The sequence below is a fragment of the Alosa pseudoharengus genome, unplaced genomic scaffold (genome assembly GCF_046254945.1).
Source record: "Alosa pseudoharengus isolate Yale_2024_CS ecotype anadromous, Long Island Sound unplaced genomic scaffold, YU_APseudo_1.1 YU_APseudo_1.1_scf_14, whole genome shotgun sequence".
Lineage (NCBI taxonomy): Eukaryota > Metazoa > Chordata > Actinopteri > Clupeiformes > Clupeidae > Alosa > Alosa pseudoharengus.
The window spans coordinates 6,247,257-6,319,345 of record NW_027468609.1 but is presented as its reverse complement, the minus strand read 5'-3'; the positions used below and the strand labels follow the sequence as shown (position 1 = coordinate 6,319,345).

General features: G+C 39.8%; 3 protein-coding genes and 2 long non-coding RNA genes across 5 annotated transcripts in view; 3 read left to right on the top strand and 2 right to left on the bottom strand.

The window, feature by feature from the left end:
* The window catches only part of scai (suppressor of cancer cell invasion), a gene marked incomplete in the record, with an annotated part of 42,048 nt that extends 40,239 nt beyond the window's left edge, over window positions 1–1,809 (bottom strand). Inside the window, 2 exon segments of the mRNA XM_076283607.1 lie at window positions 630–723; window positions 1,425–1,809.
* Window positions 1,810–1,902: 93 nt separating this feature from the next.
* On the bottom strand, window positions 1,903–8,467 carry ppp6c (protein phosphatase 6, catalytic subunit). The gene is made up of 7 exons (XM_076283608.1): window positions 8,368–8,467; window positions 7,131–7,226; window positions 6,974–7,039; window positions 4,733–4,874; window positions 4,406–4,485; window positions 3,902–4,111; window positions 1,903–3,068 (listed from the first exon to the last, which is right to left on the bottom strand). The coding sequence occupies exons 1-7, from the start codon at window positions 8,440–8,442 to the stop codon at window positions 2,820–2,822; spliced, it is 918 nt and encodes a 305-aa protein (XP_076139723.1). The 5' UTR covers window positions 8,443–8,467; the 3' UTR covers window positions 1,903–2,819.
* Window positions 8,468–10,185: 1,718 nt separating this feature from the next.
* Window positions 10,186–12,852, top strand: LOC143122357 (uncharacterized). Its single transcript, XR_012986653.1, has 6 exons — window positions 10,186–10,354; window positions 10,846–10,921; window positions 11,259–11,347; window positions 11,433–11,753; window positions 12,187–12,312; window positions 12,503–12,852. It is a non-coding gene; the product is annotated as an uncharacterized LOC143122357 (long non-coding RNA).
* An 18,941-nt stretch (window positions 12,853–31,793) lies between these two features.
* Window positions 31,794–33,734, top strand: LOC143122356 (uncharacterized). Its single transcript, XM_076283165.1, has 5 exons — window positions 31,794–31,845; window positions 31,969–32,295; window positions 32,658–32,804; window positions 32,979–33,034; window positions 33,315–33,734. The coding sequence occupies exons 1-5, from the start codon at window positions 31,815–31,817 to the stop codon at window positions 33,444–33,446; spliced, it is 693 nt and encodes a 230-aa protein (XP_076139280.1). The 5' UTR covers window positions 31,794–31,814; the 3' UTR covers window positions 33,447–33,734.
* Window positions 33,735–53,964: 20,230 nt separating this feature from the next.
* On the top strand, window positions 53,965–69,239 carry LOC143122355 (uncharacterized). The gene is made up of 3 exons (XR_012986652.1): window positions 53,965–54,341; window positions 68,338–68,575; window positions 68,707–69,239. It is a non-coding gene; the product is annotated as an uncharacterized LOC143122355 (long non-coding RNA).
* The last annotated feature ends 2,850 nt before the right edge of the window (window positions 69,240–72,089 follow it).

The window sequence follows — 72,089 nt, the reverse complement described above, 5'->3', positions numbered from 1 at the left end:
GACTGTCGGAAGGTCAACATTCTCCTTGACTCGGCTGAATGAACAGATCGCTTGTGCGTTAAAAGGTTCGTCAACCGGGAGGAGACGTCTCAGTTCTAGTACCATTTCAAGCAAAAGGGATGTAACCTAGTCCCGAATAACAGTACAACTGCCGGGATTATTTTGGGTGGGGTACCGTGCTGCTGTCCTGTTCCGATCACGGAAAAAATTAGACATCTAATAATGATGCGTAATAGTTTCTTCGAGACCTCACTGGGACGCACCTGTATTCAAATCCCGACCGCAACTCAATTAAATGGATACAAATCCTAGTTTTTTTTCCCTGGCTATTGTTCTGTTTAACGTCCCCATGTTCTTTTAACCACAGCTGTTGCATTAATTGACAGAGGATGCTGCCATACGGCTATCCATAATGGTGTTTAATTGAATGCGATGGTCAATGGCACGGGGGGTTTTGACAGGCTCCATCCCCTGTCTACATCTCAATAAACGTTTATATGGACACGTTTCAGATCATTATTGTTACATTACCGGTCAAACGTTGCAACGACACCCGATGGCATGCAACATTCATGTAACGTTACCTCCTGATAGATGTGACTGGGTGCAAGTAATTCAAAATTACTTACCGCCTTTCAGTGGCTCGGGTCTATTTGGTCGCGTCACTTTCGTGGATGGATGCAATGATACAAGCCAAGGCTACAGACCACTCGCTGACTTCTGCTGAAAGATAGACATTGAAGGGCTAGACTGACTACATGTATGGGAAAAGCGTTGGACGAAAACGAATGTGGGCATTATGCTGTGTAACTAGCAGGCTATTCACATCTTTACCACTAGGATAGCTAGTAGTTAGCCACTCAGGTCAAGAAGAGCGACGATTGCCTGCTTCTGTCAGACCCCCACAAATGGGCGACAGACCAAAGCAGGACCACGCTCACCAACGTCAACTTCCTTCACTACATTTGGAGCCAGGAGTGATGTTGACACTTCACTACAAAACGCTCACCGAGAGACGTGCGGTAGATTTCTGCACAATCTGCAGTGATGCTGAGTTGCGTGTAACTCGTCAAATGTTAACATTTACCAGACCGATATGGAACGCTATAAGGGGTTTGCTGTGGCTTTTTTGTTGGCTAGCAATACGTATCTGAATGACAGATCAGATCATGTGAATCACAGATTACGTTGGGCAAGTCATGTAAATGTGGATATAACGCACGTATTAAAAAGACATTCAGTAACGTTAACGTACAGGGGTACAGCGAGTCAGTTTTGTCAGTCACCAACATTGTGAATGCTGGCTAACATTAACTGCATTTACTAAGCTAACAAGCTAACCATCTCTACCAACGTTCGCTACCTGTCAAGTTACCGCTCTAGGCGGCTAGTAACTAGCTAGTCTATGTTCTGGCTAGAGATACCTGTGTTGTGTCTCACCGTAGTCCTCCGGGAGACCGTATCCAGGTGGAGCAAGCCGCTAGCTATGTTAATGTGAGCCCAATTAAGTCAGAGCGTCCAATACAATGTCGCATTGTCATTTACCACTAGCAATGTCAACCCTCCCCAGCCGTGCACAAGAACCGTCGGTGGTACATTTGAAGACTAGTATAACGTTAGTCTCCTCCAGCTGGGCTTCGTCCATTGAGTAACTGTGTCTTGCACCCGAACTTGATGCTGTTCTTTCACTCCCTTAGGGAGCGTGACGTACAAATTAGTCCATTGGTTACCTACCGTGTCAATCATATTTTAACATCCCTGCGATTGGTCACTGACGTTAGGGGCATGGCTACAGACTACTCTTTCATGATTCCGCCACCTGGTGGCCATGCTACATTTCTAAAACAAATGCATCTCATTTTGACTCCCAAAATGAATCAATATTATTTCTCAACACGAAAATAAGTTAATAATAAAGGCGTTTTTATTTCAATATTTAATGGTAGGTGGGTTGCAGTCTCTACAATAATAAAATACAACAAATCTGCGAAAAAAGAAAAATCAATACAATTATTTGAATGTACAAAATAATCACTGCCCTCTGTCCTTGAGACTGTTTGCCCTCCTACCTGACAACCCTGTTCCATTTTCAGTACAGCAACAGGAGAGTCCACCGACACACAGAGTGTCTGATTTTGGAGGAAATAAAACGGAGATAGTACTGCACTACCAAAAAGAAAGAGTTTGGAATTCCTGTTACGGACATGTGTTGTTGACACAACCAAGCCTGGCTTGAGTGTTCCAAGTGCCGCATCATTCTGCAGTCCAGTACAGTACTCTGGTGCAACCTCTAGCCCAGACATGTCAATGTAGTAAGACATTAAATAAAAAAGAAAAGAAAAACCGCCTAAAGGCCAAGTAAGGATTTGACCACATCGATGTCCAGTTCTCCACTTACAAATCATTATTTATGTCATTTGTTTTAAATCACATCATGAAATGTGGTTGACTTTAGGTATTCACTGAAGTCTTGGCTTCTGGAGCACCTAACCTCTCCTATATGGAAGGGCGGATACTCATCTCAACTCGACTTCATCTTACAGAATAAGAGGCATTTCATATGATGCCTATATGGGCATGTAATATGCGATCTCTATCTATAGGAAAAGTCACTGAATCCATACCTTCCACCACACATGTAATAGTGAGGAAGATAAATGGTGATAAAATAAAGCTCAATTAAGAGAATGGCGAACACTTAAAAAAACATTTGATAGAAAAAAGAAGAGGGGAAAAAGAAAAGCAAAAGAAGAACTGGTGTGTGTGTGTGTAGGAGGGATTGACACAGGGGGGTTGTGGGGTAACCGTGGCTCTTGTACTCAGAGGAAGTAGGGAGTCGTTGTTCTAGGTGGTATGACCCTCTCAGAGTCGGGCACAGCACGGAACAGCTTGGGTTCTCTCGTGTTGACGTCCTTGAAGACCATGATGGAGGCAATGTTGCCGCAACGGTAGCAATAGTTGGGGGCAGACCACACCGTCACCAGCTTCTCGTCAAACATGAACTTGTAGCCCTCGTGGACCAGCTGATGGGCCCGGCAGATCAGCTTCAGGTTGTTGATGTGAACAAACTTGAGGGGGGGGGGATGAAAAGCAAAGCTTAGAGCACACATTTTGAGAACTATGTCTAGGTTGGGTTGTGATGAAAGTTACAATACAAAGTACAAAGAAATGTGGATGTGTCTCAATGTGCATACAATGCCACAATGCAAACAATAGTGGATAGTGTTGCATCATAAAAACTACTTTAAAAAGTACTCAGTGCTATTACAACATTGCTATGACAACCCTATTTAATGAAGCAGTAATGAGTTTGGGTTTTAATGACCTAAAAGCCATGCACATTTTGGATACACCACCAATAGTCTCAATGGAATGGATAAAAGCTCACTAGCATGCTGGTGTCTTTTGGTGATATAGTTGACAATGCCATCCTGTGACACATCCTGTTAAGCTTTGGCATGGCCTAACTGGTTGGCAAGACGGATTTACATGTGTAACTGTTATTCACATGACGTGTAGCTTCCAGATGACTTTGAAGGTGATACCAATACCAGTTGCCTTACAAAATCTCAACTTTATGTTGCATTGTGCTGCTCTACTGACTGTGGAAACATATTTGGGCCATGGCTGAAGTGCCCTTGAGCAAGGCACCTAACCCCTCACTGCTCCCCGAGCGCAGCCATTGTAGCAGGCCGCTCACTGCGCCGGGATTAGTGTGTGCTTCACCTCACTGTGTGTTCACTGTGTGCTGTTTGTGTGTCACTAATTCAACATTTGGGTTAAATGCAGAGAGCAAATTTCCCTCACGGGATCAAAAAAAGTATATATACTTATACTGTTTTTATTTTGTAGATTAGTAGGTAGGCCTTGTAAATTACAAATAGTAGCCAGTGGGCCTTACCTCATTGGTGACTTTGGCTCCAAACAGCCAGCCAGCTCCTCTGGGGCTGATGGCCCAGGTGTCCACATCCTCGGGGTCAGACCACACCAGGTCACAGAACGCCCCCTTGTGGGGAATCTCCTGGTTGCGCTCTATGGTGCGTATCTGATCGAGGGTCTTGATGTCTGGGGAGAGGCCTCCATGCACACAGAGGATCTGCTCATCTATCAACTGCAGTGAGAAATTTGGATGAGGCGCAGAACATCTCAGTGCCTCAGCTCTTGAACAGAATAGCTATGCATTTACTTACACTGGTGTTAAGAACTAATAATAATAATAATAATAATAATAATAATAATTTTGGCTATGGTCAGATTTCCACTTTTCCAGCCTCATTACCACATTCAAGTTTGACCAGATTTTAAGTGAAATCTGAGTCTATTTAAAAAAAAAAAAAAAAAAAAAAACCTGGGACCAGGTTTAAGGACTGTTCTTCATGCTTAAAGGAAATGCAGAGGTACTTACAGCTGCCACAGTCAGCATGTCAAAAACCTTCGTGCAGTATCGCCATGCATTTGCATTTCCATACTTAGTTTGGCACTCATCTGAAACATAGATAAAAAAAAATTTATTTTAATAACCTTCAAAAGTTATACTTGTGTAATACTAATGTATAGCCTACAACTTAATAACCATCACAATCATATCAGTTAATAAACACTTCAATATATACAATTTAATAACCATCAGTCTATCAAATCTCAAATGATGCGGTACATAATCCATGGGAGCTACCACAGAATGATGTTAGCAGCCATGCTGAGATTGTGGAGCCTGCTCTGCAGAACTTACCATAGAATCCATACACCTGTGTAATCTGCCTGCTCTCATGGTTGCCACGCAGCAGTGTGATGCGGTCTGGCCACTTGGCTTTTAATGCTAGCAGATACGTGAATGTCTCTAAGCTGTAGTAACCTCTGTCCACAAAGTCTCCCTGCGGGGGGGTGGGGGGGTGGGGGGGGTGAGAGAAAGGAGTCTTAGGCCTTGCACTCAACATAACAGACTTTCATAGAAATGGTCGTCATAAAAGCCGTGGGTTTGATTTTCGGCAGCCACCGCTTTGCCCTTGAGCAAGGCACTTAACTCTGCGTTGCTCCAGGGAGACTGGGTCGCTTTGGATACAAGTGTAAGGTAAATGCATGAAATAAAAAGATAAATAGTATGTACAGGTTGTATTCTGGTATTTTAGTCCTGAGAGAACTAGCAGTACCATCCTTCCCAAACCAAAGAACATTCTGGTACAGACTGTGTGCTAATTATGATCAATTCAAAAATGATCTTGTAATTTTAATCTCATCTGGACAGCTGTGTCATTGGCACAGCATGGTAAAAAACATTTCTCACCACTGTTACACACACTGGCCTATCTTTGCACTGAATCACAACAATGTTAAATCTTTTCATCTTCAACTTCGCCCTAGCCCTAGAAATCTTTAAAAAGTTTGCATTAACACATATCAAACATCAAGGCCCCCTGTTTACATCTGTGCTATTTAGAGATGTTTTAAGGTGTGAATTTCCAGGCATCTAGACACACAACACAAGTTGTATTATCCACACATTTGCAAATCTTTTATAGAAAGGAATACTATCCAAGTAGTGAATTTACAGTTCACTTGAAAATGTGGTATTGTACCAAGAAAACACACTTTGTACCACTGCAGCTCTGAATCTATCTTTGAAGCCGGTTAATGTTTCAATGGTCAACATTAACCATCTCTGCAACACCACTGATGTCAAAAGACTTTTGGGATTTATGGTTGCTTGAGCCTGAATGCAGAAGGCACATGAAAACAGAGCAACTAATGACTAGAAAGAAAATGAGCTGTCTGAGCTCTGCATTTTAGAGCTATCATATTCTTCTATGAAGCCACAGACAAAGTAGCCCATGGTTTGTTGTGTAAAGGCAAGTTTGTGTTCATGGATGGTTTACTTGTGATAGAAATATGGCCGATATCTCCGTAATGGCTCCTACACACAGTTGCGTTCCGTCAACGCATTCCAGTGGGTGTTCCCGACGGTAGCTATGCAAATGAAGTAAAACCGTAATGTGATTGGTTGGTGCCGTCCGTAGATTGCCTTGATTGGCCGGTGCCATCTGTCGGTGCAGCAACAGCTGAACTTCTCAACGCGAGCGACGGGAGAAACGCGACGCGACGGACCCACAATTGAGTTCGGCAACGGATGACGTAAGCCCATGTAAAGTGAATGGGATGCGTCTCCAGCAACGCAACGCACGCAGCTGTGTGTAGGAGCCGTAAGGGTTGCCATACCTTCTTAAATATCTACTTAAGGTACTTCCCAGGCCCAATGTACTCAACATCAAGGACTGAATGACTGTTACAACTAGGGGTGTATGGTATGCGTATTTATACCAAACCGTTTAGGTACAGAACATTAGGTTCAATACAGATGTGTACCAAATGTACCAAATGCAGTCTTTAACAGCAGTCAATAGTAGACTTTTTTGCTTGCGGACTAAGTTTCAAATTTAAGTTCCCACACAAACATATTAGGTAGCGGACCATACGTCAGTTTAGTCAATTAACGACACCGTTTTAAAAATGCTATTCCCATTCTGCATCAAAAACATTGTCAGTGAATTTTAGGTTAGCAATACCTACAGGCTTACTGTACTAAATTAACCGAACTGTGATTTCGGTACCGAGGTACACTCCCACCCGTGATTTTTGTGTACCATTACACCCCTAACTACAACACAGAGAATGTTTCCTAATAAAAACTATAAGCCTATTACAAAAGTTCAGACAACAACGGAAAAGAGCAAGAGGCATAAACGTGAAAACACTTCTCAATATTTCTTACTTCTGCGGTTGCAGTGATGGTAGACTATGTGGTCTTTTTCCTAACACATTATAGCCCATTTCTCAAATTCACAAAGTTTCAAGGATTTTAAGGACCCATGGGAACCCTGCTGACTTTTAACAGGGATATTCCATATTTAGCATATTTATGAATCATGGATATGGAGGAAAAACACTGATCATCAAACAATTATTCACCATTACTTACCATAAATATATAGTTTGTGTCTGGAACCTGACCTCCAGTTCTGAAGAGTTCACATAAGTCATAAAACTGAAAACAAACACAATACAGTTAAGAGTCTACTTAAACAACTGAAACACATACATGTAGTTGATTAAGCTCATTGTATTTCAAGACGCACCTGTCCATGGATGTCTCCACATACAGTAACTGGGGTGGAAACAGGCTGTACATTTGATTCTTCTAGTAACAGGTCACATACATAATCACACAACCTCTGCAACAACACAGAAAAAAACAATAATCATAATCACTTTTGGACTACTATGGCCATTCAGTTTGAATACAACTTGTGTATCATATTAGTATTTATTACCACAGCACAGCTAAAAGGAGAACTGAAATTTAGCTAGTCACCTATGCTCTACAAAAATACACATAAACATTGTTATATGGCACGGTCTAGTTTTTAACTACAGAGGTGTGTTAGCCTATGCCCATTGCCCAGGCGTTTACGTTAGACAACCTGAATAAGATTCACAAGTCTACTTTCTCTTTCCAATCACTTGTCTTGCTAGCAGTCAAATGCTTGACTACCAGGAACGACCTGCCACCATCAGCAGATTACTAACCATGGCCTATTTTACAACTTATACTACAAGTGACAGTTAAGTAACTAGCGTTGTCGAGCTATTCTTACACATTTGTTAGGTTAGAAGCTAGGCCTAACGTTACAACATGCAGGTTGTCAAGAATGACTGTTTGGATAGTGCCCCAATGGCCTGTGCAATAAAGATAAGTTAACGTTAAGTTAACTCACACCAATGTATACAACTTAACTCAGCTAAAGTTACAAATGACGGCGCCAGGCTCAATATTCTAGCACTTACTCGAATTTAACTATTGTCATGATATTCAATAACTGGAAGGTAAGTAATGCTATAACTAAACGTTTATGATACAAATAAGGTTTCGTTAGCTGCCTGTGAAGAAGGGCGACATTCAAGTCATGTCTAGCATAGCTTAGCTGCTAGCCAGGTAACGTTAAATGCAACGTTAGGGTTGACATGGTTAGCGGTCAGTTAGCTGAGCTAGCCGTTCATCACTTACCCTGATTTCAAAAGTTGTACTTTTCTCGATAACTTCAGTCATATAAGCCATTTAACTTTAATGTAATTTAGATTATTAAGCATTTATTCCAGTCAAGTGTTTTTGCAAGCTGTCTGGCTACGTTTGCGAAAAGCTAGCTAACGTTAACATGTCTTAGCTAACGTTAGTTAACGGCAGCTAACGCTAACATTTGCTTGGCAGGAAACAGAACTGCCAGTCGGGCCGATAAATATTCTGACTGCAAATGTACTGATCCTAAGAGCTACAACAATATATTTTATAACTTAACCAATCTTTGTATGTCTTACCTTTAAATCGTTCTCTGGGAGATATTTGCACTGTCTCGCAATCTCGACATATTTATCCAAGTCTAACGGCGCCATTTTAAGAACAACAACTAATGCTGAATCAAAAAGGAAGTACTCTTACGTCATTACCTCTTCTTCTGTTATATTATTGGTAGTTGGTGTCATTCCCTCTTTAGGCCAAAATAATCAATTTAATATTTGCACAAATGCAAATATGATAAATTACGAGGCACTCCTCTCTATCTTCATCAAACATAAATAGGTATAACAATAGGATTCAAACCATAACCAAGCCCATCCTATTTTCACCACTGTGGAAACCAAACCAAGCCCATCCTATTTTCACCACTGTGGATGACCTCCTTTCTGTATGTCCTTTTTTTAGTTGTTAACTATTTAAGTAAATACTATTATACACGTCTCTTTAAATGTTAAGTCTCCGGGTCTTGCAATGTGGTTTATGTCCTGACTTGATGTAGAACAGTCAGAATAGTTAGGCCTTTAGGCATAATAGTTAGGAAGTTGAGAGACAGCATCACCCTTTACTGTGACAACAAACCTGACAACAAGCTCAGGCAATGTAATGGCTATAGAAAGTGCACCCTTGTTAATCAGACAGAGCTTGTTATGTTTGGTAAAAACCTTTCGCTTCACCCTGCAATGGAACACCTCTAAAAACTCAGAATTCAGAACAATTCAGCAGTATCACCACACTGCCACAGTTGTAATCCGGCTGTAGGTGAATTTATGCAATATGCAGAGTGATTACTAACTGTAAATATCCGAGTGGGGATGTCCTGAGATACGGCCTCTCGCGATGACTCATGGAATGCCTCTCATCCAATCAGAAATTAATAAATAGTTCAACTGGACCTAATCAGAGCCATATAAAGGTACCTTTATATGGCTCTGCACCTTACTGTATAAACTCGGAATTTAGGGCTGCTTTTGTTGGGGACTGAAGAAAAGTTTTCTTTGAAGGTGAACTGTCCTCGTACTGGGTTTAATTGTTTTGTGTATCTGACCTCACAAATGTGCTTTTCATTTTCCAAGATAATCTTCTTAGCCCTCTACTGTCATGTTCACCATCAAGTTGTGATGGGTTTACTGGCTGGATTTAACTGTAATTTTTCATTTAAACTCAAGGCTGCAAATACAATATGAATATCAAGGTCTGTGGACCAAAACAGAAAGAGAATGTAGTGTGAATTGTAGTCTTTTATAGGAGAAATCATTATAATAGTCATATAAATATTAATTTCATAATGTTACATCCATGGATGGGGGAACATCTGATGTTGGATATAGGCTACCTATAATTCAAGACCCAAGAAAATGAGACCAGAAAACAAGGACTTCAGCATCTACTCAGAGGTCACACACAACTGGTACAATAAACTACATTTTGAAAATATAATAAACATAGCCTAACTTTAACAATGCCTTAGAGTAATATTTCCACTTAGTCATATGACTTTAACAACCCCTTTAAAAGAATGGCTGCAGCATACAGTCACTTTTGCCTTCTGTGTTAACCAATCACTGAGGACCTGTTTTTCAAAGTCAAGTGTGCACACACCCTTTCATGAGGGCTGACATAACAGACTCCTGCTTTAATCAACTGGATATTTTTCATGACTTTGGCCCCATTTGGTCCTGGTATCACATGGTCAGAATGCTTTCATCATGGTTTCACACCTCTAATGTGATTCTTCAGACCACATCCAGAGGTTATTTGTGACCGCACTCCTTTATCAGTGTAAACGGCACTGCATCAGAGGAAGCATACTCATTTGTGTGGCAACATTATAAACATTATAAACATCGCATTTCTTCTTCTTCCTGTCTGTAACCACACTCAGGGCAGTTGTTTGTGGGGCCAATCACACCTACGTCAGTCGCAATCTTCGCTACCTTTATTCTCAGCTCATAGTGACTGGTGTTAAAGCAAGGAATATGGAAATGAAGACACGTCTGAAACAGCCAGGTAGGCTACTTCTCAGTTATAATATGTCTTCTGAAGGCCTAAACAGAGCCCAGCCAAAAACTCCAATACAATTTTGATCGACTTTGAAGGAAAGTTATGACCATGCAGGATCATTCAGACCAAACGTGACAATTTTGCTACATACTATTCCTATTTATGTACCAGCATGCAAAATTTGAGCCTCCTACATGGTTTAGTTCTTGCGCTATGGGCTTGTGAACTTTGACAAAAAAAGAGGCCGAACAAAATTGACACCCCCCTACCCCCGTGAAACTGCCTGTATCTTGGAAAGTATTGATCTTACATACAAGTAATTTTACAGTGTGTCTCCTGGGTAACATAGGTACACCTGTTCATTTTTTTGAGATCTAAGTGCGTGGGCCCTGGTTGAATTGACGTGGAATGACCGTGTTCTATATTGTGAGAAATTAATTAATGTTGGTTTTATACTTGTTGTAATGGGATCATTTTTTGCTGGGTTCATTTAACAGATTTCCTCAGTTTCTGATTGGACCAAGATTGGTGACAGGAGCTACAACCTAATAGGCTACTCTGGGGTGTATTGAGGTAAGGAGGCATAGAAATAGCCTGATTAACTCAATGATTTCCTTCATGATTTAGGTTCTAAAAACTTCACACAACTGAGAAGGTAACTGATTTAACACTATGTACACTAAATGGTTACACAGATTTAAATGTAAAATTAGCCTACTTAAACAGTTTCAGTTACTGAATATTTGCCTATCAGGTTGTTGTTATTCATTTTTACTTTTCTGAAAGCTGCAATAGAAATTTGAAATATCCAGATTCCTTTTTCATGACAAGTTAAAAAATTGAGACTAACATTTTTCATTTGTGTGAACCAATCACTGCACCTGTCCTCTAAGTTTACTCCTCCCAACAGAAATCTGCACCAAAGACTCCTGTAACAATGAATATCTTCAGTCACGGAGATGGACAGCATGCTTCTCACAGTTGTGATCTCACTCATATGTAAGCTATCCATCATTGTTCTATGAAATTCTGCCTATTTTTAAATACAGCAAAAAATGATTATTATTAATTAACTTTTTTCTAGGTGTGAAATGTATATGTCTCGAGGAGATCTCTGCGGCAGTAGAGCTGAAAGTTAGACCAGGAGATGACATAATCCTATACTGTGACTTCAGTGTAAGCAGCAAGCTTGAAATAGAATGGCATAGGAAGTGCACCCATGTTAATCAACCAGAGCTTGTTATGTTTGGCAACTTTGAAAATCCTTTCCCTCGCTTCGGTCTGAAATGGAACATCTCAACAAAATCAGTTGATCTTAGTATTCAGAACTTCACTGAGCATGACCTGGGTCTTTACCACTGTGAGGGGAAAACGAAAGGAATTACTATCAATGTCTTGTTTGAAGGTAAGTCAGAACTCGCAAAAAGTTTTTCACTTCTTGTAAGAATTATTGAGAAAAACATATCAGAAGCGCTGCATGTGAATATGACTTTATAATTGCAGTTGGTAGGCTACACAGGAAATATATGTGGTCTATGAAATGAACTGCTCCAGCTCGATATTAGTTACTTCAGAATACAACTCAAGCAATGTGTATTTTCGTTACAAGGTTATTTCATCAAGTTTAAGGTGTTACTATTGCTTCTAATATGGTATGTCAAATAAAGCTATAAAGAGAATACCCTGTACGTTATCAATTAAAAACAAAAGCATACGTGTGTGTGTGTATGCGTGTGTGTTTGCGTGTGCATGTGTGTGAGTGTGTGTGCGTGTGCATGCGTGTGCGTGCGTGTGTGTGTGTCTGTGTGTGTCTGTGTGTGCACGCATGCTTTCTCTAGACCCCAGCCCCCAGCCCACTGGTCCTCCTCCAGGTCCTCCTCAGTGCTGGATACTGCTGGTCAGTCTGTGTCCCGTTTGTGTTTTTCTCTGCGCCATCTCCGTGTACTGCTTCATCCGTGAAAAAGGTGCAGTATCCCATATATGTACATTCTGTCATATTTACAAACTGATGAACCTATCAGCTGCATTCAGTCATATTTACAAACTGATGAACCTATCAGCTGCTCATAGTTATACTGTTGAAATACTATTGAAAGGCAAAAACAACTTTTCAGTCCTGTTTTCATGTCTTCACTTCTCTTTCCTAATGAACAGAATCGGAGAACAAGAAGATTTATCAGACGTTTACTGGCACAGCAGACAGCACAACAACAGTAGTCATATACACACATGTGGACCAGACAGACACAAATCCATCTACATAAACAGACCTAATACACTGGACTATGAATGGCATAAGTATGAATATGAAGCAAACGGTGAATAAAGGACTCTTCAGAACAATTATTTATGTAGACGAAAGGTAGAGTGTGTTACAGTTAGAGTTTTATAGATCCCGCATAAAGTGTGATGTTTATGTTTCAAGGATGTGACAAAGTATGGCACGATCTTGTTATCTTGATGAATTCATCAGGCAAAAATAAATGTTTTTAAATTCTTAATAACTGTCTTCTTGGTGTTATTAGTAACAGACTGTTGACCTTTATATTTAGCTAGATCAGAATACCACACACAGGGAGCACTAAACAGGGTGTTTGTGTGAGTATACCTGGCTCATTTTACACAACATCTTATTTAAATTAATTGTGAAATATTGAACAATAGGCTGCACTGAGGTAAAGCAAGACATGCTGAATATGGTCATATACCTGATCTGACAAAATGAGCCGGAAGTCGCACATTCTAATTTTGAGATACAGGTCAATTATTTCAAAAACCATTGAAAATATTGATTTTTCATTTTTGGTGTTATATGAAAGAAGAGGCGTTCAAAATTAATTTCCCTAAATTTCATACGTCAATAAAAAAAAACAAAATCTCAATTTTGACTAATTTTTCCAGATAAGGTCACACTGTACAAGGCCTCAGACTGTTGTGGTGCGTATAGCAGTATGTTTTCTTATATGTTTATACTTATATTTATAATTTCTGCTGTAAGTGCATGTTGTGTGTGATGTCTGTATGCTACTGAGACCTTGCATTTGCCCTTGGGGATCAATAAAGTATCTATCTATCTATCTCTCTATCTATCTATCTATCTAATGCCATATGCTAATGATACACAAGATGCGTGATGTAGTTGAAGTGAGGTAGAAGAGTCAAAACAAACGCACATTTATTCATGCAGCAGACACTTATGTCCAAGAGATGGGACCTAAACAACCATTTATGTCCAAGTCTCTATTAAATCAGGTTCACTCCACCTTTTTTTAATACAAGAACTGGGAAAGCCACGGAAGTGTACAAATACAATAGGAATCAACGTTTGTTTTTACCTCTGATCTCAAACTGTAGCTGTAGTAACTGTAGTAAATTTACCTTAAATTGTCTTAAATATACAATTACTTAATCCATTGGCAGATAAATGTACTTGTTTTTATGATTATCATTTTTTGCAGTGTGCTTAACTTCCTGTCAGTAGACGCACTCACTTCCGTTATTTGTGAGGTCAAGCTCAGTTATATCAGCTGGAAACCACAGGGCCTTTGTGCTCCGTGTGAGGTGTTAAAACTGAGGTATACATCTGTGAAAAAAAGGAGACAAATAAACAGGCACATGACACATTAATATTAATGTTTATTAACAACTCTTTATTATTCACACATTAGGATGGATGCTTGCCAAGGCATTATGCTATATGGGCTAACCAAAAGATAGAAATGAGCTATCTATGACACAAAATATAGCAAACAAATGACCTACTTAAAGAATCCAGAGATTTTAACACAGGTTTCAATTTAAAAAAACATAGAAAGATACTTTATTGATTCCCAGGGGAAATTCAAGAAATTTTGATTGTTATATGTCAGTGCAGCTATGTGATACAATGAAATTTGACAGTATTTTTAAGACCCCATTCTGAATAGTCAGTTGGGAAATATGTTTCAGATCAGTAAGGGATGGACGACACAGTGTTCGGGTAGCAGAAGTTAATGCATGCATGTTTGTTGCATGTAATGCATGTTTGTTGTGGTCATGCAGCCACAGCAATAAACAGAGGAGTTAGAGGTAAACACGCCTCTGTTCTCAGAAAGTCAGGTTTCTTAACAGCTTCATACCCCAGGTTTCTTTAGAAACATCCCAACCACTCACCCACACACACACACACACACACACACACACACACACCCACACACACCCACACACACACACACACACACACACACACACACACACACACACACACACACACACACACACACTCGTACTATTAACCATCAATTGTGCAAGACAGATTTGATCCATCAGGAGTTTTGGGTTGTTTTGTGCAACTCATGTGTGAGTCTATCAGTTGAATACTTATGTTTTATAAAATACAAAATTTTATTTTGATTTAGTATTTTGAAATTATTCATGCACACCAGGAGAAATGTAATTTCACTTTGAGTGTATGCAAGTGCATGATAAAATGGAAATAAAAGTCAACTTAAATTCTTCATATTGAATCTTGAGTCTTAAGATAGCCACCAGTTCAGAATCAGGACCCTTACTGCCTGACTTCCTGTCTGTGGCCACACTCACAGCTTGTTTGTGAGGCTATGTCAGCCAAAAATGTGAAGGCGTTAACTCTTAGCTCAAGGTGCAGTGGTGTTAAACGCAGTTATGTGTGAGGATTGATGCCCTCCCAAAGCACATCTTGAAATACACAAAAACATAAAACATATGACATAAAACTTTTCATGCTTTTCCCTCTCTTCCCAGCTCTACGTCCTGCTTCTCCAAGAACTTCCCTCTCTTAAATGTAAATGTAAATTTAAATATAAATGTAAATGTAAATATAAATGTAAGTGTAAATAAAACTCACCAAACCATCTTATCAGACCCCAGTAAGTAAAAGACAAGGAAGTACCATTCAAGCTTTATTATCATATAACATACTTAACAAGCTGCTTGTGAGTCAACTTCACAATGCCCAAAACATCAAAACTATTGTTTTCTCTACTTTGATTTACACCTCAATTTAACCTAATTTCTAAGACAGAAAAACACAGCACAATTGTGTATTTGTGTAAACCAATCACTGAGCATACATGTCTTGCATCTCCCCTGTACTACTGTGCTCTCCCCACAGTTTTACTGATAAACATCCTTAGTGGCGATTTCCTACCTATAACCTGTGCTAACTATAAGTTAATTGTTTTTTTCTTATTGCAAAGATGTTCATTGACATTACTCCAGCTCTGACAGTGGTTCTCCTAATACTTGTGTTATACTTGTACATTTTTGTCATGTGTATTTGTTTTGATTCTTTAATTGGCACATGGTTGGTTGGGAGTCATTTAGTGATTAAATTAGGTTTTTGTTCTCTTATTTAATCAATGTTGTGAGAAAGAGGGTGGAAGGTGTTCTGTTTTTCTTGATTTTTCTTTGACCTACTTAAAGAAACTGGGATCCACTTCGTCTTCATGAACACCTTCTTTGCACACCAAAAGTCCTCTTGCAAATGTTTAAGTCCTCTTTTGCAAAAGAGTTAACGCAGATGTCATTCAAAGACCCCAAACTCTATTGGTTTCCCTGTGCTAAACAAAAGGAAAACATCTATTCACAAAGATTCCAATTGCATAAGTCTGAATTCATTACCTCTCATTCATTATCCATAAGAGATACCATGTCTGTTCTATGTTACTATTTGCAAGTATGGATGGAAGGCACATTATAGAGAAAAGTATACTGTTTTGGCTATTTGGTGAAGAAAACAGTACAAAAGCTGAGAAGTCTACGTGTTTACTGTAGGTCTATTTCAATACAATTTTCTCGATTGCTTTGACCTGCTTAAAGAAACTGGGATCCACTTGATCTTCATGAACATCTTTGCACAGCAGAAGAAGTCATCTCTTGCAAATGTGTTCACACGTTTTCATTGGGTTCACACATTTCTCACCCTTTTCCAAAACAGTTAACACAGATGTCATTCAAAGACCCCCCAAAAAATGATAAGTTGTAGTTCAATGAAATTTGTCTTGTGTAGGTGCTTTCAGTCTTTCTGATACCAGAACAATGGGAAAGAAATGGAACAGACATAGCAAAAATGCTCATTTGGAGAACTATATTTTGCATGTTGTTGTCCAGTGTGTAATGACTGATTGAAATCACACAGTGATTTGACAACAGGGTGTGTTGCAAAATGTGCTATTGCTGCATGTTTTAAGTGAGAGAGTAACAGCCTTTTGTGAGCAAAATGTGTGATTTGTTTTGGCCAGAGTGCGTTTGTTTAGACATGGGTGTTAACTGTTTTGAAAACTTGATGTCAGAGTTGACACAAGCATCAAAGTGATCGAGAAAAACTATAAAAAATGATGCTGTAGTTCAATGAAATTTGTCTTGTATAGGTGAAGGTCTTACATGTCAAAGGCAGTTACATCTTGAAGAATGAATACAATTCATTTTATTAAAAAATGAAAAAGAAATGGCACAGACATGGCTGAAACTCCTCATTTTGAGAACAGTGCATTTTGTTGTGCAGTATGTAATGATTGATTGAAAGCCAACAGTAATTTGACTACAAGTTTGAAGGCAAAATTGGCTTTTGCTGCATGTTTTAAATGATTTGAGAGTGTTACAGTCTTTTGCAAACAAAATGTGTCAACAGAGTGATTCTGTTTAGACCTGTGTGTTAGTTGTTTTGACAACGTAATGTCAGAGTTGACACATGCAGTATTTTTATAAGCAGCAAGTGACCATACAGTATGTGTGTTTGTGTAGTGTGTGTCTGTGGTGTGTGTGTGTATACTATATGCGTGTGTGTGTGTGTGTGCGTGTGTGTGAAAAAGCATCAAGCATGTATGTGTGTCCTCACCTTCACAGCCCTCACCCGATCCAGTTTAGGGTATTTTCTTATGTATCTGATGATGTCTCAAAGCATGTGCAAGTATTAACATAAATGATCTTGTGTCCTATTGAAGCATAAATGCTTGACATAACATCAATGTGTCCAATACTTTGCTCCATGTAACCTTGTGCATAATGCATCATTTTGTCTTTTGTCTTTTGCCCATTTGTTCCCCTTTGCCAAAATGTTTGACAATCAAAAAATGTATATGTTTACATTTGCAGTAGAGTATAGGCCACACTGCATTTTGCACAACAATGTATTGTGATACACATGATGCCTTTAGAGGGGGGAGAGGTGGAATCGAGGGGGGAGTAAACCAAATCAAAAAGTTCAAAATCTCACTAACAAAAGTAGAACTGAAACCCATGACTTGTTCATCATTTGTGCTGAAAGAGTCAGTGTTTTTCCCCTCTTCGAAATGTCTTGTTATAGCCGCCGTCCCTAAGACCTTGAGCGCTGATCAAAGCTCTCAGGGTACTCTGTGTTCGGGGAGGTAAACCACCAGCTATGACTGCAAAAGGACACTCAGACAGGACTTCCTGCCTGTACTCGGAGCGCTTTTTCGTGATACCAAACACAAAAACATCATTCAAAACAGTTAGGTCCTTTACCTCTTAGCTCTCGGAGGTGTAGTTGGTAAACACTTTTATGCATGTATAAGGCCAGATGTTTTCCCAGAGTTCTGCTAGAAATACACACAAAAACGCACACACACATTCAGGCTTTTTTATACTGCTATGTGCACAATCAAGCCACTCAGTTGACCTTTACTGAAAGGATGCCCAAACATCAAAGCCAGTTTACCACTCACTTTAACCTAATTTTTAAGGCAGAAAAAAAAATTCCATTTGCGTAAACCAATCACTGACCACTCGTCCTGCACCACCCTGACAGAAATCCGCTTAAATACTCCTTCAGCTCTACTTCTACCTTCAGCCGTTACGGAGATGAACGTGTTATTGTGCTGTAGTTTTTCCCTTGCAAAGCTCTTATACATGCAATCATTCCAGCGTACAGTGGTTCTTTTCTCTTTTAAATTAGAGATCTCTGTAAATCTGTACATTTTTGTCATGTCTTTTTATGTGAGTCTTTTCATGTCTTGATTCTTTATGACTCTATATGGTTGGTTGATCCGTGGTGTTTGTACACCAAATCATACGCTCTCATGCGGATAACTGAATGGTGCAGAAACAGCTCTCACATGAATCAGCTACACATTGTATTAGAAGGTCACTGGACTCCCACATGCAGGCATGCTAAATGAGGGCTGGCTGGGAAGAGGGTCAAATTTCAATACTCAACACTCAAAGATGCATTCAAGCTTTTTCATTTCCCTAAACTTATCAGCAAGACCCTTATAGTCTGAATTAAACAATGCACAGCACAGCAGGATATTGTCTTGCCTATAGAACATTTGATCTCACACGGCAACTTCACTTCTGAGGTGTAAAGGAAACGCACACAGCAAATGAACCAATCACTGATCGCCTGTCCACTCTCAGTAGAAACCTGCCTCAAAGGCTCCTGCAGCCGTCTGATTCACAGCAATGGACATCTTAAGCATCATCGTCAATCTGTGTAAGTTAAGTAAAGTTTTTTTTTTTATTGACATTGTTCAGCTCTATCGTTCACTGAAAAGTGTAATGTGTCTTTCGTAAAAATATGGAATATCTATGCTGGTTTGATTAGTGTTGTTATTTTCTATAATCATCTTCTTTGTAGTTGTGATCCACGCATGTGTGGAGGGAATCTCGGGGGCTGATGATGTGGAGCTGAGAGTCAGAGCAGGAGACAACATCACCCTGCTATGTGAGTTAGAGGCACAAAACGAATGGGCCATTGGATGGCGTAGAAACTGTTCTCATGTTCATCAGCCACCCGTGATTTTTGAAAGCAAGTGGACCCCAGAACGCTTCAGTCTTCAAAAGAACATCACCTCAAATTCTGTTGATTTGTGGATTGAGAATGTCACTGAGCATGACCTGGGTCTTTATTTCTGCCATGAAGCAAACACACAAAAAGAGGGAAAGACCATAAAGCTGATGTTATTTAAAGGTAAGTAAAGATAAATACATATGTATTTATTTATGTCAAATAAACCATATCTGTGTTTTTGAATGCTTGAATCATATTGGGTAAGAAATCTAATTAGTTTAAAGCCTTTTATGTCAGAAATGTATAAAATAAATTTGAAAGCACTTCAACCAGAGAGACCTCATATTGCTCATCCTTGTGTCAGTTCAGTACATAGTAAACAGTAATATTTACATAAAATGTATTTATACTTTTAGGGCGTATAGGGCTTTTTTGTTCAAGATGATATATACGGGCACAACTATATATATAAGACATTGAAAATAGGTAGACTAGGAGGGGGGGCACTGTTGCACAGGAGCTATGTACAACAGTGTTCAGAATCATAACTGTGTGTGCTACTAATATCAAATAAAGCTATAAAGCTATAAAAAGCATACGTGTGTGCGTGTGCATGTGTGTCCATGTGCGTGTGCGTGTGTGTGTGTCTGTGTGTGTCTGTGTGTGCACGCATGCTTTCTCTAGACCCCAGCCCCCAGCCCACTGGTCCTCCTCCAGGTCCTCCTCAGTGCTGGATACTGCTGGTCAGTCTGTGTCCCGTTTGTGTTTTTCTCTGCGCCATCTCCTCCAGCTGTGTGTACTGCTTCAGCCGTGACGAAAAAGGTGCAGTATCCCTCTTTCACATACACAATTATACACTAAACAAAAGACTCATAACTCCATAAATAAATAATAATGTTCTTTTTTAATTCCCATATCTTTATTCTATTAATGAACAGAATTCAAGAAGAAGAAGATTTTTGAGACCATAACTGGCAGAAGAGACAGCACAACAACATTAGTCATATACTCAAATGTGGAGTAGCACAACACAACAACATTAGTCATATACTCAAATGTGGAGTAGCACAGCACAACAACATTAGTCATATACTCAAATGTGGAGTAGCACAGCACAACAACATTAGTCATATACTCAAATGTGGAGTAGCACAGCACAACAACATTAGTCATATACTCAAATGTGGAGTAGCACAGCACAACAACATTAGTCATATACTCAAATGTGGAGTAGCACAGCACAACAACATTAGTCATATACTCAAATGTGGAGTAGCACAACCCATCTATCTACGCAGAGAGAACCATAATATACGATGGCTAGTAAAGCTAAACCCTAAAACAATGATTGAAGAATTTGTATTTCCAAAAAAGTTCAATTTTAATGAATTTTTGAAGTTGATTAGTTTTGAACAGATTTATTTTTGCTTAATGAAAACAAACCAACTCCAGTTTGATCAATTATATTCACAATAAAAAGGCATGATTTTTCAATATTTGTAAAATGTCTGATTGCTATCGCACAAATATGTACACTAGTTCATCCCTTTCATGAATGTATGTATCCTGTGTAAAGTATGTTGAAGTAGTGTGAAGTAGTGTGATTTGTAACATAATACCATAGAAATTCTAGGTATAGAAATTCCATATTCCATAGTGAATAATTGTCTATTTTCTATTTGCCTCCTCTGCCACCTTTCAGCAAATATTGTTCATCCACTTCAATTAAACCATTGACAAAGTGGCTGCGTCAAACCAACCAACCACACCAAACAGAGAGACTTATTCTACTTGTTCAATTTATGCACCATTTCACACCAAGTAAAAATTCAATCCAAAAATGTAGCAAAATGGTGCTGAACAGTTTGAGATTGAACATGCCCTGTAATTGTTATGGGTGCCGCATAATGAAACCTGGGATATGTTGATGTAACCTGTGTTGTGTTGAACCTGCACGATTCAGCCCTGCACACGCCCGGACTCGAACCCGCGAACAGCAGCACCTCTGATCGGGAGGCGAGCGTGCTAACAATTGAGCCAATAGCCCAGGCTACTGGCTTGCATGCCAGCAGCACTCCTGAGGCGTTGGGGAGTGAGGTTTACCAACGTTCCACAAGCACAGCTAAGCTAGCTGGCATCCGTTACACTGAGTCATAAAAGAAGTATCCTCCTGTCTGAGCCTTCATGTCCAGGGAAATGAGGGCTGAATTCGAGTCTTCAAAGTCAGCCTCGGGACAGCCTAGTCACACCACTGTGATATACCCAGTTTACGAATCTAGACACCCCTGAAATGAGAAGTGTGCATGTTATCAAAGTCTCAGATCTCGGAGAATAGCATTGTGCTTAAACTGAATGTGTAGCCTACATGTGCAAGGCCTTTCACAACAATCTATAGTGATACACAATGCATTTAGGACTCTGAGCTGCAGCGGGAGGTAAAGGCAGTAGTAATGGGGGACAGTAACAACCATGATAAACCAAATCAAGTCTACCTTTCAGCTGATGCTAGTGTCCCAAGGGAATGGTACAGTACTGGTAAGGGTACGGGGTTTTAAAACAAAATTTGACTAACACTAACTGGAATTCAAACCAGTGTCTCACAACTTGTGATAAAGGAGTGTGTGTTTTTGTTCCCTCCTCAAATGTAATTTGAGAGCTCAACAAGACTCTCTGGGTACTTTGTGGTGTTTGGGATACTCACTGCTTCACTTCCTGTCTGTGGCTACACTGTAGCTTTGTTTGTGAGGCTAAACACTACAGTGTTGGCCTCCAGGGCCTTTACTGTTAGTTCCTTGATGGTCTAGTGGCTAGTGTTAAACACAGTAACACACACACACACACACACACACACACACACACACACACACACACACACACACACACATACATTTAAAACATTTAAGCACATACTATACAATACATTCAGGCTTTATTATGAAGGCAGCAATATCATATTTCTAACATTGTACAACAACATTCTGCTATTTTGGTTGGCCACAGAGATAGAGAGAGAGAGAGAGAGAGAGAGAGAGAGATGGAGACACATACAGTAGACATTTGATCAAGGTTTTTGAGTCTACAGTAGAAATGGTGGTTGGCTAACTCGTTCATTGATTTGATATTTCTGAAAGATTAGTTCCACAGATCGATCGGAAACATAGTCGGAAAGTTTGGTGATCCAGGGTAGCCAGTGCCAGAGAACTAACACTACAGCAGCTTGGCACTACACTGCTAAGCTCAGCGGACAGGAAAGGTGAAAGTCATTAGATTAAATGTATGGTCGCAGTTCATCCCGAATCAACTACTGTAAAAAGTTAACTTCATCACAACATTTTAACAATGTCCTAATGTCTTCCAATCTGGTTTGTACTAAGGAAATTACTGAACCAATAGCACAACTATATAACCGAGCTCCCAAGATCCACAGTAATCTTCCAAAGTGGTCTCACCACTAGGCTACATTGCACTCACACACTCAAACACCCTTACTTTTCAGAATTACAGATACAGTATGCTATCTATTACATTTTATTTTCAGATGCAAAACTGCACTTCACCAACACTTGCTGTACTTCTCCCGACACACAATATGAGACCAGTGCGCCTCACTAGGTTCGTTTCACAGGCACTCATTCTATTCCCTGCATACAAAAATAACTATGGTCAGAAGTTTTTTTTACATACACCAAAATTTGTAATGACATTCCCCATCATATCAGAATATTACCATCTGTCACCTATTTCAAAAATGCATACAAACTGCTCCTTTTCAACAGTTACACTTGCACTCATTGATTTTTCCTGTATTCAAGTATTGTTTGCACTGTGCAATATATTGTTGTTTTTAGTTTTTTGTATCTGTGTGTGTGTGTGTGCCCATGCTAATGTCCTGTAAATGTGATTTCTGTCTTGATGTGTCGTGACTGTGTTTCTCTGTTCTATCAGTCCTTTTAGGCAAGTCCCTCCACTCGGCGGCCAAATTGCAATGAGCCATATTTGGGCACTGTTCCGGCATCTATTTCGGGCAGAACTTCATGTGTGCAAGGCTTCATGACACCAACCTCGCTCAGTGGCAAGATCAAAACACACCACATGGTTGGCACGATGTATTCACATGGCGACTTTTGGCTGTGGAAGGGACGAGATATGTGTAGACAACTGCCATATTGGCGTTACGAACTACCCCCATGCATTTTTGGAGTGCTCTGTCTCTTAATTAGAAAGTGTCTTGTTCTACATTCTGCAGTACAGGAACATGCTGAAAAAACATTTTTAAACCTGTTTTTCAGTAAGGCCATCTTAAGGGTAACTTAATGTTCAATCCTTTCCTGATAAATGAAATTAAATTAAATTAAATCACAAAAAATTTTTTTTCACTATTTTGGCCGTAGCATAAATAATGACCAGCTAACATGTTATAGGATATGACCGCCTCATTACTTATGAAGTTGAACTTTTTTCAAATTTAAAAAGACTCTCGGTTGCAGAAAAAACACTGGCGACAGTGTTTTAATTAAAAAGCGTTCAGAACTTTTTTGAAAACACGACTATAGTATTTTAAAAAAAACGGCAAGTGGGAATGGAGCATAATCTATCTCTTCCAAGATCGTTGATCCGAATCCCACGGAATTTGGTACACATCATCTAGACCATGGCAAACAAATATGCATTTTTTGGATTTTTGATTTGTCGCTCCATTTCAAAGTTACATATCAGTAAAATGTCATGGCGTGGCCTGTCTTCTCTTGTAAAGGTCCAATCTTATTCAAACTTGGTACACACAATCAACACAATATTCCTGAAATCTGTGAAATAGGGGGCACTACAGCAGCCAAATTTGGTACACTTATACCAGGCCTCATTTTATCACATTTCCTGAGGTGCCAAGTAACTCGCCTTTCAAAATGGCAGCAAACAGTCAATGAAATTCAGCTGTCAATATATGCCATTGTAAATAGTCAATCCTTATGGAGTTCTGACAAAGATACACAGAGAATGTATGAAATATGACACAAATTGGCCACAAGGGGGCGATAAAATATCCACATTTTGCGCTTCATTGGATCTCAAACCCATGGCTCAAAACTGCATGTGTGATAAAGGAGTCAGTGTTTTGGTTCTCTCCTCAAGTGTCGTGTTGTTGCAGTCCCCTTGAGCGCTGTCACTTCCTGTCTGTGGTCACAATCACAGCTTTGTTTGTGAGGCTAAACAATACATTGTCAGCCTCCAGGGCCTTAACTGTTAGCTCTTTGATGGTGCTGTGCACTACATGTATGAGGATGGATGTCTTCCCAAAATGTAGCTAAAAATACCCACCAAAGTAAAGTTATAAAATGGCATTTGGCACAAATGCACAGAGAGCACAGACACATTTGCCGTCGGTGTCATAGGCTAAAGGAAAGCTCACAAAGCTATTGTTTTTTTCCTGTTGCACAGTGTTTAGCCTGCCTATGTTGGCTGAGTTCTTCATAAAAAGAAATCAAAGAGGAAAATTGATACCCTTACTGCACTCTTTCTTGCTACTTTTGTTAACTTGATTAGGCATGTGTTTTGGCTTGTGTTTTGAGTACAGTACATTGACACAGACTATAGACTATTTATTGTGATGTTGGTTTGGTTAGTGTTGATACTTTTCCTCATCTTTGTAGATATGATCTACATCTGTGTGGAGAGAATCTCAGGAGTTATTGAGGACCTGAAGGTCAGACAAGGACAAAACATCACCCTGTACTGTGAGTTTAAGATAGAGAGTGAATGGGAAATAGAATGGCACAGAAACTGTTCTCACGAGAATCAGCCACCACTCACGCTAGAAGGCAAGTGGAGCCCACCTCGTTTCACTCTTTTGTGGAACACCTCTTCTAATTCTGTTGATTTGAGGATCGAGAACATCACTGAGCATGACCTGGGTTTTATTACTGCCAAAATGTAAACACAAAACAAAGAGGAAAGATCGTAAAGCTATTGTTAGAAGGTAAGCTATGATAAACTCATACTTATTCATTTCAAGCAAACCACTTCTGTGATTATGAAATCTGTGAATTAGTCTATCTTTTCATATCAGAAATGAGCCTATTTATTTATAGGTAGGATGTTTCCAGTTATGTTATACCGAGATTAAGCAGTAAAGCTTTATATTGCATTGTATCATGTAAGTAAAGCTCACAGGAGGACAGAGAGAGGAGGGAGAGAGAACAATAAAGCAGAAGGAGAGGGGAAACCTCCGCTACCAAAGAGTTGAACAACATTTACAGAGTTTTGTGTGTATGCTCACAAGCATGTGTGTGTGTGTGTGTGTGTGTGTGTCCTCACCTTTAGAGCCCCCACCCAGTCCTCAGCCCTCTTGCCCTCCCTCTCCTGACCGTGGTCAGTGCTGGATGCTGCTAATCGTTCTGTGTCCAGTGTGTTCACTCATCTCTGCCCTCATCTCCTTCATCTGCACATACTACTTCTTCCACAACAAAGGTGAAACCTCTCATGTCCACAATGTCATAAACTTGCATGCATTCTTTTGCATTTCTTTCTTTTATTCCTCAAAAGTGGTAAAGCTCCTTGCCCTTGTGTCAGTCCATTCTTTACATTTATCTATGCTATTTATTACAAATATATTACATTTTACTTTAGTTTGCAATGAAGACTTTGAATTGATTATATTTTCCATATTTCTTTCATTACCAGAACCAAAGAAGATGGAGTTCTACCCAAGTACCAACAGGAAAGACAGAAGTAGAAAAGAGGGGATACTTTCTGATAACATTGAATTACCTTAATAGATACAGATAGATTATGTATTACCGTATTTTCTGGACTATAAGTCGCTCCGGAGTATAATCACATCAGTCAAAAAATGTGTCATGAAGGGTAAAAAAATATATATTAGTCGCACTGGACTATAAGTTGCATTTATTTAGAAATGTATTTAATAAAGTCCAAGACCAAGAACGGACAGAGACTATGTAACTGGACACATAGAGGCCAAAAAGATTGAGAATTCTACCGGGAATGTTAATGAAGACAAAGGACTGAATGGCGGTGAAGCTGAGGCCAGCCAGGCAATAACAAAGGCGGCCAACAAGGAGAGCCTGACGGTAATTGTTAAGCAATTTACAAAATATTCACTGAACGCTGATGCTGATGTGGTACATGAAAATGTAGCTAGAAATATGGAGAATGCAATGCAATCAAGCATTTTGGGCGATGTGGAGGCACAAGCCGGCAGCAGAGCAAATGCTCGGAGGGCTACCTCCGAGAGCAAGAGAGAAAAAAAGATGCTTGTTTTAAAGAACGAGAGAGAAGAAGGAGGGAATGGCGGTGAAGTTCAGGTGAGCGTTTTAGAATATCTCTATTCCACAAGCCTAGAGCGCCCTCTCACGGCTGTAGACGGTAATGTTTACTCCTTGGTTCATGACAGTCAGTATGTATTAACATTTAAAAACATGTTAAATTGTATATATATTTTGATATATAACTATGACTACTAAATCGCAGGACCAGCCAAACTAGACTATGAAAAAAAGTGTGACTTATAGTCTGGAAAATACGGTATATGTTATAGCACTGAAGAGGTCTTTCTGACCTCTCCACCTTGTGAAACATGCATTGAGTGATATCTAACAAGTACAAGTCAGTTCCATGTTAATCTGTGAACTAATGTATTCAATGCTGTGTATTTATACAAATGTGACATTAAACAATGTTACATCGGGCATCCATGCCATAATAACTAATTTGTGCTGTGTGTTTTTCTGCATCTGTAAGGATGGGGACCTGTGCTATGCTTCACTGGATATACCTCCTCGAGGACACAAATCAAGACCCAAGAAAAAGACACGGCAAAACAATGACCTTAGCACCTACTCAGACATCAGAACTGGCATAGAGTTACGGTAACAATGATGAGTAAGTGAAAGGCCATTAGAGACATTACTTTATGGGGTGTCATGTCGGTGGAACTGTCTTATTTCTGTAACTTTCCACAAAATGTGTGTCATAATACAAAATAAATATAAACTGTATGTATACAGTGCACAAAGAAAGGCTTTGACTAGTATTTTAAATGAGAAAAATACGTTGTGTGAATTCAGCCTAATATGTTCATATTAATACTGTGACATTGCACAACAGCATATCAGTATGCTGTTATTTGTATGGAAGTGCACTTTAAACTGTACTGTACAGCTCTGTCAAGTCCTTCAGACTGGGAGACAATTTACTGTCTAAAATAAATAGCTGTTGCTAACCAGCTTGTGTGCTGTCATGAGTGAGAAGTACACAGTGAAGAGTACACAGCAAATGAGTGGGAGAGAGATGGGAGGTGGGTTCAGGAACTGACCTCAGGTCAGACTCAAACCTGTGTCCTGGTGGGCACACGTGGTACAGGACACTGACACTACCTCTGTGCTATGACTCCAGTGGCACTCCTTTGATGGTAACCTCTGTAGAGTGGTTTGGACAAGGCATATTATCAGTGGGAAACATCTCCAACCCATATGTCAGATGCATGAGGACAGCAGGAATCCGTATTAATCAGCCTGTACTCCACCTCACATCACTGTTACGCAAGACCTTAACCTCCTCCAATTCCACTGATTTCAATACTTACTTCAATAGACTTACTTTCAAGACTGACTAACATTGCCACAATCAATACAGAACATGCAAATAAACCATCAGCATATACTGGCCAGTGAGGATAGTACAGTAGCATATGGCTAGACAGATCGTTTGTCAAATTAAAGCAGACAGAATGGAAATTTGAAGGGACTCTGAAATGACCACTAGGCAAATCTGAACAAAGACACAAACCATTCCTCTGATCACCACCCCCCTTCACATTACCAGTTTGAGTCGGAGGAGTTCGAAGGCTTTTCTACCCACACCTCACGTGTGATCACAGAATATCAGTCTTTCACCTTTATATTCTGACACCTGCATCTTTCTTATGTAAGACATTTCCTGACATTCGTTAACCAATCACTTAACACTAAATGGGTGTGTAAATCCTCTGCTCAGTCATTAGTTTTTTGACACAGTGAAACATGACATTTTCCTCTCTATTATCTGAGCTAGGAATTTCTGGGGAAACCCTTATCATGACTGCCGCTAGTGCTAACTTTTTGGTCAATGATACCCAGGACACCCAAACACTGTGGCACATGGAAATTGGTGGGCATATGTAGCCCCACAAGACTTTTAGAGAAAATAAGCGTTTGGTCCCCGGGATAGGCCTACATGCCATGTTTCATGTGGCAATGTTGGAATTCCGTTCATGTGGGGCCATACAATAAATTAATTTGTATGTTTACATTTAGTGACTGTACACCCATCGGCCTGTAGGTGGTGGTGTTGAGGGAAGGGTTTCCGGTAGGGGATGTTGAAAAAGTGAGATGTTGATGTTGAAATGTACTTAGAAATATGGTTATATTTTAATATATATTTTGTACAAAACAAATGAAAGTTTCATTGGAACTCAAACTCATGGCTCACAACTTGTTCTGCATTTGTGATAAAGGAGTCAGTGTTTTGGTTCTCTCCTCAAGTGTCGTGTTGTTGCAGTCCCCTTGAGCGCTCAACAATAATCTGGGTGTTTACTTTGTGTTTGGGGGGCTGAACCACCACGACACTCACTGCTTCACTTCCTGTCTGTGGCCACATTCAGTTTGGTTCTGAGGCTAAACACTGTCCTATAGCTGTTTGATGGTGCAGTGGCCTGTGGTAAACACTATTACATGTATGAGGATGGATGCCTTCCCAACATTTAGCTAGAAATACTCACCAAAGTAAAGTTATAAAATGACACAAACACATAAAGAACACAGGCATAGACACACACACACATTCGTTGTTGGTGTCATAAGCTAGGGAAAGCTCACAAAGCTATTGTTTCCCAGTGTTTAGCCTATACTGTATAAACCAAAGAGGAAAATGTATACCCTTACTCGACTCTTTCTTGCTACTTTGGTTTATTCTAATAACCATGTGTTTAGTGTTTTGAGTACATTGCATTGACACAGACTATTTCCTCTGGTTAATAGGCCTAGGCTAGATGACCAATGTTTCAGTGGTTAAAACAGGCTACAATCTGACATATTGGAAGCTTGTGGTTTGATCCCTGATGTTACCCTCTTGCTTAATACTTAATACTTAATAGGTTAGTGTGAACAGCCTAGCATTTTGAATAGTTTGTGTGGTGGAGCCAAGTTGGTTTGGGGGCAGCCGTGGCCTACTGGTTAGCACTTCGGACTTGTAACTGGAGGGTTGCCGGTTCAAACCCTGACCAGTAGGAAGCAGCTGAAGTGCCCCTCACTGCTCCCCGAGCACTGCTGTTGTAGCAGGCAACTCACTGCGCCAGGATTAGTGTGTGCTTCACCTCACTGTGTGTTCACTGTGTGCTGAGTCACTAATTCACAGATTGGGAAAAATGCAGAGACCAAATTTCCCTCACGGGATCAAAAGAGTATATATACTTATACTTAAGAAGTGTCACTGCCATTTGCTCTGATTAAGCTGGGCTTGATTCCCGGAGTTATTATTGGGGGTGGGGGGGCCTAGCACCAAAAGTGCAGGACCCCATTGTGTTTCTACTGTATTCTTACACTTTCTTCTGCCATAGGAGTCTATGGCAGCCCATAGAACCATCGGGTGAAAAGTTATGAAATTTGGTACACTGATTGGGGACAGTCCCATGATTCATTTCACCAAGTTTCATGTGTGCACCTCAAGTGCTCTAGCGCCACCAATGGGTCAAAGTTGACATTTTATCCATACGCTTAATGTGTGAACCGTAGGCCAGATTTTGAACATTGAGGTATATTTGGAATCGGCGAAGCCGCCAAACAGGAAGTGACCTCATATCTCAGCAAGGCTTTGATGTATGAAGTCCAAACTTAGTAAAGGGACTTGTTAACTGATTGTGATGACACACTAGGAAATTGGCATCATTTGGCCCCTATAGGGGGTGCTGCAATATAGTAAGTGAGCTCATATCTCAGCAACGCTTTGATGTACAGAGTCCAAATTTGGTACAGGGACCTGGTACCTGATTGTGAGGACATACCAATAAATGAACATCATTTGGCCTCTAATGGCGCTGCAAAACAGGAAGTGAGCTCATATCTCAGCAACGCTTTGATGTCTGAAGTACGAACTTGGTACAGTGACTTTGTAGTTGTTTATGAGGTTGCACGAGTAAAGTGGCTTAATTTGGCCTCTAGGAGCACTGTAATAAAGAAAGTGAGCTCATATCTCAGCAACACTTTGATGTACTAAAGTCAAACTTGGTACAGGGACTTGTTACAGTGATTGTGAAAATACACACGTAAATTGCCGTAATTTGGCCTCTAGGGGCGCTGTAATAAAGTAAATGAGCTGATATCTCAGCCATTCTTTATCCAGTTGCCATGAAAGTTGAGTGCTTGCTCATGCCATGGCAACGGCATTCCTGCTAGCAACCTGCTAGTGTACTGCTAGGCCTCCTATGCGTGCAGCTATATTTTATTTATTTATTTATTTTGCCAGTGGTATAAGGTGCTCTCAAAATAAACCAAAATATGTTTTGTAATCACTTTAAATAAAAAGAGTTTTTGTTTTTGTCTGAAGTCACATTAAGTCATACCAAGTGTATTTGTGAAATACTTCTGCTCCTGCAAGCAAAGTCAATGTGCCTGTGACTACTGAATTACCAATATCAGTGGTTCAGTACCCATGCAGTGAGTGGACATATCAAAGCTGTAGAAGACCATTTGCTGCATGAATAAATGGAAGGTCGCATAAAGACAGCCAACGCGTGCTGTGTTGATGTAGATATAATAATTGTATACAGACATATGATTAAAGTTATAATTGACATTTAGTACACGCTTTTTATCTGAATTGAAAGTCTCACAATAACAGGTTTGGGCACTAAACCAGAGTAGACAGCTTGACGAGTTCTGACATTACCACTGTTCCAACACACTCCAACACACCAACGCACATTTTACCCTATTTATTACAATAACAACACATCACTCAACTATGCATGAGAAGGTGACACATGTGAGAATATGAATATAAAGTATTGTTCAAAACAGAAAAAAATCCATCATGAAATTACATTATTTCTTTTTAGGAGAAGAGAACCCAGCAATCAGATGGCGTTAACCACTGCAAAGATATGTACTGCTCTTTACTCTTTAATTTATTGAAAAATGTTTGATAGAAAAAATAAATGATTATAAATGTAGGCTTAATACTGTTTTATTTGCAGAATGATCACTACAGAAATGAGGTTATTGCTCATGGCAATGACAAAGTTGCATTGTCTAGAAAAACTAACCCCTGGAGGAGGAGGGCTCAGGGCTGGGTAGAGGGTCTTGAGAAAGTGCACACATTAACAACACACACACACGCACACACACACACGCACACACACACACACACACACACACACACACACACACACACATACTTGCCCCATGTGCATACTTGTCAATAACACATACATCTGAGTTTGAAACAACACATCAAGAGTGTTGTTTTGCCTACAGCGTTTTACCTTTTAACTTTACCCCACTTCCGAGGTGTAAAAAAAGACCACACATTTTCCATTTGTTTTGGCCAATCACTGAGCACCTGTCCTTTAATGGAAAAATGTCTCAAGTGTTCAGCGGAAATCCGCATCAAAGACTCCTGCAGCAATCTGTACCCTCAGTCACAGCGATGGACATGTTAAGCATCACTCTCCATCTGTGTAAGTTAAGGTGATTTTTTAGATTGTTCAGCTCTTTCAGTGAAAACATGTAACACATGTTACACACCCTATATGTTGCAATGTTGGTTTGGTTAGTGTTGATACTTTTCCTCATCTTTGTAGGCATGATCTACATCTTTGTGGAAAGAATCTCTGGAGTTTCTGAGGACCTGAAGGTCAGACAAGGACAAAACATCACCCTGTACTGTGAGTTTAAGGTAGAGAATGAATGGGAAATAGAATGGCATAGAAACTGTTCTCATGAGAATCAGCCACCACTCAAGCTGGAAAGCAAGTGGAACCCACCTCGCTTCACTCTTCTGTGGAACACTTCTTCTAATTCTCTTGATTTGATGATCGAGAACATAACTGAGCATGATCTGGGTCTTTATTACTGCCACAATGTAAACACAAAACAAAGAGGAAAGATCATGAAGCTATTGTTAGAAGGTAAGCTATGATAAACTCATACTTCATGATTTCAAGCAAATCACATATGTGCTTATGAAATCTGTGAATTTGAAATTAGTCTATCTTTTCATATCAGAAATAAGCCTATTCTTTTATGCGTAGGATGTTTCCAGTTATGTTATACCGAGTTATATCGTTTAACCAGTAAAGCTTTGTATTGCATTTTGTCATGTAAGTTAGTACAGCTCACAGGAGAAAAGAGAGAGAGAGAACAATAAAGCAGAAGGAGAGGGGAAACCTCCGCTACCAAAGAGTTGAACAACATTTACAGAGTTTTGTGTGTATGCTCACAAGCATGTGTGTGTGTGTGTGTGTGTGTGTGTGTGTGTCCTCACCTTTAGAGCCCCCACCCAGTCCTCAGCCCTCTTGCCCTCCCTCTCCTGACTGTGGTCAGTGCTGGATGCTGCTAATCGTTCTGTGTCCAGTGTGTTCACTCATCTCTGCCCTCATCTCCTCCATCTGCACATACTACTTCTTCCACAACAAAGGTGAAACCTCTCATGTCCACAATGGCATAAACTTGCATGCATTCTTTTGGCTTTTGTTTCTTCCTCAAAAATGGTGAAGCTCCTTGCCCTTGTGTTAGTCCATTCTTTAAATTATCTTATGTTATTTATTACAAATTACAATTAAGACATTTTCCATCTTTCTTTCATTAACAGAGCCAAAGAAGACAGAGTTCTACCCAAGTAACAGTAAAGACAGGAGAAGAAAAGAGGTGATACTTTCTCAGAACACTGAATTACAATTAAGTATTATATTGCTGAAGAGGTTGTTCTGACCTGTCCACTGTGGTGTGTGCATGCACTGAGTGATATCTAAGTCCAAGTCAGTTCCATGTTAATTTGTGAACTAATGTATTCAATGCTGTATATTACACATTTTCTGTTATGTCTACTGAGGGAGGAAGCAGAGAAATTGTGACATTAAACAATGTTGCATCGGGCATCCTTGCTATGATAACTAATTTGTGCTGTGTGTTTTTCTGCATCTGTAAGGATGGGGACCTGTGCTATGCTTCACTGGATATACCTCCTCGAGGACACAAACCAAGACCCAAGAAAAAGACACGGCAAAACAATGACCTTAGCACCTACTCAGACATCAGAACTGGCATAGAGTTACGGTAACAATGATGAGTAAGTGAAAGGCCATTAGAGACATTACTTTATGGGGTGTCATGTCGGTGGAACTGTCTTATTTCTGTAACTTTCCACAAAATGTGTGTCATAATACAAAATAAATATAAACTGTATGTATACAGTGCACAAAGAAAGGCTTTGACTAGTATTTTAAATGAGAAAAATACGTTGTGTGAATTCAGCCTAATATGTTCATATTAATACTGTGACATTGCACAACAGCATATCAGTATGCTGTTATTTGTATGGAAGTGTACTTTAAACTGTACTGTACAGCTCTGTCAAGTCCTTTTGACTGGGAGACAATTTATTGTCTAAAATAAATAGCTGTTGCTAACCAGCTTGTGTGCTGTTATGAGTGAGAAGTACACAGTGAAGAGTACACAGGAAATGAGTGGGAGAGAGATGGGAGGTGGGTTCAGGAACTGACCTCGGGTCGGACTCAAACCTGTGTCCTGGTGGGCACACACACGTGGTACAGGACACTGACACCACCTCTGTGCTATGACTCCAGTGGGACTCCTTTGATGGTAACCTCTGTAGAGGGACTATTACATTGGACAGGATCTCTACTAAAATGGGCAATTGTATTCCCAGCCTAATTAAAGGGGTGTCAATGGGCTTAACATCAGCATGTTTTGACAGACCGAAGTTGCATACCTTCTATATCAGTGTTTCTCAAAGCTATCCTGCAAGCTATCCTGAGTGGTCCGCAAGCTATCCTGAGTGGTCCGCAAGCTATCCCGAGTGGTCCGCAAGCTATCCTGGGTGGTCCGTGAGCAGACGTGGTAAAATATATAATAGGCCTATAGATGAGTTGTCTATGTAAGATATGCCAGTTTAAATCATATGAATCCTCTGACACAATAAGCAAAGTGAAAAGACAATAAGCAAGGTGATTCAGTGAGTAGGCCAATTGTGTAGGCTAATATACTGTTGAAGTAGGTCTGATCTTTTTTTTAGCTAGGTGGTCCGTGCGTTTCTTTTTTATTGGTTAAGAGGTCCTTCGTCTGAAGTTTGAGAAACACTGTTCTATATCAATATTTGACGACAAGGCAAAATACTCCATTAGTTCATTCTATGTTATCTTTTAAAACAGCTATAATTCATACATTTGTGAAGGCATATTGAGGCTGGATGTGTTGAAGGCTTTTTCACCCACACAAAATATCAGTCTTTCACCTTTACAATCTGACACATGCATCCTTCTTATGTAAGACATTTCCTGACATTTGTTAACCAACGCTAAATGGGCGTGTACAGTATATCCTCTGCTCAGTCATCAGTTTTTTGACACAGTGAACCAGGACATTCTCCTCTCAATTATCTGAGCTAGGAATTTCTGGGAAAGCCCTTTATCACACATCCACTTACACATACACATAACATGAGTTGCAAGAATAGGACATGGAGACAAATTGACAAGTGAGATTTATTTTTGTAAAGAGAATGTGCAGGACTGACCGGCAGTCATATTTTGTACCGCTATGCGGTACATGTAGTTGGTTTGCATCTTACCTCAAAGGAAGTTCATTTAGCATGTCTTGGCAATGCCAGGTACCAAAGCCTCACAACCTCCACACAGGTGCTCTGTGATCCATTTACACCACCTCCTTAAGTGAGATTATTCCCTTCAACGGATTAGCCCATCACTGTTGTGTGTTATCTGTTATGGATGATACTCAACTTTACCTGTCTTTCCTACCTTATGACATTTACATCTATTTATCCAAAGCGACTTACACAAATGAGGAATATCATTCAAGCTACAATGAAAATGAGACCTTAGATAACTAAGATCAATCAATACTACAACCAGAGGGTGAGAGTGCAGAAGTACTAGGCACAGCGTAGTCGAAGGAGAAAGTGGTGAAAGCAGAAGGAGGTAGAGGAGAGAATAATGGGAAGCCCATGATGAGTGCGTGTATATAAGTATAGTATAAATACTCTTTTGATCCCGTGAGGGAAATTTTGGTCTCTGCATTTATCCCAATCCATGAGTTAGTGAAACACACTAATCCCGGCGCAGTGAGCTGCCTGCAACAACAGCGGCGCTCGGGGAACAGTGAGGGGTTAGGGGCTTTGCTCAAGGGCACTTCAGCCGTGCCTACTGGTCGGGGTTTGAACCGGCAACCCTCCGGTTACAAGTCCGAAGCGCTAACCAGTGGGCCACGGCTGCCCCTAACAATGTGAGGTATGTTAGAACACTTGTTAGAAGTGTTAGGAGAAAAGGTACCTGCAGAACAGTTGGGTCTTCAAGAGCTTCTTGAAGATAGGCTTTTGTTAAAAAGGATTAAAGTATTGGTTCCTTTGGAAGGTAGTTTGGAACACTGACTGATCAGACTGGGCCCCATGGGGGGTCAGTGTTGAATTAGAATTGACACCATTGTAACTTCAGTCTCATTTGTTAAGCTGCAGAGCTGGGCCTCAGAGGGTAATGCTGTGGCTTACCATAACACGTCTGCCTGTGGTTTCTGCACTTCACTATGAACACTCTGGTGCAAAAAGAGGAGGCTACCTCATAGCTCTTCAGATATCCATTCAGGGGAAACAACGCTCTCTGTTTAACTTATATGCACAGCCTTTCTACTATAATGACAGATTTTGAAGTAAGCATTGTTGCAAACATTTCTACATACCACAAAGATCATGTGATGTGGTGTGTTCAACTCATACACGGTCAAGTAGACTAGGCCTACACCAGTTCATCAATGTCTCTGCGCGTTCAAGGTGTGGTCACCCATTTCCTGGACACATCCTGTTGTCTTAACTGCCACTGACGGCTTAGACAGACTATAATTATCCTCTGCACATAATACATTACTGATAACTGATAACATGTACAACTACAGAGCTGATTAAATGATAGGATCATATTATCATATCATACCTAGGATATCTACTGAATTGTTAGTGTTATAACCAAAGCGCTAATTCCATCCTCATGTAATTCTGAGTTTTGTTCTCATAGTATCCACTTAACTGTGAGAGAGGTTTCTTATAGCTACTGCAACTATATTATAACATATTAACAGGCTACGTATCCCCTATGATTGTCAGAGAAAGATATGCGAAGAAGTGCCCTGTGAGTAATTTAAGGAATGAGTGAGTTTGCTAACATTCTCCCTTATTATGACTTACAAATATAGCATGCTTCTGGAAGCTTTTTGGTCTAGGGCTTCACATATAGGAACATGAACTTTAGGGCAGGTAGTAGTCATCTATGAACAGCGCTCAAGTCCCTTTCCTTGGAGGTCATCTAACGTAATATAAGAACATTGTCTGCTCACTTCCAGAGTGTGTATTCTCTCTGATCAACAACAGTTTTTAGCTATATGTGTGTACAGTGTAAGAGTTCAGTGAAAACATGCAGGAGCCAAATAGGATTGTGCCAACATGTCACAGCTCGTCCTAACTACAGTATATAGCCTACGAGCGTCTCACTGCTTGTCCTAACTATATAGCCTACGAGTGTCTCACTGCTCGTCCTAACTATATAGCCTACGAGCGTCTCACAGCTCGTCCTAACTATATAGCCTACGAACGTCTCACTGCTCGTCCTAATTATCCTATATAGCCTACGAGCGCCTCACTGCTTGTCCTAACTATATAGCCTACGAGCGTCTCACTGCTTGTCCTAACTATATAGCCTACGAGCGTCTCACAGCTTGTCCTAACTATATAGCCTACGAGCGTCTCACTGCTCGTCCTAACTATATAGCCTACGAGCGTCTCACTGCTCGTCCTAACTATATAGCCTACGAGCGTCTCACTGTTGCGTAGCATTGAATGCTCTCTGTCCACACTGGATGCTTTAAATCAGTGTTTCTCAAAGTGTGGTCCGGGGACCACTGGTGGTCCGCAAGCTATCCCAAGTGGTCCGCGAGCAGACATGATAAAATATAATATCTTGCAAGGTTGAACCAACTTGTATGTAAATCCAAACAGTTCTGCAACATGCCTATGTAAGCTACGCCAGTTTAAATCATATGAATCCTCTGACACAAAAAGGAAAGTGAGGAGGCCTATTGTGTAATATACTGTTGAAGTAGGTTTACTCTTTCTTTTAGCTAGTGGTCCGTGAGGGTTTTTTTTTATTGGTTAAGTGGTCCTTGGTCTGAAAAAGTTTGAGAAACACTGCTTTAAATGTTTGTCGTCCAGTATAGGAAAACAGCGTGAGTGACCAAATTAGAATAGAAACAAAAATTCTGCTTCAAAAACACTGCACAGCATGCCTGCATCCTGTTAGGGCACAGTGTTAACAATTCATGGCTGATTGTGGTCTGTGACCAACCACCTTCATAAAGATCATCTATTTTACTCACAGATGTATCCAATCTAAAAAAGGCCAATTTGTCCTAGTCATTTATTTTGAGTTGAAGTGCTACAGTAACAAATTCTCTTAACGTCAACCTTCATATTCTCACATGGTGTTAAAAGAAGATGAAAAATGTCCATCAGTCTGACCCAATCACTGAGCACACCTCCTAACGGAAATCCGCATCAAAGACCCCTGCAGTAATCAACTCGCTCAGTCACAGAGATGAACGAGCTGGGTGTCACTCTCATCACCTTTTTGTGTAAGTACAGATTTTCACCTCTGATCTTCCTCTATGATGTCCAATAATTATGTGCTTCATATTTTATCATCACTTACACCATGCATGATAACCATTTTTAGGTGTGATATTCTGCATGGAGAGAATCTCTGGAGAAGAGGTTGAGATGAGCGTTCAACCAGGAGACAACGTCACCTTGCAGTGTATCTCAGACACAGATGTGTCTCTTATAGAGTGGCATAGGAACTGCACCCACTTGAATCAGCCAACACTCTCCATAGCAAGCAGATGGGCTCCACCTCGCTTCAGTGTTACAACAAACGACTCTAAGTCCAGTGTTCTGAGGATTGAGAACATCACTGAGGGGGACCTTGGACTTTACTACTGTTCTAATGCAGCAAAGAAAACAGAGTCAATTGGCAATGCTTTCAAAGTGCTATTTGGAGGTAATCCAGGTAATCCACAGTTAGTCAATGTTGTTGTTGTTTTGTCTGTGTGATGTTATCCATGCATGTACTTAAACTTAAACGTAAATGTATGTGTGTGTGTGTGTGTGTGTGTGTGTGTGTGTGTGTGTGTGCGTGCGTCCGTGTGTGTGTGTGTGTGTTTTCCACATTGGCAAATTCTGACATCAAACAGAAAAAAGACAAACAAATAGTTCTGTGATGGTTAGGAGTTTTGGCTATTTTTGTATTCATAGGCTATATATATGTATATATTTCAAGGTGTTTTTTCAAGGTAAGCAAGATCACTCAGTTTTGTTTTTAGTTTTGGTTCAGAGTCATAACACTGTGTGTTTTCTCTAGACCTCCTCCCCACTCCCCAGCCATCTCCAGATCATGATCAGTGCTGGATACTGCTGGTCAGTCTGTGTCCCGTTTGTGTTTTTCTCTGCATCATCTCCTCCACCTGTGTGTACTGCTTCACCCGTGATAAAGGTGCGGTCTCTCTCTCATACACATTCACCTCCACACTCTCTATTGAATTAAACTGATCTGTTATGAATACTCTTTTCTTTTTTAACTCCTAAATCTTATGAAAAGAATCCATGAATAGGAAGACCTATCAGACTGTAATGGGCATTGAGGACACCACAACCACAGTGGTCATCTACAGGAACATGGAGTAACGCAGTCCTGTGGATGCAGTCGAGCTGCTGGACACTCAATCAGTGCCTGATTAAGATCTAATGTTACTATTAAGGATAACATAATAAGATGTTCATTTTGTATCTGCATGTACTGTTTTTTTAATAGACATTTTACTTTAATCTCTTCAAGGTTGGAACCTACATAGGCGTGTAGATATGTGTGTACATATGTTTGTTCTGCAGTGAACCGTCTACTGTGCATTGTAATCTGCATAAAGTTTACCTGCCTTAAAGATGGACTGACTTTCCCTTTCAGCTCTTTATAGCCTGCCTATTTCAAGCCTACATCACACTATGAAAGTAATGATAAGTGCATCATTCTCATCTCTGATATACAAGACTGATAGCAATATCTAAACATATCCTAGGCTTACTTTTTCACTTGTGCAAGATGCTTCTAACGTTACAGAAGATTCTTTTAAATATATTTGGTTTAAAAGCAATAAATGACCAATCAGCCACTTCAGCCTTGTTTCTGATTTGTATGAACTCTCGCTGAAAGCGTTGGTTATTAAGTGTGCTTGCTGAAAGCTTTGGTTATTATTGATGGCAGTCTGGAATGTTGACAGAATGGTCCAATTAGGCCAGATGGGGTGAATTTGTCAGATCATGTATTTCATTTTCACTTCAACGGTCCCTGGGTTACTTACATGTTCTTTGTCAGGCTGTAGTGCAAAGGGGCTCAGAGTAACTCTGTGGCCAACTATGGCATGTCTGCCTGTGGTGTCTGCACTACGTGCTCTGTACTCTGTGAAGGTCCTGTGCAACTGCACCCATCACTTGCTTTATGGTTTGTATAGGAAGTCAGTGTCATGTCTACTTCTGGCCACACCTCCTTCAGTTCATTAGATGTGCTGTGTTGTGGTTGCATCTTGCACACTATGGTGCTGCACACAGCTATGTTATATCTGTGCAGTAAAATGTACTTGAGCACGACCCTGCATGTCTGCTCAACTCTATACAGTCATGGTGTCTTCTCTCACTCTGCATCTCAAACATAGGCCTGTTAGTAAACATGGTCATAAACATTGTCATACTGTAAACTGGTGTACATATGCCCATGTTCCAGACTCAGGTTGGAATCACAAAGTTAACTGAAAAGGTTAGAATGTGTTTCATTAACCCTCTTTGCCGACCAAGTGCACCACCATTGACTGACCATAGCTTGGAGTAAATTGTCTTCCATATTACGGATTAATCCGTGAGAGTCTCAGTACAGTATTTAATTGTTTGCCATCACTGAGCATAATACTAAGTTATTTCCACTATTTTCATGCTTTATCATCACTAAATTCTCCCTGATCTACTACATTCCAGACTTCTGGAAACAATGTCCAAAATGATGCATTATAAAGAATAAAATTCATATTATGGAGCTTCATAGTCAAAGGTTTTATTTCATTAAAAGAAAGAACAAATATGTATCTTTATCTGATATAAATCCCATTAGGATCATCAAGTGCCCATATGGTCATTTGGGGGTCCAAATAAGGGGTTCCATAAGAGTCACCTCTGCCGGATCCTCACGGGATCAAAGGAGTATATATACTTATACTTTTGAGCCCCCATAAAACCCCCACCAGTGGTACCATACCCTTCAAATTCATTTTGGCAAGAGCAAGGTTCCCATATATAACAAATAATCCTGTTTAGAATAAATATGATCATTAATTGTGGTGCTAGGGCCACCCAAAAAGTGAAAAATCACACATGCAGTCAACATTTTTTAGGACTTTGGTGACCCACCTGTCACCCAAATAGTAAGGAATGTTGTAGTACAGGCTACACACCAGTTTCCAGCCTTCTACCACTATTAGAACAGACGTTATGGGCTTCCAAAAATGCCAACAGATGAAATGTGAAATTCCAATGTGTCAATTAGGGCCGTGGCACCCGAAATTCAAATGGACGCCACGGGCAAACCGTTTGAGATATTGGCCTGAAACTTCAGATTACTTTGTTTGGTAACATAAGGCATATTTTCACAGCTTTTCAGCTAAATCTGAGAGGTACCATGTACACAGGGTGCGATTTGTAGGGGGGGATGGTGAGGATTTCCCCACCTCTGGTTTTCCTATCCCTACCTCTGCTAAATTATTTTTATCATCGGGGGGGACAACATTTATCTCCCTCTGCCCCTCATATTGATTAATGCTACTTCATATAAGTAAAGCGCTGCAACGTGAGAACAGTCTAGTAGGCTAGCCTACATAATAATCTGACATCAGAAACGCACCGTCACCGTCATCACTGATGCTGCTGACACAGTGGCTGCGTGATAACTTAATTTGGTCTTGATCGTGCAGGACATTTCAGAATGTCGAGTGTGTAATCCATCATAAATGGCTAGGTTCAATGGAAAAGTTAGCTGGACAAATGAAAGAAAACGAGAAGGATTCAGTGAAGCATAATAATGTTTTCGAACCTTTAAAATTAGAAAACTGATGCAACTGAGATGGAGGACAACTGCACGTAGAGTAGAACGTAGGCCTATTGTCCGAAGGAACTTACATTAAATGAGGAGATATTTGCTGAATGTCACAAAAAGTGTTACAGAAATTGCTTGGCATCGCTTATTCAATGGCTCTCTACCGAAACACCTGTAGTTTGCGGAGGACGAACGAGAAGCACTCGTTTGATAAATCAGCCAGTAGTAGACAAATAACTTTTAGAAATAATCTGTACTGCAAAAACGAATGTTGGTGGGTATTTAAACTATCTAGCGGGTGTTTTAACAGCTGCAAGAAATAGAAGCTTCATGGTCTTTATGTTCTGGTTCGTAAATTATTTTCATAAAACTTCAAGTTGCCCTATAACTTTACTCTCCAAACTCTTCACTGCACTGTAGGCAATTAACTGACAGTATGATAGGCTATTTATTTTCTGTAGGCTACAATAAACACATTTATTTGTTCAACTTTTGCAATATTACGCACTTGGCTACTGAACGCAAATCAGCAGGAGAGAGAATGCACGTAGCCTACGCAGCGTGTATAGCGCAATGTGTAGGCTATTTGGTTCAACTAACACTGTTAGCCAATTCACTAACTTAAGACTTCAGTGCCATCATTTACATGTACAACGTTTTTTTACACAACAAATACAGAAAGAATGGAGGCAGCAAAAGTAGAGAAGTCATTTCAGATGGGGCAAGAACAAGGTGAATTTGTATACTTGTCAAAACGTAGTCCTACCCTGCATTAGAGGAGCTGATCATCATACCAAGCACACTCGCTGTTTAGTCATACACCACGGTAAACTAAAATGTTACAAAGGTGGCAAAAATAATATAGGGTATTATTAGCCATGACATTACTAGGCTATGAATCGTTCATCCCCCCCTCTGGTTTTGACACAAATCGCACCCTGCATGTACATGATACCCTAATATTGGCTGTTTTCACATGGAATGACCCATTTGCATGACATGGAAAAGCGCAAATTGCCATTTTCAGCTTCTGCGACAGGTAGTCTGCAATTTTACCTAAATGCGGCCTGTTAGAACATACCACACTATGTTTTTACGCGAACATTGCAAAGAAAAAACGCCTCAAGTGGGAGCAAAACGTTGGTACATCTACCCCTCTGTTTCATTTGACATTGGTGAAGATATATCCAGAACATGAAATGTTAAAGGCCATTTCATCTTTAGTTTAGTTTGACATAAGTGTCGGTCTCTTTACCTCAACCCTCACTCTCGCATCATCATGGTGTTAAAAAAAGATGAACATTTTCCATCAGTCTGACCCAATCACTGAGCACTTGTCCTTTAATGGTAAAGTGAACCCCTTCTAAAGGAAATCCGCATCAAAGAACCCTGCAGTAATCAACTTGCTCAGTCACAGAGATGGACGAGCTGGGTGTCACCGTCCTCATGGTTTTGTGTAAGTAGTAAACATTTTTACCACTGATCTTACTTTACAATTGTTTTACATTTTACATTTATTCATTTGGTGGATGTATTTCTCCAAAGCAACTTACAGCAATGGACTAACATTACACAAAATTGTTCAATGTTTTATTGAACACAATTGTTCAAGTTTTATTGATGCCGACACCTTACTTATTATTTATTTTTAGTCATGATATTCTACAGTGTGGCACGAGTCTTCGGAGAGGTGGTTGAGCAAAGAGTCCACCCAGGAGAAAACATCACCTTGCAGTGTAGCTCAGAAACAAAGATGGTAGTTATAGAGTGGAACAGAAAGTGCACCCATGTGAATCAGCCAGTACTCTCCATAGCAGGCAGATGGACAATACCTCGCTACAGTATTACAACCTCAACTAATTCCAGTGTTCTGAGGATTGAGAACATCACTGAGGGTGATCTTGGACTTTACTACTGCACCGGTGCAAAGGCTGACTTACAGAAAAGAGAACAAATTGGTAAACCTTTCAAAGTGATTTTTGAAGGTAAATTCATTACTGTGTCTATGTGTATATTGTATGTGTATTACATAGATACTATATGGAAATGCTTGTGTGTGCGTGTGTGTATATTTTCCATAGACACCTTGCCCAGCTCTAAGCCTCCAATTAATCCTTCTACTCAATGTGAGCACTTCTGGATACTGCTGGTCAGTCTGTGTTCCGTTTGTGTTTTTCTCTGCATCATCTCCTCCAGCTGTGTGTACTGCTTCAGCCGTGACAAAAAAGGTAAAGCATCTTTAACATACATCATTCAACCCCACACTCTATATGCGATAAAACCATTAGCCCCATGTTTTGCCAAGTTCTAAATATAAAAAACTGTTTTCTTATTAGAAGAATCCATGTATAAGAAGATTTATCCAACCGTAATGGGCACTGAAGACACCACAACCACAATAGTCATGTACAGGACCATGGAGTAACACATTCCTGTGGATGTAGAGTGCAGACCCATACTGGATCATGCTGGATACTCAAAGAATGCAAAGCTCTGAAGAGAAAGACACTTCAAGGTCCACTTCTGTCACATGATCTGTCACACTTTATGTATCTCCAGTTACAGCTTCTTTAAGATGTCTAGAAGTTTTCTCAAGTTTAATATCATGTTTTTATCTTTCAGTGTTGGTGTCAATCTGTCAAAGTTTTTTGTCTGCAGTGAATTTACTTTAATTCCTTAAGGGCAGATTGATTTCCTTTTTAGGTTTTTATGACCTCCCTTTTTTAATTCTTCCAGTTATGAAAGCAATGATTTGTCCATCTTGTTCATCTCTGCAATACTCATATCATATACATAAACAAACAATAGTCAGTCTTCTTGTTACTTGTAAAACATGCTTCTATATAAATTGCACATATTTGTGAACAATAATGACCAATCAGCCACTCCAGTCTCATTTCCTGATTTGTATTAACTCTCGCTTAATAAAGCTTTGCTTTAAACATTGGTCCTTTTTCATGGTAGTCTGGAACAGAATTGTCAGATCAGGGGCCTGTCAGATCGTTGTCAGATGATCTAGGCAGAAGTCTCTAATGTCACCCGTCATAGCAATACCCTTACGTGGACATTCATGGAATCTAATCGGTGATGCTGAACATCTGAGCAAGAATACTGTATGTCCGAAAATAAATCGGACATAGGCCTAGCCTACAGTATGCTGAACATCTGAGCAAGAATAGCCTATAAATTGGACATAGCCTAGCCTAGTAGGCCTAATAAATTAAAATCACAATTTTAACAAACTTCTTGAATTGAATGTCATATTACTGTACCCTGCACATAAAGGCTACACATTTCCACAGCACCAGAATCCGACCGAATGTCTCCCTCAACCCGTTCCACAATCGGCCTTCCACTATTATTTGCGATGGCCAACTCCTCTGCTACTGTAAAACAATCCTTACAGTAGTGTTCAAAGACACATTTTTCTTGTTAGCTGTAAAACAGAGGCCAAGTGAAGGCTATAAGCATACTAGGCCTACATGTTTTCATAATTAAGAAATATTAATGCAAGCTATAACTATATAAACCTACTATTCTGAATAATGTGTTTGTGTTTCATTTTCACCTACTGCCATGTGCGTTTGGCAATGGTGTTGCATCTGAAATGTTCACAGGATTAGGCATAGGGGAGAGTGGGGTGAGTTGTGCCAGTTTTTACTTAAAGTGACTTTAAAGGGAGGCCATGATAGTAATGCTTCCAACTACAATATGAACATATATTTCAGGATGTGGTGCATCTCTGGGAACAATCACTTTCAATCTGAAATATAGTATTTAAGAGATATAGCTTTCTGAAAAAAAGTGGTCTTGTGGCACAACTTGCCCCCGGTGCGGGGTAAGTTGTGCCTTTGAAGAGAATGCATTGGGGTAAATTGTGCCATCGATTATTGAAGTAAAACAGTATATTTTGATCTCAGACACAGTAATGCTTTATAAAAGCTAGACAAATTCAATACAAAATTACTCATTTAAGGTTTATTTAAAGTTATTTTACAACATCAAAGGGCCAATTTTCTACAAGCCTATTGCGCCACACGAGCACATCAAAGGTCATTTTCCTTGTCACACCAGTTTCATCCATGTTGTAGATCTTGTGTGGAGGGAAGTCATACCTGAAATGAGATTAAAGTTTTGTTGATCAGAGAAGTTTACAGCAGATTTAGGTGGTTGGATGTGGTTGTGTAGATGTCAACTCTGCCACTGCTACTACCTAGATGATGTTCCCCCTCTCCTTCCCAGGCTTCCTGGTCAGTGTGTGTGTGTGTAAAGTTCACAGCATTTCATGGACTTAGACCGTGAAACATTACTGCTCGTGCCTTTATATGTTCTGCCAGCTCCTTCTCCATACAGTATGCCCTGCCTGTCTTCCTCTTATAACTCTGTGGCATGATGGTATATTTCTATTTTTGGTCTAAAATAAAGAATGTCTCACAGTTTTAGTGATAAAATGTAAGAATAAAATGCACAATTACAATAAAATAATATGTTTAAAACCTTATTTATAAGTGGGGGTGAGTATAAGTGGAGGTGCCACTGGCACAACTTAACCCAGGGCCTTTGGCACAAATCACCCCAACCCCACCATTTTGGAAAAAATGCATCATCCATCAGATTTGAGCTAACATCATGCTACCTGTATAGACTCATAATGTAGCTTACCAAAGCACTAAAACATGTGTGAAATGTTTCAAACTTGTCTATAACTGTTTTGACACAACAATCAAAAAAACATGATCATAGAAATTTTACTTTGAAAGGCAAAAAACAGTTCTTTTAACTTAAATGTGCTTACCTCTCATGCAATGAGGCTCTCTTCTCTGCAGGATGATTGAAATGGCTTCAAAAATGTGTGGTCACATGACCAATTTCTTCTATAGTTTCCTAGAAATAGGGGGTGGCACAACTTCCCCACTGGCACTAATCACCCCACTCTCCCCTACACTAAATCAGTCAATGGGGGCTACTTAAACATTCAATTATCCTATTACTGTAATCTATATGCCCACTTCTAAATTGTGTTGCATCTGTAGGCATTTCTATGAACTCAAAATAGGCAATTTAATTATTTCAACTCATTTCAGACATTCCGCAAGCTATTAATCCTCCGTAACACATATTTGAAGAACATGTGGAAATAAAACTTTACTTTTAGAGTGGGTTTTAATTCCTCATAACTTGGCATAATAATTGCGCATTCCTCATCCGTCAAATAAGGTGATCGCGTCATCATTGAAAGTGGTGACTTTCGCTGCAACCCGCCCCTTTTATGTGAACGCGCACAAACTCCAATGAGGTTAACCCCGGCTCAACAAATCAACTTCATAATCAGCGTCGTAGTACCGATTAACACCACTTAAGATAACCAGGTTTTGTCAACCCCGGTTTAACAAAGTAACCCTGAGGGTTATTTCACAAAACCTAGGGGGTATTCCATCAACCTCGTTAAAGGCCAAACCTGGCTTATTTCGATAAGTCTCGCTAATTTTAGTGAGAATTCCGTTCCATTAATGAGGTTAATGTGAATCCCAGCTTGGTAACCATGGGAATTTATGCCACAGAACTAACCTGCTCCGTAGCAGGTTAACTTTCAAGCTAAATTAAGCTGTGTTGCAAAAAAAAACAATCAGTCCGAAATCGAGTCCAAAAAGATGGTTCCGTCAACCTGCTCTCGTCACCTGTAGCATACTACTTCAAAAATAGAAGTAGGCCTATAGAAATGTTTTTTTCCGACAGTGCACCAAGCATGGATTTACACATTCACTAGCTTTTACTGGATTTACACATTCACTAGCTCCAAAGAATGTATGAAGATTATATGATTAGAAATGTTTTAACTTCACATGCGTGTGGTTCTAGGAATCGTGCTACTCTGCGTCATTTACTTTCGGTGGTGGTGTAACGTGCAGCGAGACGGCATAAGATAGGATTTACATTCTTGCGTGTTCGCAGGTTCGCTTCCCATACGAAGTATCAAGGCATACATTGTTTATCACCTTGATAATGGCATTTTTAGTTATAATCTTTGATGAAAAACATATGTCTACTGCTGATAAAGGGTCATGAACATTTGGTAGGCTGTTCAGTGACAGCTTTGCCAGTGGGCTATAGCCTATTATATCTGATGCAAGCCAAAGGATAATTATTCTGTAGCCTAGGCAGCTAATAATTAAAACTGCTTCATGTGTCGACGATTGTTCATGAATGTCAAATCAACTGTGTGCTACACAGATTAAATATTAGGCATAAATTGAATTGAAAGCCATTGCATTTCAGATAATTTTATTTCAAAACACTTTGGGACTTATGGGATACAATAGCCTATTATGTTGATACTAATTTATTTTATGACCACCTAGGGGAGCGCGGGGAACAAAGTAACGCGGGGTTAAATGTAACACGGACTTTTTCCATATTTGCAGGGGGTTGATCGAGGCATGCTATTGCTCAGTTAATCACACTACTATGAGATGGTGTTCCACAAATTTTCAGTCAGTATGGACGTGTTTCCACGTAGATCTGCAGCAAAACGCCTTTTGAAGACATCAACGTAAATGTCTAGGTCAATAGTAGAGCGGCTACAAGGCCAATTTGGCAAGAATCGTGCAAATTATGATAACAAGCATGAAACTTGGTAGGTATGTGCTTATGACCAATACAATCAAATCTACCTGATTGGCCACTTGAAATAGTGGCCATTTTCCAAGATGGCCGCCAAAAAAGACTCCAGAAATTGATTTATTGCATAGAATTGACCTAGCAAATTATGATACAAGCATGAAATTCGACATGTATGTGCTTAAGACCAATACAATCAAATCTACCTGACTGGCCACTTGAAATGGCGGCCATTTTCCAAGATGGCCGCCAAAACAGACCCCAGAAATTGATTTATTGCATAGAATTGACCTAGCAAATTATGATACAAGCACGAAACTCAACATGTATGTGCTCAAGAGCAATACAATGAAATCTACCTGATTGGCCACTTGAAATGGTGGCCATTTTCCAAGATGGCTGCCAAAAAAGACCCTAGAAATTGATTTATTGCACAGAATAGTCAAAGCAAATTATGATGGACGCATGAAATTTGGCATGGATGTGATCAAGACCAATACAATCAAATCCACTTGATTTGCTACTTGAAATGCTGGCCATTTTCCAAGATGGCGTCCAAAAAGACCCGAGAAATTTGCAAAGTTCAAATGTGCAAATTGCAAATGTGGTGTAAATAATTGTTCACTCTCCTTAAATATGTTTCCATAGATGATGAAGTGATACAGATATTAAAAATGTTCCACAATGACAAATAAGCCACTTATGACACACAAATAGCATGGTGATAACATGCTAATAATGTCAGTTCTTAATGTCAATGGAGGGTGTTGCGTGATGCCACCCCCCCAAACAAATAAAATGGTTATGACATGCTAATAATATAATGACACTAATATGCTAATAACGGCAATTCATGGTTTTCTCGATGTTGCTGTTAAACAAAAGATGCGTGTACACCAGAAACAACCTCAGCTACAAAGTAGCCAAGGTCGTTGAAGAACCTTTGTCATGAATTCGCTTTTTTCGCTCTGGATGTTTGATTTAGCTAATCACATAACGGCTCTGGCTTGTCAGCCTGGGACATTCGAAGATAAGAGCATTCCAATTGTTTTTTGCCGAACCGCTCATTACCATCATATTAGCTGACTTTTAATTGCTAAATCGCTTAATCACTCTGGTCGTCCAGATTGGTTCGCTCCAGGCGAATTCACTTTGGTCGATTTATTCGCCGACCCTCCATAGACAAATAATGACTTCCGTCTTTCCGGTCGCATAGGTCGCTTTTGGTTTTACATGCAAATAACAGCGGTAACAGTTATTAACGACAAATAAGCCCCTTATAACACACTGATAACATGGTGATAACATGCTAATAATGACAATTCTTGATGTCAATGGAGGGTGGTGCGTGATGCGATACCATTGTGGTAATAATATGCTAATAACGGTAATTTATGATTTTCTCGATATGGGCGTTTAAAAACACTAATAACGTGCTAATGGTACTAACGGTAATAATATGGTAATAATGTGCCGCTCACTATAATTTGTGCTCTCTGCGACTGTCCCCACAATTACCCCAGAGTTAGAGAACAAGGCGACCAGAGTGAATCAATCAGCAGTGGTCCAATGTCGCTGTAAGTGACTAAAATTAATTCTGAATAACCTCAGTGGCTGGTTTAATTCAGATAGTTTTGGTCTAAATATTGTAAGGATATGGATAGTGATACAGTGCATATACTCAAATGTAAAACGGCATATACAGTGTAATTTGTGGTAGGAGAGTAGGCTACAAAGTAGGGCAGTAAGAACAGACAGGAATATTATATATGAGGCATACTAGCATATAAGTGTTCTGTGTAACCACTCTGAAGGCCTGACTGACCGCAACGTCAAAAAAAAAAAGTTTGGTTTGACTAACTGTAGCAACATTGCCCTTTTCCATCCTCAAGGTGAGGGTGGGTAAAGAAATATAACATCTTACTTGTGACATGGTCAGAATAATCAGCAATTGATATTGATATACTGCCACACCACTCATAAAAGGCATTTTCTTCTTCTCCACCTGCTGTATGTGTTTGCACAGCTTTGTTAAAACAGGCTTACATTGTTGAAAAACAAATAGCATTTTTATACACGTGCGTCTTTCTGTTAAAATACCTACACTAAATTCTGAATCACATTTTGCCAATCAGCCCAAAACGAATTGAAATTTAAATAACTGTTCCATGCATGGATTCAAAAGGTGATCAAAAGATCATACCTCAATCTGATTTTTTAGATTAACAATGGACAACGACTGACTGGTCAAAGTGCTGTCTGTGTCAGCAGGACACAAAAGAACAAGTCTCCTGATACGAATCCTGCAAAGACAGATAAAGATGGCTATACATTATTAGCAAAAAATATCCCACTCCCACTCTCTTAATGCATTGCCTATCAAACTTGATTGTGCAAGACTTGACACAGGAATGAATTTAATTTCCAATGACTTCATCATAGAAGGAAACAGAAATGTAGTGAATGTTAACATTGATTTGGGCCACATCTTCTAAATTAATTGCAATTAATGAAGTTCTAGTGTCTTATTCGGTGGCCATCTTTAAAAATGGCTGCCATATTACATTTTCAAGTTGCAAATGAGGTGGATTTCATTATATTGCTCTTTAGCACAAACACACAAAATTACATACTTGTATCATCATTTTCTTGCTCACTTCTGGGCTAAATTCAGTCTTTTGGCGGCCATATTGTAAAATGGCTTCCATTTCAAGTGGCGAGTCAGGTAGATTTGATTGTATTGTTTTTTTAGCACATTCATGCCAAAATTCATGCTTGTATAATAACTTGCTTGATCAATTCTGTGCAACAAATCCATTTCTATGGTATTTTTTGGCGGCCATCTTGGAAAATGGCCGTCATTTAAACTGGAAAATCAGTTAGAATGTATTGTGTTGGTCTTAAGCACATACCTGCCAAATTTCATGGCTGTATCATAATTTCCTTTGTCAATTCTGTACAACAAACCAATTTTTAGAGTTTTTCATGGGGGCCATTTTGGAAAATGGCCGCCATTAAAAATGGCAAATCAGGCAGATTTTATTGTATTGGTCTTGAGCACATACATGCCTAATTTCATGCTTGTATCATAATATCTTTGGTGAATTCTGAGCAATAAATCAATTTCTAGGGTCTTTTTTGGCGGCCATCTTGGAAAATGGCCGCCATTTCAAGTGGCCAATCAGGTAGATTTGATTGTATTGGTCTTGAGCACATACCTGCCGAATTTCACGCTTGTATCATAATTTGCACGATTTTTCCTGTAGCCGCTCTACTACAAGGGCGTAGGTTTGGTCTGAGCTTTGGTGGGGACACTACCCACTAGAGCCCCCCCCCCCCCCCCCGAATATATAAAATGATTAAAATGTGCTACTGTCCAACTACTATCCATGATTAAAAATGTGCTACTGTCCAACTTGATCTAACTACACTGTGTAGCCTACATAATCTGATTTTAATATGTAGGCTACAGATATGTAGGCTATATTTAACATTTATTTTCTATTTGGTCTGTTATGAAATCATGCCCATTTAAGCACAGGGGCCTGTACTACGAAGGGAGCTTAACCAACCCAGATGTAACCCAAGGTTACTTTGTTAAACCGGGGTTGACAAAACCTGGTTATCTTTAGTGGTGTTAATCGGTACTACGACGCTGATTATGAAGTTGATTTGTTGAGCCGGGGTTAACCTCATTGGAGTTTGTGCGCGTTCACATAAAAGGGGCGGGTTGCAGCGCAAATCACCACTTTCAGTGATGACGCGTTCACCTTATTTTACGGATGAGGAATGCCAATTGACCTCTCCAGAATAAGTCCCGCCTCCGTAACTTCCGTATCCATCCAACTTCCGGGCGTGGATTGTCTATGAGAAATAACATGGCGTTTCAAAATATCATACCGGTAAAACATCTGTAGGTAGCGAAGTTGAAAAAGCTGGTGGGCAGATTGGCCTACACACTTCTGCCATATAGTTTCCACTGGATTTTTTGATTGTCGGTGCCGTTTAAGTAATATACTATAGACTATATTTCTTAAACGGCACCGAAAATCAAAAAATCCAGTGGAAACTAGATGGCAGAAGTGTGTAGGCCAATCTGCCCAGCAGCTTTTTCTACTTTGTCACCTACAGAGTTTGACAGGTACGATCTTTCAAAACGCCATGTTATTTCCCATAGACAATCCACGACCGGAAGTTGGATGGATACGGAAGCTAGGAGGCGGGATATATTCTGGAGAGGTCTATAGACCTCTGAAGTTTGCCTACAAAAAAGAACCAAAACGGCCATCTTTGCTCATATAAGGAGATCCGGTTGTTAACTGAAGCTAACTACCTATGGCAAGTTGCATTGCAAGTTAGCTCTAGAGTAGCAAAAATCTAAGTGTGCCGCCTTCACTTACCGGAGATCACAGTATCCACTCGAAGGCAGAGGATAAAAGTGTGTTCGGGAAAACGTCTGCATTTCAGACTTTTTAATCCCTGCGAGAGTTTAACAGGTGCGATAATTCAAAATCCCCATGTTATTTTACCATAGGAAAAATCGCCAGATACCGGATGTCAAAGATGGCTGCTTTTTTGTAGGCGAACTTCAGAGGTCTATTATTATGACAAATACGTCGGCAGTGAACAAAGCATGCTGGCAAGGCTGTTGGCAACGTATTGCAGATCCTAAATGCCTAAAAGTAAAGTTTTATTTCCACATGTTCTTCAAATACGGAGGAGTAATAGCTTGCGGAATGTATTTAATGAGTTGAAATAATTAAATTACTTATTTTGAGTTCATAGAAATGCCTACAGATGCAACACAATTTAGAAGTGGGCATATAGATTACAGTAATAAGGATAATTGAATGTTTAAGTAGCCCCATTGACTGATTTAGTGTATGCCTAATCCTGTGAACATTTCAGATGCAACACCATTGCCAAACGCACATGGCAGCAGGTGAAAATGAAACACAAACACATTATTCAGAATAGTGGTTTATATAGTCATAGCTTGCATTAATATTTCTTAATTATGAAAACATGTAGGCCTATGCTTATAGCCTTCACTTGGCCTCTGTTTTACAGCTAACAAGAAAAAGGTGTCTTTGAACACTACTGTAAGGCACCAGAGTGTTTTATAGTAGCAAAGGAGTTGGCCATCGCAAATAATAGTGGAAGGCCGATTATGGAGGGGGTTGAGGGAGGCATTCGGTCGGATTCTGGTGCTGTGGAAATGTGTAGCCTTTATGTGCAGGGTACAGTAATATGACATTCAATTCAACAAGTTTGTTAAAATGGTGATTTTTATTTATTAGGCCTACTGTAGGCTATGTCAGATTTATTTTAGGCTATTCTTGCTCAGATGTTCACTGTAGGCTTATGTCCGATTTATTTTAGGACATACTTGCATGCATCACCGATTGAATGCATGAATGTCCACGTACGGGCATTGCTATGAGACGTCTTCCTAGATCATCTGACAAAGATAACGAATTCCCTCGGCTGACAATCTATATCTTCATAGAGAATATCGTCCGGGTAGGCTATATATATTTTCTGGCGGTCTCTAAAACCCCTCGCCCTGCGAAGAGTCCCTCACGATTTGCGCTCCAATGTCGTATTGATCATCCAGGTACGCCGACATGTCTCGGGAGAAATTGTTAGTGGAGGGGTGGTACTTATAAAGGGTGTGGTTAACGGAAACCTCGGGTTAACCAAGAACATAACCTGGTCGGAGCAGGTTTGAGATGCAGCGTAAATTGCCATGGCAGCATACCTCGGTTAAAACCTATCCACCTTGTACGGGTTAATCGGGAAGTTACGCCACACGTGATCAAGTTACTCTCGAAGTTACCCAGATAAGCCAGAAACCCCGCTTCGTAGTACAGGCCCCAGCTCAGTTTTAAGAAACTTAAATACATGCATGCTTAGCATTTTGTGAAAAGTAATCAAACAAACATGAGCTGCCTGTATATTCTCTGATTCTAATATTTACAGATATCTAGGCGATGTAAGCACAGCTCAGTTTTAAGAAATGCAGCCGAAAGACCATGTTGAATTTTGCTATAATTTATTTCAAAACCGGATTACTCTGGAACAGCTAACTATACACGGGAATGCATTAGCCTACACCTTTGTGTTCGGTAAGGTTTGCTGTTTATTCTGATATATGGTTTGTCATGTGTTGCGTGAAGAGTGTGTATTACGATATTCCACCGAGACGAATGGATGTGGAGATGGGCGCAGAGAATAATTATTACATCTCTTGAAGTTATTTTTCTCGCGAACTGTTTATTACAGCAAACAGTGGCTAGCTAGCACCATTTAAAAGCTGAGAAAAGGCTCTTTCATGTGACACATGTGTGATAGCCTACTTCTCGAGGAGTTCAACAGAGAAGAATGGGTGAATTTGGACGCACTTCATGCTTGTAGTGAAGTAAAGATGAAGCGCTGCATGCTGCGCAGGAGACTGCGGCTCACTGGTAGTTATTATAGGTAACTTCAAATCAGCGCGATTTACCCTTATAGGCTACTGCACATTACAAGATCTGTACGAGATGATCCGCAGCACTGAAGTGAGAAATGATTTAACTCTTTGTGTAGCGCATGTGAGCGCTTTTTTCCCCATTTCAACCTGAATATTGGTGGGGACATTTCAGTCGTAATTTGACATTGGTGGGGACACGTCCTTCGGTCTCCACGCAAATCTACGCCCCTGGTCTAGGTGGTACTTGTCTTTCCATTACTGAGTTGTGGGTGCAGCTCATGACTCCAATCTTGTATCATCTTAATAACCGTCTTGTAGGCTAAAAATGAACACCGTTTTGAAACATGTAGCCAACTCATAGCAGGAGCTAGCTTATCTTATAACAAACGTGACCCAGCGGGGTTAGTTACGCGCTGTTACAACTAAGCCACTCATACTGTATAATGATGTTGCAATACAAAAATATGCGCGTATTAGTGTTAGTTCAGTTAGTTTTTGTGATGTTTTGCATTTTGCCTCATGTGTTTTCAGGTTTGAGGGCTTTTTTTGGCAGGATTGACCTTGGTCAGACTCTTAGCTTCCATTGGCGCATATTTCTCATGTTATTTCTCCGTATAGAAAATAAAGTCAATTTTCGACACACGTCTGTTGTTAGTTCATGACTTATGTATCATAAATAGTCAGATCCTATTCTATCATACACATTCAGATACATTTAGGCTATTGAATTAATTTAATTAAAAACAGCCTTTGGGATGAGTGTTACAACTAACCCCGCATATGGGGCAGGTTGTAACATTTCACCTATCACCTATTTGTTCAAGCATAGACTGTAGACCCATGTGTTCAAGAGTGAAGCCAATCAAACTTGCAATTGATTTCAAAACCATTAGTATTGTTGTTTTAACTTTCATTATTCACCCATTTCTGTAGGCAATCTATTTTTTTCTCGCGATGTTAAATTTTATGACTTTCGATGAAAATCCTGTAGATGGCGCTTGCCAAATCGAACAGAAATCGTCTAGTATTGTCTTAATTTTACGACATATATCCTCTTTTCGTCAATCTACTGTTTTGGTCTACTGTTCTACCTCGTGCACGAGCAGAGATGAAGCTGACTTTAACCTCGCTCACAGTAAAATTGACAGAGTTGTTTTCGACTCTAATAGAGTCGATTCTGACTCTGTCATAGAGACCCATTGGTCCCACCCCACAGAGAGTAAATTTGACTCTTCTCCTAGAGCACATTTTTCAGAGTTAAATTTACTCTATAGAGAGTTGGAAAATCACCAAGATAAACTCCACAGGGAGTAAAGAAAAATCTACTCTTTCCAGAGTCATCTTAACTCTTAATGGGGTAATCTTAGTTTATCTCTATTCAGAGTTTATTCCCAGCTACTCTTGCTAGAGTCACCATTTTGCTTGTCTTTATTTACCCTTTATCAAGTTCTACAAAATCTGAAGGACATAGACAAATTATTGAAAAAATATTTATTACAAAATATTATGTTAATGTATCAATATACAATATAAAAAGTTAAAAATGTTTTTCCTTTTGTAAATGCATGTACAGTACAACACATTTGGCATCAAATGGAACAAAGCCACTAGAACATAATATCAAGTTGTTGTTAGTGATACATTAGCTTACATACCAATTTTACTCACTCTACAGTCTGTACTGAAACATTCTAGCATCACCGACATGTTTAAGTCCACACTTTCTAACAGTGAAGCTACATCAGGCGCGTAACTGAAGCTTTACGTTCGCATAGCGTCTGCTGCAACAATTAGCTGCCACTATAATCAATGGAGGTAGCTACACCAGATGTGATAGCGGCGCGTACGTTTGAATAAAATAGACCATTCATTTAAAATGAATTTTACGCGTCGCGAACAGAACGCTTCAGTTACGCGCCTGGTGTAGCTCATACCTAAGGCATGATCCAATGGATGGGGCCTAGAAGAGATTTTCAAGATGACTTAAAGTATGATTCATTTCCTCAACACTTTGCTTATCACTCAAAAAACTGAATAGTTTCCTCAACCTGTATCTCATGTACAGCAGAATGCATAACAGGAACCACTGTATCAAAATCTACCGCCAAATCATTACTTGTGTGTTCACTACAGTTATTTTCCAAAACATGAACATTATTAACGCTATACTCATGTAACCTTTCCAAATGTTTTCTAAAAGCCAGAAAATGTCCCTGAAACACCCAGTCTCACCATACTTTAACCTGAGTGTTCTACCGGGACACAGCCCATGTGGTGATTCTGCTACCTGGATCCTTTTTTGCAGTTCGATGCTGGAGGAAGAAAGACCTTTACTCTGTTTAATAGTCTTCTCTTTGAACATAGTTGACCACCTCTCAAGAAGGTTCGCTGAAATCTCACCAAACAGTAACAGTCTTGCTCAATCTGATCCATTACATCCACAAATCGAGAGAATGTTGCAAGCATATGAGGTGATTGAGGGTCATGGACCATTTTTTCTGACGATAATCAAACGTTCACCTTCAGCCGCACAACTTCTTCATCAGAAGAATGCTTCATTAGAGATACCGCCTCTCTCAGCTGTTCTTCATTCACGACTGGCTCGGGCACATCTTCAGAAGCTGGTCCTCCATTATGTTCATTGTGTTCTGGACTTTGTGGTTCCTGAGGCTTTCCTCTGAATTGTTTTAATGCGTCAGGCCAGGTACCCTGATCCGCTGGCTGGATCATAGAAATGTTCCTATAAAACAGTATAAAGTAGGGTGAGTTCCAGCAGCTAAAGCGACTGTGCAGCTACAGCGCTACACTCTGGGGTCATGAACATTGGGGCTCAGGAACATGCCCCTAGAGTGTAGCGCAGTAGCTTCCTGGCTGCAGCATCTCGAGCTAAGTGAATCCGATTGTTTTTTTGTTTTGTTTTGTTTTTTTTCCCTGTACCGACAGTTCTCGGTGACCTTGAGAAATGGAGATCAATGTGAAATTCAGTGCACTGTAAACAATGTATTTGATCTTAAACAGATTCATTACAATTTGTATGCAGAAATACTTATGAAATGGTTTCATTTCAAGTTCAATCATTTAAAAGAAACAAAAAATACTGTTCATCTGGTGGTTGAGATACTGGGATTTAAAGTCAAAAGTCAAGCACAGCATGACAAATCCACACACTCGCATCTGTGCAAAATTATCTTTTTGTATAGCTTTTGGTCATAGGCCTTTTTCAGGATTCCTGAAGAGGGTCTATGACCGAAATCTAGAATAAAAGGATCATTTTGCACAGATCTGAGTGTGTGGAATTTTTTTGAAGAAAAAAAAAAATACCTCAGTGTGGGTTTCAGTTTAGGTTACCTTTGTGTTAATGGGCAGCATAAAGATTTTACCAATATTTAACTAGGGAAAAAATGCCACTTACTTGCTCTACCCCATCATCTCCCTTGGGCTTATTTGGAGACAAGGCAGTGGTGTCATCTGAATCACATAATGCATCTACTACAAAGCAGAGGACAGAATAAATCAGTAATATAGTCATGTCCAGTACCTGTGACGGCTGTATGTCATGTACAGGCTACCCCCAGAATTGTCAGACCTAAATTTAAGACTTTTTAAGACCTTTTTAATACCACTTCAGATGAAATTTAATACCTACATCGCACCCATTCGGATAGAATAAATAATATTAAAGGTAAGATTAAACCTCAAATAATTACTATTTTAATTACTAAGTGTTTGAACATGCCAACATGAACATGACAGCAGTGCAGTGGCAACGCAAAGATTTGTCGCGGTAGTAACGTGACTGAATGTCCTGCTTCATGGACAAATTTACACGGAATAGAACCTAGTTGATTTCAGGGATTAAAGTGAGAAAAAAAACTTTTTTTCTTTTTTCAGGCCATAAGTCATACGTTGTTCATATCTACCTAGAGATAGCACCCCTTCGCGACCTATTGGTTTTTAATGTACAAAAAGATGCAAACAGAAAAGTAAAGCACCAAATAAACACCAAAACGAGGCTACAGGGTACTCTTAAGTTACTATATAATTAATGCCACCTACAGGTGAATGCATAGAACATAACAATCCTATAGTTTGTTGTACCCTGTAGCCTCGTTTTAGCTGCCAATGGCCGCCATGTGAATAAGGCGAATTGAGAGTGTTCTTGATTGAGATTGAGTTTTCCTGATGAACAAAACAATATTTCAATACCATCCCTGACCATTGCTGATTAGCCATTGCTGTTCTTTTCTACTGCAGCGATATTGTAGCAAGGCTTTAACTTACACTCTTATTTAATTCCTTCAGGCCAAAAGTGTTTACAGGGGAGATTTTTTTTTCTTGTTAATATGCAATTCAACACTAAGTAAAATCTATAAAATCAAGTTTGCAAGACTTCACATTTCCTCATCAAAGTAACGAATCAGACCAGTCTAGATATTGTTCATATTTCCATTTGTTGCCTCATCCGCATCTAATGAAAACATGGTAATTTTGAGTTTTACAGACAACTCAGTTTTCCAATGAGCAGCAATACTGTGTGTGCTCATGCAGGTCTGCGCATCTGAAAACGACAATCTGGAGAGGGTGCTTTTGTCTTCAGCAAAAGATTGTATAAGGTTGACAAGAGGTTGCGATATGGTGAGGGACAGCCGTGTTGCGCTATGAAAGAACATGCGTAGCCTACTTAGCGCAAAAACGGTCAGCCATAGATAAACATACACAAATCATGACGCTAATATGCGAGGTTCTGGTAGGCCTACTGGTTATGGTTTTGTGCTATACATTAATAATAGCAAAGTTTTAAGTTGACTATTTTAATTGCATGGTTATTTTTTGTCAACATACGCTCACAAACTACTGTCGTTAAAAGTGAGGCCTAAGCAAAATAGGCTACAAGGCTGTCTGTGCGTCATAAACACGACTGACCCCCTTACTCAACATAAAATAATAATATCGCGAACTGTTAACACGCTCAGTCAAAACCTTCCGTCGCAAATTGTGAAAAACATTGTTGTACATGTCATAACAGACAGGAGGCATAGGCTACAGTTTATATTGCGTCGCTTTACACATAATGTTAGTTGCATTGATTAAAAACTGTAACAATAATAGTACATCGGGTGGCATAGCAGGCTATCTGTTCAAGTCATAGGTGACACCCAAAATGAATGACCTCCCCTGACAAGAGTTCGCGATAGTAAGAAATTGTCTAATTGATGCATGGAAAGAACACAGCCTCCGAATTCGTACATAGAGCTCACAATAGCATATCCAAAAAAGTTAAACGGATTGGGCAACCTCATCAGCTGTCTCGATTGTGTCACTATAATCCAACTTTTAGACCGTCCTCCAGATGTGTTCTTTTTTTTTTTTAAGCAACCGCCCCAGGCCAATGAGACAAGCGTGTAGCTACAACATAAACAAAGCGAAACTCATGGCTGACGTATCTTTTTGAGCGATCTCTGATTGAGACACAGAAAGTTCTCAAGAACACTATTAGGTCTTTAAACATTTACAATCACACACATTCATTCATCGGACCTAATATTTGTAGTTGCCTTAAAAAAAGGAAAAGAAAAGGTGATAGACCCCCCCTCCTATTTTTTTTCTCACCGGATCTGCATCGATCTCAAATATGACATTTCTAAAATCAAATTGACGGAAATCCGTCATACGACAGAGAACTTTAATCCTTGTGATTTACGAGGATATTAGACTAAATCTACTGATCATTTGAAAAATTAAGACCTCCGTGAAAAAATTCCAGACTTTAAGGGTGAAATTCAATACTTTTTAAGGCCTTAATTTAGTAAAATGAAATTTAATACTTTTTAATACTTTTAAGACTCCGCGGGTACCCTGATGTAGTCTTTGATGACTGAGATTTTTAAACACTAAATAGGCTCAAAGACGGACATAATCAACATCCACAAATCCCACAGAGTGGCATTCCATCAAAACAATGTGTTGCAACCGCTGTTGATATATTCACAAAACTTGTACCAAGTTTTAACTACATTCCATATTACAACTCACCATCATCTTCTGCAGGCTTCAGCTTTAATACACCACAATTTGGATCCTTCACCACATCTTCAGACACATAGTTGTCAATCTTCTGTACCAAACTCATCATACATTTTAGCCCAGCTTGGTGTTTGGCTTCAATATCAAATTTCATGAACACTAAAATAAAAATTAACAGAACATTACAAAAAAAACCTGACAATAGACTTAAACAATGCAACAATTGAATAAATCAGTACCTTGGTTAAAGAAATCCTCTAGAGTGGCATCAGTTTCCACCATTTTAATGTATCTGGTCTGCCTGGTATTTAACTTTCACCAACATCCTGAAAAAACATAAAATCAAACATTCAGACAAAATCAACACTACTTTTAAAACACTTTCTTAAAACAAACCAGGTAACAACTATCTCAGTGACACTGACTAAACTAGTAAATGTGGCACGTGCACCTGTTGGCACTTTGCACTGAACACGTGTCTTCTATGCTATCAATGATGCACATTCAGCAATCAACACATGTCCTTGATAGTAAATTAATGCAGCTAGTTTTGAAATAACCAACTTGTGAAGGCCAAATTCATGCTTATGGATGCCTGCTTTACGTGAAACAAGCTTTTTAGTAGAGCATGACCTTTAAGCTAATTTGCCCTATTAATGACTGTTAATGTTAAGTAGCTAACAACAGTAACTGTTACCTCATTAAGCTAACCATAGCCTTTATTTGATATCTGATTTGCATTATGCTAAGCTGCCAATGAGAGCTACGTTGGCTGATAGGCTAACCAAGTCAATGTTAACCATTAAAGACGATTATACTGAAATCATATTTGGTTGAGTAAATATTAACATGATAAAAAAAAATGTATAGCATTGTACAATACAGGAGCACGAATTGACATGTACCTCATGTAGAGGTAACGTTAACGTTCATGTTAACTTTCAACCTTCGTTAGCAGTTAACTTAAAGGCCGTGTTGCAGGGTTCATTTTCCAACGAATTTGCACAATTTGCTTGTTGATAATAAACATTTAAACTGTTATCCATTGTATTTGATGTTGTTGGGTATCACAAAACGGAATATAATACGAAAAAGCAGGTACTATTTCACAGCATTTGAAGTGATTCTCCTTTCCCCCACAATGCATTGCATTACGTCACCTTGGGGAGACTACAGACCAAAGCCCACCTTGAGACCCTTGAGAGTAACGAGAGAGGAGTAAAGAGAGACGAGTAAGGGATTGTTCAGCAGTAGATAGCGCAGATTATAGATAAATAGATAGGCTATAGATAGCCTAGATATGACAGATAGATAGCTAGATAGATCATGTCATTATGCTGGTCACAGGGGAGCTCCTCGACCAGCGGCCAAAATGCACTCGCTTCCCTAGTTACTGCAGCTCTCCACCACAGTTTCCATCGGGACGGCACAGCCCACACAAGCACCTGCAAAACTGCGACTTGCCCATATTTTCTCCCTCTTTGGTAAGCCGTACCCTGACGATGTCAATGGCAATCAATCACGAGCAGTAGTTATCGAAAATATTCATGCTGAAGACACGACCAGCCTAATCGGCGACGGCTAGAAGCTAAGTTATCTAACGGGTGGCTCACAGGTGGGACTAAAAAGTTAGCTGCTAGCCCAGCTAGCTATCATGATGCTTCATATTCTGATCTTCTGACTAAGTTTGCCCGGTAGCCTACTTATCTGATTAACGACATGATCACTATCACTAGATATAAAGAGCATGTTGACTTTCATTCGGTGCTGTTCACTGACAGTAACAAAAAAAGTGTCGTAATGTTATAAGCATAATACATTGAACTGAATAGGTGCATTATGTAGCCTCATAACGAGGCCTCTCAAATTCAGAAAATTGCAATAAACTAAAATCGGAAGACAGTGTTATCTTTGTTAGACCATAGGGTCGTTGTCATATAAATGCTGTAACGAAATTCGAAGTGTAAATATACAAACTTTATGTTGAAAGTGTAACCGCGACCGTTTCCCATAGGAATGAATGTAAAACATACCCTCCAAAACGAGACCTCCCGAAATTCAGAAAAAATACTAAATTGATATCAGGCACCGTTATTACCATTGGTAGATCATAGGGTAGCTGTGATATAAATGCTGTGACGAAATTCGAAGTGTAAATATACAAACTTTATGTTGAAAGTGTAACCGCGATGTCCATTGAAATGAATGAAGTGCAGATCAAGTAGTCCCCAAAGTGACGTCATCACCGAATTGCGTACAAAAAACCCGCTAATGCTAAAAACAACAAAAACTGGCATTTAACACCATTTGGAGACATTTTTAAAATTATATACATATATTGAGTGCTTTATGTACCCATTAATCAACAGTGGTGTTTAACCTGCAACACAGGCTTTAACGTTAACGTTAGCCCCTGAAGGTCAACACATGATATCTTGACCATACATTTACGTTATGTTACTCCTCTTTCGCGTCACCGCTTATCGTTTATAATTTTCGCGGCATACTACGGAACATGTGAAATAAATCTCTAGTAAGTGTATTTTAGATGAACATCTACTCACCTTCAACTGCACTTCAGAGAGATTCTTCTAATCAGGCTCCGTCGCGTCGCTGCAGTCTCAAATGGAAGGAAGTGGGTGATAGGCTACTAACGTTCGTCTCTGACGTGAGATGCCAGAGGGCACGTTTCGCCAGTTAGTAATTTGTCTGAGCCCTTACACAATTGCATGTAACAAACATACAATAATAATAATTATTATTATTATTATAATGTTTGTTCGCTTTGACTATTCTTTTTGAACAGCTATAGGCTTGATAACAGAGACTCCGTTTATAGCCTGGTTTATGGGTGATAATGTTGCACAGTGCTGCACACAGATTATGTGCAGTGAAATTAACCTGAACATGACCGTGTGTAGTCATGGGGTCTGTAGACACTCTGAGCCTTAGAAACACACGTCTCCAAATAAAGGTTGTCCAAAACTATTGTACATTCCACAAATCATATGTTTTGATGTGTTCTACTCTACTACTTACACATGGCTAAGTGAGTAGTTTCTCTGTCGGTGAAAGGTGTGTAACAAACCATTTTCTGGACATTTCCTGTTGGCCCAACTAACACTGAATAGCTCTACCTGACTGACGCTGGATATCTATTGTATTTTACCAAAGCTGTACTCTTTATTTGCGTATTTCTGAGCGTGTCCTGATGGTATTCACTACTGCAACGGCAAATACATTATCAATGTGTTCAGTATGTATCCTCTTTAAACTGCATCAAAAGGGCAAGAACTTTGTGAACATTTTAAAAAGCTCTCTTTCTGTTATGGCTACAGTTACCATGGATACTGTTGAAGCCAGGCTAAAATATGAGGGCAATCATGTATAACTCATAGATTTTTTTCAAAAACCCTTTATGTATTTCCCTCATTCTACATCTGTAAACATAACCAGCAGGTACAAAGCTGTGCAGAGATTAACCCTCAATCCCTGGCACTTTAACAAACACCATGGGTACCAATAGACATGGGATTTTAGCCTCCTTGCTGGGATATTGTCCCCAGGTTACAACATCACAGCCCAGTGCAGGACTGTGCTTTTCTATGCAAAGCAGATTACATCTCCATCATTAGTAGTTACTGAGGTACGTGGTTGAGCTTATCTTTCCTCCTACCACTGGTAACTTCCTTGATTTCACTCACGTTAGAAATAAAGTGCATTCTTCACACCAGGTTTCAGCCTCAGACAAACTCAAACTCATGCTCCAGACCTTGTCAAATGAATCAATGGTATTCAATCACGCTTGTTTCCTTTTGATTGAGTCACTCTCCACACATGCTCCTGGACCTACAATTACAAAGAAGATAATCTTCTTTGGTGACTTTGAATACTGCTTGGAATAAGTGGTCTTAGGTGTTTCACATTGTCTATGAACTGTAGTTAACTTCATGGTGTAACCTGTTTTGTGTTTTGACCATGCTATCCTGCCTAGGCGGCAGGTGCAAACCTGCAAACTTGCAGCACCTTGGATTAGGTGGACGGCTAAACCCATGGGTGCTAGCATCTTCCACAAACGGGTGATTCTCCAACTATGGTACTTTTTGGACCTGAACATTTTCAGAAAATGAAACATTTTTAATTAAAATATTACTGGCATAATTTGTTTCCCCAGTATGCCTAGATACCTGCCCTGAAGTTGGCTGTGCTGATTTTTATGGAATAATATGTATTTTTTGACATTTTTCCAGACAATGGCAAAAGCAATGGTCATTTCCACAACCGAACAAAAACAAGCCAACCTGTCTACCTATCACTACCATGGAGACAGATGTGGAAAAGACGGTCGTGGAAATGACATTTTCCCACTTTCCCTCTAATATCTCATGTTTGACTAGCCTGTTAGTGTTAGTTTTAGAGTTAGCATTAAATAATCTCAAATTACACCTAATGAAATTGTAAAAATCCAGAATTTTTCCCATCGGAATGAATTATGAGCGGTTCAGAAATGACGTACAATAAACATACTCGCGGTATTTCTCATATTTACCTTGATATATCTCCTATGTATTAACCTCTGCTGGGATCATTCTTTCATTCAGCCATGTGGATCCCTCTGGAGTGTCAGTTGCTATGGTTACTGAGTATACAAATCTAGAATACTGAGCCTGGGATTGCATTTTATGCAGAGGTGTGGAAATGACGGTGAACCCAAGGGACAAGTGTTTAACATATTTAAAATATGCCAAATCGAAAATAAATATAAAAACAAATAGTAGATTTGAATGAATTGGGTTATAATGCATACTTTCTGTTTGAATTTAAAATTATATCAGTATTAGATTTTAAGTGAGATAAGGTCGAAGACCCAAAGTCTGGCCTAGGGACAGAGGCAAAATAGTAAAAAACGCATATAAAATGTCTTATATTTTATAAAAAACAACATAATTGAACAATGATTTTTTTATATATAGGTTCCCCTAAATATGTAGTAAGTGTGAAAAAAATAAAAAAGTGGAAATGTTTTTTATTTTTTTAAATATATGTCAAGGACAGAAAAAGTACCATAGTTGGAGAATCACCCAAACACGTTTCAAGGTGTCGGGAGGAAGACTTACATGCTGCACAGCTACTGTACCGGCTGGCTACCATCACAATAGGTATCTTATCTGTAATATATAAAGAGAGCTCAAGGCCTCAGAGGTGTTTTAAAGCAATATGACAAGTAAAACAGCATCTACACACTTCCTTTTACCCATAAAGAACAGTTCATGGCTTTAATGTGGTTTAGACTGATCACTTTCAACTATAAAAAGATGATCTATTTAATTAAAGACCTTTGTGAAGGTGTATCCAGCATGTAAAAGGTTGCAGGCCAGTTCATTCTGTTCATTTAGTTTGTTATGAAGTGTCGGTTTCTTTACCTCAACCCTCTCACTCTCGCATCAACATGGTGTTAAAAAAAAGATGTACATTTCCATCAGTCTGACCCAATCACTGAGCACTTGTCCTTTAATGGTAAAGTGAACCCCTTCTAACGGAAATCCGCATCAAAGAACCCTGCGGTAATCAACTCGCTCAGTCACAGAGATGGACGAGCCAGGTGTCACCGTCCTCATGCATGGTTTTGTGTGAGTAGTACACATTTTTACCACTGATCTTACTTTACAATGGCTCATGTTTTATAGATGTGAGAGAAAGTGGAATAGAGCATTAAGTCCAATATTCCAATATGTGGTTTAATGTTCTGCATTTCTCATTAGTAGGTCACTTTGACACTAAAAGTACAGTATGCTCCTACTTCATGACCCTGCATATCTATCCCAACCATGGGTAATACAAGATATCAGGGTTGATATCACTTATTGTTATTTGTTTTACATCAAAGGCCATTTTTCCGTCATTGATTATCCTTTACAATTTGCATTATTGATTATGACTATCCTTTGCTGTTGTGCACTTAAACCCTGGATAATTCTGTGTCATTTCAGAGACGCATATTCTGGAGAGCATTGTGCTTTGTGTGTGCCTCTCTCCTAGCCTGGCGGGCCATCCTATATCATTGAAATGTATAGTCTGGAATCGAACCATTCACCTCGCTTAATCCAAGGGGCGGGCAGAGAATTGTCTTTCAAACTGCCTAGGCCATAGACCATACATGGGCAACATACGGCCCGCGGGCCACATCCGGCCCGTGGGCTTTCCCTGACCGGCCCGTGTAAGGTCAGTGAAAGAACAAATAGTCAAGAGCCTAGCATAGAGATAATCCACGCAAATCAATATCGTTGCTTTTATTTTGAAAGCGACTGCTATTTGTACGCCCATACATTTGTGCGTGGATGCATACGATGTAAACACCCTCACTGAATTGTGCTGGTGAATAGAATTTATGCTTCTGCGTTGACACAATGCAGTTGCCTTTAAGTCGGCGTAAACCTTTCAAAGTTGTGTGTGTCTTATGTCTGCGTCGCTCACCACCGCAAAGGTTGTCAGAACGAACTCCTGCTGTTTGTTGGCGATACAAAGTGTTAATTTCAAAACGTTACTGGCAGATAGATAGTTTACATTCGGATAACCCCGTCATTGTAACCAAAATATGTCTGAGTTTATTTGCAAAGCTTATGTTAGCGAACTAGTATGATGCTACTACCCACAGGTTGCTTGAAGCAGCCGGCTCAACACACAGGGCGAGTTGACCAATCACAGTTTTGTGCATAAAGTTAAAGCAAAAACATAGCCTACATTTTTAAAATATTTTTCTTTGTGCATGTTGATTAACTAATGACAGCCTACTATTGTCTGCTCCACATTTTCATAGTCTAATTCTGCATAGAGTTACTTTAATGATTTAATGATGAAATATTGCTGAGTGTTGATGAAATGGTGGCACAGGCCTATGGTTGTACTGACTCCTTCACATTTTCATGGCCTAGCCTAATTATATAGATATTGTAGTACTTTTTTATATCAGTCTTTGAAAACTGAAAAAAAAAAATGTCAATGTCAAAAAATTATTTTCGAGAATGAGGATTAAATACTGGACATAAATTAAATAGCCTATTGCTGTTTTTCCTTTGTCTCCCTCACATTTTCATCTGTTCTTACGAGTAGTAAACAAAACCATATGATTTACTTAATGTTATACAAGAACAGAATAGAATTGGACAGAATTGAGTTCAGACTTGAGTTCGGTATTTTGGGTCCGGCCCTCCTCAACAGTCCCAGTTTGTCATGTCCAACTCCTCCAAAGTTGACGCCAACGCCGATTCAAACAACCACTCTTCGTTCGCCATAGCCACCTTCCTTGTTGTTCACCGTCGCAGGACTGTTGTTATCCTGTTAAGCCCGCCTTAAGACTCTCTAACAAAATAGAGCGCTGTGATTGGATGAAGTCCACGGCGTCAGCCAATAGAAATCCCTATGGTTTGATTCTAGACGTACAGGCTGAGCAAATTAATTTGCTGCCGCTAGGGTGCGTCTAGATTTCTAGGCTGCCTCTCTCCTGTATGCAGCCAAATTAAACTCTGCATCTTGATTCTACTTCTCCGTGACTGGATCTCGTGTCTCACTTTGGAATGCCATATTTTTACCAACAGATGCTTACACCTTACCTTTTTTTTTTTTTTTAGTCATGATATTCTATGGTGTGGAGAGAGTCTTTGGAGACGTGGTTGAGCGAAGAGTCCAGCCAGGAGGAAACATCACCTTGCAGTGTATCTCAGAAACAGAGGTGGTAACTATAGAGTGGAAAAGAAACTGCACCCATGTGTATCAGCCACCTCTCTCCATAGTAGGTATTTGGGCTCCACCTCGCTTCAGTGTTACAACCTCAACTAATTCCAGTGTACTGCTTCACCCATGAAAAAGGTGCCTTCTCTCTCACATACACATCATGCATTCACCCATACACTTTCTATTGAGTTAAACAATTAACAGCTTGTTTTGCTTTGAGCAGTTATGAATACTGATTTCTTTTTTACTCCTATTTTTATGAAAAGAGTTCATGAATAGCAAGATCCATCCGACCACAATGGGCATAGAAGACACCACAACCACCGTAGTCATCTACGGGAACATGGAGTAACACAGTCCAGTTGATGCAGATGTTTTGCTCAAGCTTAATCTTAGTTTTTGTATTTCAAGGTTGGAACCCATCTGTATTTTTTTCTGCCGAGAACTGTCGCCTCAAATTCAATTGTATCCTTATGAAATGATGTGACTGACCGTAACAATGCGTTTCACGTTAAAATGATCTTGCATGTTTTCTCGCAACATGTTTTGAAGTTGAAAAAAGCGTCACTTTGAACGCCACCTTAACTTTTATCTTCTTTAAAGATGGATTGACATTCCCTTTTAGGTCCTTATAGCCTCCCAAATTCAACATGTACATCATTTTTTATCTCTGACTTGTAAGACTGATACCATTATATATACATGTCTTTGGCTTGCTTGGTCTTGTATAAAATGCTTCTATAAATGATTTTTAAAAATTTGGTAACTATGAACAATAAATGACCAATCAGCTACTCCAGCCTTGTTTCTGTGTCATGGTTTTAAGTAATTTTCTCTAGAAAACTCAATGGGTTGCTCACATGTTCTTTTTCAGGCTGTAGTGCAAAGGCACTCAGGGCCTTTACTATATTACCAATACACTACCAATACTAGATGTACAGTAGAGCGGTACACAATATGACCGACGCCAAGTCCTACACATATTCTCTCTGCAAAAATATGCGTGTGCATGTGCGTGCAGGTGTGTTTATGTGTGTGTGCGTGAATGTGTTTGTGTATGTATCTGTATATGTGTGTGTGTCTGTGTTTGTGTGTGCGTGTGAGTGCGTTCATGTGAGTGTGTGCGTGCGTGAGCATACATGTGTGCTGTGTGTGTGAGTGTGCATGTGTGTGCATGCTTTCATGTGTTTGTGTTTATGTGTGTGTGTTTGTGTAGCTGATATGACCCCGCATGAATGGAAATCCACAAAACTTGGCATGCATTAATAGGGTGTCATAATGATTCTACTCTTCAAATGTTGTGCAGTTTTGAACATGTCAGCCAGAGATACCTGCGATTACAAACCCTCCTTTTTGCTTTTTAACTAGAAGGTGCTATACCTCGAATGAGTGGATATGGGATGGGTTGACATGGCCCCTTGATACCAAGGTCGTCCAAGGCCCTACGGTTCTCAAGAAGGGGCCTGGTACGGCGAGTGGGTGACGGATCAAAATGAAAATCAATGGTTCTGTATCATCCTTGTGGGGCTACATGCCCACCAATTTCGTGTAGCCCTGTCTTTCAGGGTCCCAAGAATCGTTGACACAAAATTACTGGAAAAAAAATCCGGAAGAAAGAAAACTCTGATTAAACCTTTATGGCCGCTATGCTACCTATGCTAGCAGCGGTCATAGTAACTTAGAGTAAGACTTTGCTTTGTCTTTGCCTACACGTTCTAATACTGGAGAGTGTGAATGTGTGTATACTCACAAACGTTTGTTTTAGCAAAGCAAGCTTAAGCAGAATCCTGCTGGTACATGACGTCTGCAAGCAGATTCTTACTGCAGAGATGTGCTCACTCGTCAAAATACCAGGACGCCCTGCTCTTATGCGCTCCGTGCTCTTAAATGGAACAGCATATGCCACTCTCACTGGTTTAATAGATGTTATATCCAAAACGCACCCGTGATTAATTAAGAAACATAAGAACAACCTCTTTGAACTGTGCGCCCCAATAATGTTCGAATGACTGAATAAAAATCGCAAGGATATTTATCCTGCAGAGGAGCTGTTTGGGACTGGTTGCTAAGGGCTGCTTATATCTCGTGACAGTAAACCTTCAGCCGTGCTTTATATGCACCTTTCGCTATAGACTAGGTTTTTCTTGGTCAGGGGCGTAATGATTTTTAGAGGGTGTAGGATAGCGATTTTTGGATCATGTGCCAGACCACACCTTATGTTGTTAAATGCCACACCCGTGGGTGCAAGGTTTAATGAAAGTGGAACGTGTGACGAAAAATTCATCACTGAATGGGTGTACGATATGAATAAGACTTGTGTTGCGCTTTGTGCCACGTTGCGCCGGGTGCACGATAGGGCCCTTTGTTTTGTCGTTGCCTACAAGTTCAAATACTGGTGAGTGCAGACGTGCGTATACTCTGCTTTTCACACACAAACGTTTTAGCAAAGCAAGCTTTAGCGGAATCCTACACGACCACGCATGCAAGCAGATTCTTTCTGCAGAGATGGGCTCACTCATCGTCAAAATACCAAGCAATCATGCTCTTGTGTACTCCATGCTCTTAAAGGGAATGGCATATGGCACTCTCACTGGTGAACGTTATGTCCAAAACACACGCATTATTATTAAGAAACATAAGAACAACCCTTTTGAAAAATGTGCCAGCCTTACCCCAATAATGTTTGAATAACTGAATAAAAATCCTAAGGATATTCATCCTGAAAATGAGTCGTTACCTGGGACTAGTTGCTAAGGGCTGCTTACATCTCGTGACAGTGCGTCTTCACCGCTGTGCTTTATATGCGCCTTTCGCTATAAACCAGGTTTTTCTTGGTCAGTGGTGTAATGATTTTTAGTGGGTGTAACATAGTGATTTTTGGATCATGTGCCAGACCACACCTATTTTTTAATTGACACACACGTGGGCGCAATGTTCAATGGAAGTGGAGCGCATGGCGAAAAATTCATTACTGACTTGGGTGTACGATATGAATAAGACTTGGGTGTACGATATGAATAAGACTTGGGTGTACGATATGAATAAGACTTGGGTGTACGATATGAATAACACTTGGGTGTACGATATGAATAACACTTGGGTGTACGATATGAATAAGACTTGGCGCCACGTCGTGCCGGGTGTGAGACAGGGCCCCATGCGCTTTAGATCATCCAAATAGGCCTATGGCATTTCTGCTGTGGTGTCTTCACTTTACTGTGTAGCTTCTCACCTACATGCTCTGTGCTCTTTTACGGTCACTTGGTGTATGGTGTGTGTATAAGAAAAAGACAGTGTTTTGTTTACTTCTGGCCATGCTTCAGTCAGTTCATTTGATGTAGCATCTTGCACAGTACTGGTGCTACACACAGTTGTCTTATATATGTGCAGTAAAATGAACATGAACATGACAGTGCGTGTCAGCTTAACTTTACAGAGTCATGGTTTCTGCTGTCTCTCTGAACATCAGAAACACCACATATCTCTAAATAAGCATAGTCATAAACTATTGTACAACACCAATCATACAATTTGGTGTGTTCTACTTAAGGTTAAGTAGGCCACTTAATCTCAATAACATCTCTGTCTGCAGGGTGCATACAGTACGGCAAACCATTTCCTGGACACTTCCTGTTGGCCTACCATACAC

Bases quoted from the DNA above. Each gene is read 5' to 3' on its own strand.
- ppp6c (XM_076283608.1), bottom strand. From the start codon at position 8,442: ATGGCGCCGTTAGACTTGGATAAATATGTCGAGATTGCGAGACAGTGC. The intron at 7,227-8,367 runs GTAAGACATACA...GTGTTGTTGCAG, and splicing joins TCCCAGAGAACGATTTAAAG to AGGTTGTGTGATTATGTATG. The intron at 4,486-4,732 runs GTAAGTTCTGCA...TCTATGTTTCAG, and splicing joins ACAGGTGTATGGATTCTATG to ATGAGTGCCAAACTAAGTAT.
- LOC143122356 (XM_076283165.1), top strand. From the start codon at position 31,815: ATGGACATGTTAAGCATCACTCTCCATCTGT. The intron at 32,296-32,657 runs GTAAGCTATGAT...CCTCACCTTTAG, and splicing joins CATGAAGCTATTGTTAGAAG to AGCCCCCACCCAGTCCTCAG. The intron at 33,035-33,314 runs GTGATACTTTCT...TGCATCTGTAAG, and splicing joins AAGACAGGAGAAGAAAAGAG to GATGGGGACCTGTGCTATGC.